General features: G+C 37.1%; 2 protein-coding genes across 4 annotated transcripts; one reads left to right on the top strand and one right to left on the bottom strand.

The window, feature by feature from the left end:
• Nucleotides 1-8,947: 8,947 nt before the first annotated feature.
• Nucleotides 8,948-9,592, bottom strand: LOC142632598 (uncharacterized). The gene has a single exon (XM_075806973.1). The coding sequence runs from the start codon at nt 9,590-9,592 to the stop codon at nt 8,948-8,950; it is 645 nt and encodes a 214-aa protein (XP_075663088.1).
• Nucleotides 9,593-20,345: 10,753 nt separating this feature from the next.
• On the top strand, nt 20,346-50,784 carry LOC142631203 (uncharacterized). Of its 3 annotated transcripts, none has more exons than XM_075805309.1 (10): nt 20,352-20,915; nt 21,312-22,071; nt 25,446-26,064; nt 26,214-26,385; nt 29,861-30,224; nt 39,881-39,991; nt 41,471-41,822; nt 43,377-43,602; nt 49,390-49,611; nt 50,287-50,784. In XM_075805309.1, exons 1-10 carry the CDS (start codon nt 20,431-20,433, stop codon nt 50,438-50,440), a joined length of 3,465 nt encoding a protein of 1,154 aa, XP_075661424.1. In that variant the 5' UTR covers nt 20,352-20,430; the 3' UTR covers nt 50,441-50,784. The 3 variants fall into 3 exon arrangements, with proteins under 3 accessions (XP_075661426.1, XP_075661424.1, XP_075661425.1); XM_075805310.1 differs by having other exon boundaries at nt 20,353-20,915; nt 29,864-30,224; XM_075805311.1 differs by lacking the exons at nt 43,377-43,602; nt 50,287-50,784 and having other exon boundaries at nt 20,346-20,915; nt 49,390-49,541.
• Nucleotides 50,785-72,089: the final 21,305 nt, after the last annotated feature.

Raw genomic sequence — 72,089 nt, 5'->3', positions numbered from 1 at the left:
AAGGGCATGGAATTTTAAAGACTTGAATGTAGAGGAATTTAAAGACAAGACAACAAACAAAGTGCTTGAAATCAAAGAAATTTAAAGATTAGACAATAATGTAAAATTTATTGGAAATTCTTTTTAGAAAATTTTCCTAAATAAGCTTTAATCTTGCCACACTTCAAGCTTATGTGTCCTTTTCCATAATGAGAAATGGGAGCCATAGAGACCTTTACCACTCTCTAGGAAACATACCCATATTATGCATAGGTTTAGAACACATTTGAAACCCATCTATGATAAGGCTTCATTTTCCCACTAAGGTTGGTTTCTCGCATGGATAATACCATTGCATAGCATCTAGTTAGGAATATGAAGATTTATCATACATGTTAGGGTTGTTTTCTCCAGTGAGAAGACAACCAAAGAAAAAAGGGGTAGAAAACATTTTTTAGGTGTAGAGAGAGAGAGAGAGAGAGAGAGGATAATAATAGATGAATAGAGAACAATATGTAAAGAACAAGAAAATAAATGGACAATAAAGTAAAGAATTTCATATATGTAATGGAGTGTTTACAAGAGAAAAGGAAAAGAAATGGGTATAGCCATAGGAAGAACTAAACCATTTCATTACAAAGCTTACCCACTTACCTAAGGCTTTTTGGGGATAGAAGGTGGAGAATGGAGGGGCTGGATTTTTAGAGAGGTTTCCTAAGGAAAAAAAGCTAAGGCTTAGAGAGAAAGAGACTAAAGAAAAGAGAGAGAGAGAGAGAGAGAGAGAGGAGAATTTTTCCTATTTTTCTTGATTTGTTTGTGACTTTTCCAAGAGAGGGGGGTATTTATGGGTGAGGAGAAATTGGAAGGGGGTGTTGCTGCAACACCTCACCAAAATTTTTTGCCTTGCTCCCTACACTTTCCTTTTTCGTCTTTTACCTGATTTTGGTCCAATCTTTGTGCTGTTGTTTGGAAGTCTTTTCGAGCACGGATTTCTTCATGCACTATTATTGAAAAATTCATTTCTCCTAATTTGTGGTGGATATTGTCAAACCCTTTTATGGAAGGTAGGTGAGACATAATACTTGTGTGGGTCTTTTTTGCAAATGTTGGGCTGGGCCGCCTGCTGCTGCACTAGGCTCGAAGATATCTGGATCAAGGAGTTGGGACTGGTCCAAAAGCAAACCTCCTTGGTCCGGCTTGTGTGCAAACAATGCCCCTGTTAATCAGGCTTTGATCACACGCCCATGGCAGGCGGGACTGTTACGTTAACTACGACAGGCAAATATAATAAAGATAATAATAAATTCCTTTATGATTCATACAGAAGCAAGTAATGGGCTTTGATAAGGGATGCTCGCTTTATGAAAACAACAACAAGAGAATAGGTATTGAATGAATAACAGAAAGTTTAAAGGAAATGAATGTCAGTCTGCCGCATCAAGTTATGTTGCCAAGCCTAAGTCAAGAAGGGGAATCACCTCTTCAACGCGATTAACCTCTCTGAAGGAGAAATTAACTACTTTAAAGGGGCGGGCCAGAATGACTTACATTTAAGGATGTCTTTTTCCATTACCAGAGAGCATGGGTTGGAGAGGGAAAGGGAGATTTGACCCATTCGGTGCATGCCTACCACTCTGTTCTCTCTGTTTTCTTTTACTCATTCTCTCTATTCCTTAATCCTTTCCTTTCTTTCTTTCATTTTTTACTCTCCTTCTTATTATCTTTGATTCTTTCTCTCTTTTTTTCTCGTTTTCTTACTCTCACTGTCTTTTGTGATTCTAGCGATTATCTCCCAGAGGTTGCCGCCCCCCTTGCCGTGCACAGCAAAGGTCCCTTATATAGGGGCAACTGTAGCGAGTTTTTACCATTTTAGCCCTTAACCGTTTTTTTCTGGTGTGGATGTTCTTGCCGATCATTACTGACTGGTCAGTCACCCAACCAGCGCCCCTTACCTAAGCTAGCCATGCCATTCTACTTCACCAGACAAAGAAAACTCTTTTGTTTGCTTGCTCGTCGTGGCACTCTTACCTGCCACGGTGTAAGTACTCTTCTTCTCTCCGTCCCTCATGGTATGCACCTAGTGGTTCCAACTTAGCTTTACCTCTTTTGGGTGGTATGTCATCCCAGCAGGACATTGCTTCCAAAAGGACTTAAGCAGGAAACACGAAAATAGGTTTTTCCCTTCCCCACCGCCAGAACATACCCCCTTACCTTTGACTTATGACCTCACCATTTTCTAGTATTGGCTGGGTACAGGCTGGTGGTGCCTGGGCCTTGCGCGTGCCTTGCTTCATGCTCATCTAGGTTATGCCCGCTGCCCATGTGTCTGCTGCGGTTTGAAAGTTAATTTGCCCTGTCTGCCGTTCATCTTTGGTTTCTTATGGTGTGGGTTGCTTTCCCTGATTTTGCATTTATGGTTTGCTTCTCTTAGGGGTTGGGCCTTGCCCGATTGTGGGCTGTTCTTATGCTTCCTGCCCTTGTTATTTGTTTCCTGCCGCATCATTCTGCTATGCCTGCCGTGAGGTTTGCTTGACGCAAGTCTACTAGGCCTTTTTGGGCTTTTCTATTCATTCTTTTCTCTAAAGGCCCAATAAACTCATTGGGCCCTTTACTACTTGCAGGCTCCCTCATCCCACCTACTTTCCTTTGGGCATCCTTGGCCTATTTACTTTCTTGGGGCATCCTTGACCCTTTCCAATTTCGTGTTTCCCATGGGCTTTTACTAACTCCTTGAGCTTCCCTAAACCAAGTGCTTCTTACTTTTTCCTTAAGGCTCATGGATTCTCCATTGCCCCTTACTTTTTTTACTTACATTGCCTTGGGCCTACTATGATAGTCGTGGCCCATTTTCACTTTTCTACATCCATACAGCCCATGAGTTTGTTATTTCTTTCTTTCGGGCCTTTTTAGGCCCATTTACTTCTTCAAGGTCCATTTATTTGCTTTATAGACCCGTTATCCATTATTCTTGCCACTTAGCGTAATGGCATTTCCATCCCACTCTTTTCTGCCCATGTCTTTGGGCCTTTCCTCTTGCTGGGCTTCCACAAAAAATGAGCATCTACATTTAGCCCCTTGAGCATATGAAGTGCTTCTGCAGTTCATATGTGAATAAAGACTTCTCTATCCCTTCTGTTTTCTTCTTCTTCTTTTCCTTCGTGGGCTTTTTCGAAAAGTGGACCCCAACTCATACACATCTTTTTTTTTTTCTTTTCCTGCCGTGAATAGTGTTGTCTCTTCGAATTTCCTAATTTAACAGTTATTCTGAAACACAGCCTCCGCTTCATTAACTTTTTCCCTTATCTGCTGACTGACCCATTGCACCCCTTCGCACCTTTCCCCATGGCGCGAGTATTTAAGGTCGAGTCCTTTCAAATTTTGGGCACAAACACCCTGTCTCTTCTCTTTTCTTCTCTATGTTTTCCTTCCCAATCACCATAAATCGTCTTCCCCAACCAACCGATACACCATGACACCGGCTAAAAGTCAAACCTCTTCTCATCGTAAGGGAAAAGAGGTCGTTGACGATCCTGCTGCGCATGAGGAGAGAGAAGAGGTCGCCTATTCCGAGTCGAGCCATTCCGATAAGGAAGTAGAACGGCGCGACCCTAACAGCGAGCGTGCCCCCTTCATAGATCCTTCATATGATGTTCACAGCCACTTCCCTAAGGTTCCCGGTGACTATGTGCCGCCGCTGCCGAGCTGCGTGTGGCTCGTTCTTTGCCGACGTAACCCCGATGTCTCTTGGGCTCTATTGCCCTCTTCGATCTCCGATCTCTCTATCCGCTAAGGCGTTTCACTCCCTGTACCCATCCATTTCGAGTTTGGGTCTGGTGCTGCCTCGGGTTGGAAGGAGTGGGTAGACTGAGAGTTGTCAGACACAAACTTCATAGGTTTGCTTCAGCGGGCCGGCGTATTGAAGGCCATCGTTCAATCCCTTTGTTTGGCCAATTTCAGGGACCTATTTAATCTCTGCCACTTAGTCCGCCAGTGGTGCACCACCACTCATACCTTTTTTCTCTCCTGCAGTGAGATTACCGTAACCTTGGAAGACGTGGCGAATCAATTGCTTCTGCCCATTCTTGGCGATGTCAACCCTGCCACCCTTGAGCTTTCTCTGGAAAAGGAGGCCATAGAGACTGAATTGAAGAAACGGATGAGTGGTAATGCCAAGTTGTTATTCTGGGTTGGTTCTCCTTTGAAGCTTTCTGATGCTGCCAGCTATGCAGCCTTTGTCACATTTTGGTTATGTAAGTATGTTTTTGGTTCTCACCCCCACTATGCTATAAAGCCTTTGTACTTTCGATTGACCCTCAAGATTTCTGCTGGGGTGAGTCTGCCACTAGCACCCATGTTCCTGGGACATCTGTATGTCCAATTAGACATCCTGCTGAGCGACAAGAGTCAGGCGGGCTCTTGTCACTTGATCACCACTTCTGTTCACAGTACCATCTTGCAACACATGTTGTATGAATGTTGTGCCAAGCATCTGACTAAGTGTAGGCCCGTTCGCTTTGCCAAAGGGAAGTACAGTTTGTGTCCGAAGGTTATCATGGACTTTTGTGGCAAGTTTGATTCCAATTTTCCTTTGGCTTTTCGTTGGGCTAGTTTAAAGCCGATTGGGCATCCCATTGTTGAGTTCTTCGATAAAGGAGTTGGGTTTTCTTGGAGGGCGTATAGGAATTTAGGTACAGGTTATACATGTATGGATTCTGCTATGGGTACATTTGTTGACGTTGTTCGCACTACCACCCCGCTGGCTGGCTTTGACGAGAGGGGTATAACGTATTTGGCAGCCACCAACGCTAGGTGGTTACCTTATTTGGCTAATGAAGGTGTTAGGTTTGTGCATTATCCCGCCAATTGTGTGAGGAGGCAATTTGGACTGGACCAAGACATTCCTGATGACATGTCTTTTCTTACGGAGTCTCCTACTTCCGTCTGACCTTTCCTGCGGCATTCTACTTTTGAGTTTTGGAGTCGGCACTTCACCGCAGTTACTATTCTAGGCTCTCAAAGGGAAGGCATTTACACTACTGCTATGTATGGGTATTGGCAGACAGTTATGATTTCTTTTGAGAATGAGTTATCGGGTAGTCGTGGATTTTCCCTCATCCTTCCTGACGAGCTTAGCGCGGTTGTCTCCGCTAACCCCCGCTTGCTTCTACCTTCTGCATCTGTGCGGGCCTATGCTAGAAAACAAAGTCGTTCTGCCATATTCGAGTGGGTCAAGGAGGAGAAAGAGTGGTACTGGCACGATGGCGATTACCCCGCGGGCTAGGAGAAAAAAGTAAAAGTGACCAATGTCCCCGTGCCAGCGAAGAAAAGTTCTACCAAGTCCAAGCTTGCAAAGAAAAAGACAGGTGATGACTCTTCTGAAACTTGCTTAGATATTGTTCCTTTTGAGAGTGATCTGCCTCCTATGAGTAACATAGCATTAGAGAGCACTACTCCTCTTTCCATTTGCACCTGCTCCAACAAGCGGTCTGCCGCAGGCAAGACCAGGCCTACCATTCCTCGGCCATCTGTTGATGCTCTTCCCTCCAACAGGACATGAGGCAGTAAAAGGAAAACTTCTCCTCCCAAAGCACCCACCACCACTGAGCGGAGGGTATGTCATCTCTAACTTTCCCTTTTTCTCTGTTATTTTTGTTTAGGATTCTTCTTGCGGCTAATCTGTGCCCCTGCTGGCTCGTTCTTTTCTTCTTATTTTTCTTTTGCAGTTGAAGTACAAGGAAGACTCGTCTACTACCCATCCTATTCCGCTTGATGAGCCCGAGTTTGAAGTATGCCTTCTTCTGCCTTTTTCTTCTCTCCCTTTTTTTTCTTATATATTCGCGTCTCTAAACTTCGTCTTTTGTTTTCTCAAGTTGATCCTCAACCCATCTCTGTGTATCGTCCCACAGCTGAAGAGATTTCTGCCTCCTAGGATACTCCTATTGAGGGCTTCTTCCGTGGGGCAGACGTGGTGTTTCCTGCAGCAACCCCTATTATTCCTGCTGCTCCACAGGGAGCTACTGCTGAAGGGGTTAGTGAGACCATTCCCACTCTTGCCTCGACACCCATTTCCCAAGAGAGGGCTACTCCTACTGCTGCTGTTTAGGCTGAGGCTGTTTCTCCTGTTGCGCCTTTCATTATCTCCACCAGTGACCCTTTCGCATCTCTATCCCAGGCTGTGAAGGATGGCTCCTCTTTAGTGGTCACCCCTTCCTCCATTCCTGTTTCTACCACACGCAGTCCTGCCGCGGACTTGTCCTCCAAAGAGTCCGAGGATGTTCTAGAGGACTCTGATGATGAGCCTGCTAAGAAAAAGAGGGTCTCCGAATCTGAAGGAAAGGAAGAAAGTTCTGGGCATGGAGTTGAATTCATGGGTATGTATCTCTATATGTTGCCAAATTTCCTTTTCCCTTTTTCTTTTGTTATCTCTTCTTTACATTTAGCAGTGACACTCTTCCTGCTGCGGTCCCTTGTTATTTAGCATGTCAATTCTTTCTTAGTGCAGAGACTTTTGAAGAGCCAGAAGTTGCAGCAGACAAGGATATGCCTGCAGTCACTTCCTCAGCCACACTTATAGCACCTGTTTCTGCTATTCCCATAGCCCCCACTCTTACAGGCCCTGGTGAGTTCCTCTTTTCCTCTTCTCTTTATCCCCCATTCGCTATGCGTTTCAATTTGCTTGTCTCGCATATTCTTATTCCACTTCTTATACCTTCTGCCAGGTTCGCTTCCTACTATTCCTTTTCAGTTTAAGGTGGGTAGCAGTTCTACCGCGGTGCTAGATCCGACGAGTGAAGCTACAGCTTTCTCACCCGTTTTGATCAGCACGAGGTTAACGACCTAGATCTTGTAGATTTTTGGGGTTCCGGGCCTCCTTATGTTGACTTTCATGGTTGTAGAATACCTGAGGATTGCGCCTCCCATCTTGTGGCGATTTATAGTAGCCGCGGTGACTTTATGCGAGAGTTTAGATACGGTCGTTCTACTAGGGAGCATTTTCTGAAGCTGCTAGGGAGTGTGATGAACGACATCGAGCATAACTTTGTTGACACTGTTTCAACTGAGAGGATCCTGCAGTGGAGGGCAGCGATTTAGGAGCTTGTTAGTGTGGGGTTTGCTGTGGAGTTTATCTTGGACCATCTCTGTGAGATTGCCCATGCCTATTTCGTGAGGAAGATTTAGTTTGCCATTGACTCACGCCTTGAGGCTTTGAAGAAGGAGGTGGTAGACTTAGAGAGTTGTCTTGAGCGCCTTGCTTCTAGCACTGGTGGTTCTAGCCGTTTTGGTGACCAGACTCTTATCTCCGGACTTCGCTAATGTGATTCCATTTCCCTTTTTTTAATACCTTCTATGTTTCCCTTGTCTTTTTTCTTTTTGCACTTATTTGGCGGGTTTGCCACAACTTGGGTTTTGTAACTATAAGATGCTACTACTTTCTTTTCTAGCTATTATTATGACATGGGATGTTTTATAATACTTCATAACTATTTATTGCATATTTCATGAAAGCATGTTACAATTCCTTGTTTTCGTGACATAGTCACTTGAAAGATAAAAGAAAACAAGGGAAACAAAAGGGAAACATGGTATTCTTCAAAAAGAAAACAAAGGGTGGTTTTGTGACCTTTCATTCTTCCTCCCTCTACGCATAATAATATTTTAGCTATTTTCCATTGATGGGATCCATTAAATCCTTGCCATTCGTCTGAGTCAAACGGTAATACCCAGTGGGATATGCCTTCCTTATCACAAATGGTCCTTCCCATTTTCATGCAAACTTAGATGGTTCTGCCATTCCCCTCCTGACATAATCTACCACCTTTAACACAAGTTGCCCTTCTGCAAATACCCTTTCTTTAGTCATCCTACCGTAAGCTTCTGTCATCTTGCATCTATATCTGCGGCTACATTCCTGAGCTTCTTCTCTTTTCTCGTCAAGCCCTTCTAGGTCCTCATATCTTTCTGCCACAAAAACCTCTTTCTCTTTTTCCTTTTCCTTCATTTGCATAATTTGTAGGGAAGGGGTCATTATTTCTGCTAGGCTCGTCACCTTTGTTCTATAGACCAAAGAAAAGGGTGAAAACCCCATGGCTGACTTCAGCGAGTTTCTGTAGGCCCAAAGGGCATCTGGCAGATGTGTTGCCCATCCTCCTGTATACTCCTGACTTATTTTGCTGATGATTTTTATGAGAATTTTGTTTGTCGCCTCTGCTTGCCCATTTCCTTGCGGGTAGTAGGGTGATGATCGATGGTGTTTAACTTGGTAGAATTCCAACATCCTCCTTACATCACTGTTGACAAACGGCGTGCCGTTGTCGCTGATGATTCTGTGGGGCACCCCGAACCTTACTATTATATTTTCCTTGATGAAGTTCACCACCGCTCCTCCCGTGACTTTGCGAAGTGGCACTGCCTCTACCCACTTGGTGAAGTATTCTGTAGTAATCAAGATCCATATGTATCCACGCAATGGTGGGTTAACTGGCCCCACCAAATCAAGCCCCCAAGTATGGAATGGCCATGGGGTGACCATACTGTGCAATTGTTGCAGGTGGGTGTGAATCAAGTTGGCCTATACCTGGCAGCTGTGACATCTTTTTACAAGTTCTGCCATATTCTTCTTTATGGCAGACCAGTAGCAGCCCATCTACAGCAAAAACATGTATAACTTCTTCTTTCCTTGGTGCTCTCCATATTCTCTTGCGTGTACCTCCTTTATTATATTCCTTGCTTCCTCGGGGCCTAGACAATGTAGTGGGTCTCCATCATACCCTTTTTTGAAGAGGACCTCGTTGTGCAAAAAGTAACGTGTTGCTAGCCTTTTGAGCTTGTATCGCTCACTGTGTTTTTGTGGCAGAACACCTTCTGCCAAGTACTGAGTGAATGGCTCTCTCCAATCCTCACTGACGAACACAACATAACTTTCTTCTCTGTCAACCGCAAGCTGGCAGGCCCCACATTGGACTTGGACTCAGTCCGCGTCTTTTCCCATATTTGGCCAGTAAAAGTCTGCCCTTTGGAATCTGCGGTAAAGGCTGATCTCTCCGCAGGACCCGTAGGTCTTGTCGTGTATCTCCTTCAGCTTTCTTTGGGCCTCCTCTTGCCCCACACATCTTGACAGGATTCTTCCTGGCATCCTGCGGTACAGTTCTCCTCCTACCAGAGCATAATCTTTCAGTGCCTTTAACTCTGCAGGCTCACCTTCTTTCATCAAGACCTCCCTTATGGGATTCTGCCAATCCTCTTCGCACTGTTCCTCTTGGAACTTTTCCTTCAATATTTCGATAATAGATTCTTTTCTCTTACTGACTTCTATCTTGGCACTATCCCCTTCAAATACTATTTGTGAGCCTAACGCGGCTAGCGCATTTGCGAACCGATTCTCGCTTCTTAGCGTGTGCTCTATTTCAAAGGTCGAAAACCTTTCCTCTATCTTCTGGGCCATTGCCCGGTAAGGAGCTAGGCTGGGTTCCTTTAAGGAGAAGCTTCCTTTGGTTTGGCAAACCACTAGGTTCGAGTCCCCTATCACTTTCAAGTCTTGGCTGGGTCTACGTCTATTCCTCTGCTGTGGACCAGAAAGCCCAAGAATTTCCCCGAAGATACTCCGAATGCGCATTTGAGGGGGTTCATTCTAAGCTTAAAAGTTCTACATCTTTCAAATACCCTCCTCAACACTTGAATGTGTTCTTCCCGCTTCTTTGACTTCACCACTATGTCATCTACATAGTCTTCTAATTCTCGATGCATCATGTCATGGAATATAGCCATCATTGACCTTTAATATGTTGCACCTACGTTCTTTAACCCAAATGGCATTACTGTATAGTAGAAGTTGCCTATAGGTGTTCTGAAAGCAGTCTTCTCCGCATCCCTTGGCACTATTCTGATCTGGTTGTATCCACTAAACCCGTCCATAAAGGAAAACATGGCATTTCCTGCTGCAAAATCTATTAGCAAGTCCATGTTTGGCAGTGAGAATTCATCTCTTGGGCAAGCCTTGTTAAGATTTCTGAAATCTACACAACACCTTATCTGCCCATTCTTCTTCTTCACTGGCACAATGTTGGATAACCAACGTAGATGCTAAATGGGTTTGATGAATCCCACGGCCAACAGCTTCTGTACTTTCTTAACTATTTGTTCCTCTTTTTTAGTGTGGAAAATTCTAGCAGGCTGGGCAACTGGCCTGGCCTCTGGGTCCACATTCAACGTGTGCACTACTAACCCAGGATCCAATCTTGGCATTTCGTTGTAATTCCACGCAAAAACGTTTTTGTATTCCTTTAGCAGTAGTATGAACTCTAATTTTTCTTTTTCTGACAACTTTGAACTGATTAAGATGGGCCTCGGCTCTTACGAGTCAGGTCCCAAGTTGACTTCCTCCATCTTTTCTTCTACTATAACCTGTACATCCTTATCTACCTTAACCTCCTCGTCTCTTTCTTCATGGTCTCCTCCTTCTAAGCCTTCTTGAGCTATGCAACACACCAGACTTTTGTGCTACCCTTCATGTCTGGGGCCCGCTTGTGTTTCACTCATGGGCCCTACGTACCTTCATAATTTATACATGATTCTACTGTCGGGTCCTCGGACCCTGACGCATTGTGGTGTATCACCTGGTTCTGCGGCAGATGCTTCTTTTCTCTTCTTCTTCTGAGAGAGTAACTCCCTTAAATCAGGCTTTGGGTTATCTCGAACGTCCTCCCATCTGGGGACAAAGGTGCCCTTTGGTCTCGATACTAAGCTTTCCCCAAACGGTGCCCACTAGTCGTAAAACATTATTTCTACTAAATGAGCCTCTGCCTGCTTAAAAAGTTATGGGTTTGCCACTATACGTATCATTCGGCCATTTAACCTCCCTTTTATGCACTGGTGGTAGGTGGATGGTACCAGCCGGTGCTTGTGTAGCCATGGCCTCCCTAAGAGCACATGGTATGAAACCTCCGTCTTCACCACATGGAACCGGGCTAAAGAGGCTATAGATTACCAGGGCCTTTTTGGCTGTCTTTCACTCCTTCGCTGTAAGACCTAGTTGGTCAAACAGATTTTTGAACTTAGAGCTTCTCTATAAGGTGGTGATGGCAGTGGCAGGCAGGGTTTGGTTCTCTTCTTCGTCTTCCCCTAGGTTCGCACAGATTACCACCACTGCCACGCCCTTCCCTTTGTGGTTCGGGCGTGGGTTCCTTTGAACTTCCTGTTGTGTCAACTCTAGGGTCCCTTCTTTCATCCTGTGGTGCACCAGCCTGCAGAGCGCCCAACATTCTGTGGTAGGATGTTGCACATAATTGTGCAAGCGGTAGAAGTATGGGTCCCTCCGCTCTTCCTTTGTGGGCTCGTTGGTAACTTGATTGGGTTTAAAAACTCCATCTGCTATCCACCTATCAAAAAGCACATCCAGCTCCTTAGGATTGCATGGTATTGGTGGAGGGGTATTGTACTCCCTCCCGTCTATCTTCCTTTTCCTTTCGTTGGTGGATGCCGCCATAGCTTGTGGGGCGTTCCTTTTGTTGGAACTTGGCTTCACCGACTAGGCGATCTTTCTGGCTTTCTGTAACAGCTGTGCAAACTGGGAAATCTCCAGATTTTCTAGAACAGCTCTGTATTCTCTAATCATATTCGTCATACACATCTCCACTAATGTCTTCTCCTCGCAATGGTCATTTCAATCCAGTGCTATGTCCTTGAATCTCTTGATGTACTCCATTAAATCTTCTTCGTTTCTCTGCTTAGTAGCTTGCAAAGTGGCAAGTGTCACTGTTTCCTCTCCGTGGAAGTACTTAGTGCAAAATACATCCACCATATCATCCCAGGTTGGTATGGATCCTGGTTTCAGGCCTATGTACCAGGTGTAGGCACGGTCGCGTAGTGATTTTGAGAACTCCCACAGACACAAGTCCTCGTCTGCCGCATATGGGCCAAGAGTATTGATGAACTTTGCTTACGTGCTCGACAGCACTTCCCTTCCTGCAGTCGTATTACGCAAAAGCGCGTGGTTCGTATCTTTTCGGATATGGTTTGCTAAGCACCCTTAAGGGATAAGGAGGTCTCCGTGCGTAGAACCTTTCCTTGGGTGCTCTGGCCCTCTCCTGCTCTAAGAGAGCTGCCACCTCGGCCATGGTGATATAACGTTGTCCTTCAGTCTGAGGGGCATCTCCGACTAGCATCTCTTCTTTGTCAGCTGCATGCTCTCGGACATGCTGGCTTCCTTTTTCCTTGGTCTTTTCTGTCTTTAACTGATGTATTTCCTCCATCATCTACTGTTGTGAGTGTTGTAATGCTTGTAGCACCTCAACAAAAGCATTGATACCGTCAACGAGCTTCCTTGCCTGTGGTTGGGGTTCAGCCCCCAGTTCATTGATTTTTTCTGCCTGATTGGGCTGATGAAGCGTTGTTGGCCTCGACTCAGCCTGGGAGGGGATTGCACTCATATTACGTGTTGTCCTGAATTTTGGTGGCATTTGTTTGCAAGGATCTCTGTATCCGTCTGTTTCCTAACTCCTTAGTGGAGTCGCCAATTTAAATGTGTGGGCCTTTTTTTCAAATGTTGGGCTGGGCCGCCTGCCGCTACACTAGGCCCGAAGATATTTGGATCAAGGAGTTGAGACCAGTCCAAGAGCAAACCTCCTTGGTCCGGCTTGTGCGCAAAAAATGCCACTGTTAATCAGGCTTTGATCATATGCCCATGGTAGGCAGAATTGTTACGTTAACTACGACAAACAAATATAATAAAGATAATAATAAATTCCTTTATGATTCAGATAAAAGCAAGTAATGGGCTTTGATAAGGGATGCTCGCTTTATGAAAACAACAACAAGAGAACAGGTATTGAATGAATAACAGTAAGCTTAAAGGAAATGAATGTTAGTCTGCCGCATCAAGTTATGTTGCCAAGCCTAAGTTAAGAAGGGGAATCACCTCTTCAACACGATTAACCTCTCTGAAGGAGAAATTAACTGCTTTGAAGGGGCGGGCCTGAATGACTTGTATTTAAGGAGGTCTTTTTCCGTTACTAGAGAGCATGGGTTGGAGAGGGAGAGGGAGATTTGACCCATTCGGTGCATGCTTACCACTCTGTTCTCTCTGTTTTCTTTTACTCCTTTTCTCTATTCTTTAATCCTTTCCTTTCTTTCTTTTCGTTTTTTACTCTCCTTCTTATTATCTCTAATTCTTTCTCTCTTTTTCTTCTCGTTTTCTTACTCTTACTGTCTTTTGTGATTCTAGCGATTATCTCCCAGAGGTTGCTGTCCCCCCTTGTTGTGCACAGCAAAGGTCCCTTATATAGGGGTCAGCCATAGTAGGTTTTTACCATTTTAGCCCTTAACCGTTTTTGTCTGGTGTGAGTGTTCTTGCTGACCCTTACTGACTGGTCAGTCACCCAGCCAGCACCCCTTACTTGCGCTAGCCGTGCCATTCTACTTCACTAGACAAAGAAAGCTCTTTTGTTTGCTTGCTCGCCGTGGCATTCTTACCTGCCACGGTGTAAGTACTCTCCTTCTCTCCATCCCTCATAGTATGCACCTAATGGTTCCAACTCAGCTTTGCCTCTTTTGGGTGGTATGTCATCCTAGCAGGACATTGCCTCCAAAAGGACTTGAGCAGAAAACATGAAAATGAGTTTTTCCCCCTCCCCACCACCAGACCATACCCCCTTACCTCTGACCCATGACCTCACCATTCTCCTGTATTGGCTGGGTACAGGCTGGTGGTGCCTGAGCCTTACACATGCCTTGCCTCATGCTCATCCAGGTTCTGCCCGCTGCTCATGTGTCTGCCGCGGTCTGTAAGTCAATTTGCCCTAGCTGCCGTTCATCTTTGGCTTCTTATGGCGTGGGCTACTTTCCCTAACTTCGCATTTATGGTTTGCTTCTCTTAGGGGTTGGGCCTTGCCCGAATGTGGGCTGTTCTTATGCTTTCAGCCCTTGTTATTTGTTTCCTGCCGCATCATTCTACTATGTCTGTCGTAAGGTTTGCTTGACACAAGTCTGCTAGGCCTCTCCGAGCTTTTCTATTCATTCTTTTCTCTGAAGGCCCAATAAACTCATTGGGTCCTTTACTACTTGTGGGCTCCCTCGTCCCACCTACTTTCCTTTGAGCATCCTTGACTTATTTACTTTCTTGGGGCATCCTTAACCCTTTCCAATTCCGTGTTTCCCATGGGCTTTACTAACTCCTTGGGCTTCCTTGGCCCAAGTGCTTCTTACTTTTTCCTTGGGGCTCATGGATTCTTCATTGCCCCTTACTTTCTTTACTTACATTGCCTTGGGCCTGCTGTGACAGCCATGACCCATTCTCACTTTTCTACATCCATACAGCCCATGAGTTTGTTATTTCTTTCTTCTGGGCCTTTTTAGGCCCATTTACTTCTTCATGGTCCATTTATTTGCTTTATGGACCCGTTATCCATTATTTCTGCCACTTAGCTTAATGACATTTCCATCATACTCTCTTTTGCCCATGTCTTTGGGTCTTTCAACCTGCTGGGCTTCCACAAAAAATGAGCATCTATAATACTTCAATCTTGTTAAGGTAGATTGCTCCAATTGTGGGTGAATTGGTATAGTTTTTTGAGCAAAAATGTTCTAAAAACAACTCTTTTTATCTTAAAATAATAATACATTTAATCAGGATTTTGGTTTTTTTTTTTTTTTATATCTTATCCGTTTTAACTTTGATTTTGGCCCGTGAGCTATCGTTTTGAAGGGAGTTTCATGATATACAAGATAGTCCATAATTTACCTAATTTTGCACATTTAGAGCATCAACATTAGTGAATGCAAAATAGTATAAGAATTCATTTTTGCACATTTAACCCCAAAAATCACTAACATCAGTTTAGTCAAACTTGTGTAAATTAGCATTAGAGCTACAACAACCGTACAAATATACAATGTCACTATTGACGTGTAAATTGAAAAAGAAATAATAAAAAATAAGAGAGAGAGAGAGAGAGAGAGAGAGAGAGAGAGAGAGAGAGAGAGTATGATTTAGGAAAATAATAAAGATTTGATAAAGAAATAATAATTTAATAAAATGTAGAATAAATTAGATAATCTTTTTTTTAGAAGAAATAAAATAGATAATCTACTAATGTAGGATATTTTGAAAAGTGGTTTTATAAAATAGAAAAGTAGCTACTTATGTTAAAATAGACAAGAGTTTTTGCATGAGCTAATGCAAATGCTCTTACTATCCCAAATTGTCTCCACAATATGAGTTTGAATACTATTTTTCAGATTTTGCACATTTTTAACTTGATTTGTTTAAAGATAATAAAAAATTGTAAACCATTTTTCCAAGGTACTTAATGATCAAATTGTTACCCAAGAAATTGCGGGCCTTTAGTCTCTCTAACTCCTATAAAGATGCTAAATGAAATATGTTTATTAAACATCTCCCTCTCTGAGATTTCCTCACAAAAGCAAACACAATTTTGTTAAGAGAATGAAGTAATAAGACAACTTATGTCATCATTTATTTTAGCATGCTTTATTTATTATTGAATCAATAAAAAAATCCTATGAATTATTAAGATTAAAGGATAAGTAAAATATCTTAACTATCATTAAACAAATGTTGTGGAGTGTCAAACGCATCTTCACCGCACATAAACTAACTATTGAAACTATTGAAACTATTTTAATAGTTCAAAAATATTTTACTACTTTGTTTTTGGCATACAGAATTCAAACAAAGTTTTGAATTGATATGCTAAGAATAAATTGAAAGAAAACCTTGATTCTAAAGAGAATTGAGAGAATCCAAAGGGATTGAAATTTTGTATTATCACACACTCATCAGTACACAACAAGAACGTATACATATATACTCTTGTGAGAGACCTCGCTGAAAGTGCCTCTCAAAAAAGAGAGATTTTTGGAGTGCTTTTTAGGGCACCTCTCTTTTTGGGTAAGTGGTGTGGAGTCGCCACTTATTTTTTATAAAAAAAAAATAAGAAAAAATAAAAATAAAATACATGACTAAATAGTATCCTTGTCATTGATTGCATAAAAAAAAATGTTTGAAAAATAAAAAATTACATGGCTTTGGGGCATAAATCGTTAATGCGCGCTTCACCTCCACTTTATTGGCAATAGTCAACCCTTTGCACAAATTCATCCCCTCTCAACACAAATAGTATCTCAATATTTGAAGGATCAACCATATTTGTCCAAGTATTTACAGAAAATGACAAGGTAGGAGGTGCGTAGGCAGGAATTGTGTTTGTAATGTTCTGGACACTAATAACATTGTCTGCATCAAGTTCACTACAGTCAAATATCTCATTGTTATCAATGTTTCTCTCAAAGTCCCCTCGTTCAATCCTCTCTTCATACTCATCTCTATTAAAAAAATCTTCACCATTAATGGCAGTCTCATCAACATAGTCATCATGATCGTCATCATCGTCATCAACATCATCATCCTCTACACGTGTAAAATACTCAAATTGAGTATTCAGAACTATAACCTGTAAACTTGTGGTTGTTTGTTGGATTTCCTCGATACCAACTTCTGCATGCGGCTTCAACTGTATGTACAACTCAATACCACTTACTTCGGGTATTCTCTTCAAATTGACAAACGTGATCTTTACATGTTTGTCTGCTTCTATTGCCATATACTGGTAATTAATCCGGTGCTTCAGGACTTCATGTGGAGAAAGATAAGTAATTTGTATGTTGTGCACAACAGATTCACACACAATTCTTCCATAACTATCATCTTCAATTCATCAAGGGTCTTCAACCTACGATTAATTTGAGTATAATAACACTTTATACCTAGCCCTTCAAATGGCAATCTCTTGTTCGCATTGGCATTCTTAAGCGACCCACCGTGGTGTAGAATTATATCAATTACAGTCATTGTGAACCTGTTAGACTCAAGTGTAGTATGTTAGTTAGAAAACATTTTATCTAGTCAAACTACACAAAATACAAATTCCAATTCATTAAAAGGGCATGAATTTTATTACACATTCGTTACACATTTCATACCCAAATCCTTTTTCGGTCATGCTAAGACTACCCATTTCATACCCAATACAAAAAAAAAAAAAAACAAAAAAAAAACAAAATCCTTGTAAAAGTATACAAGTATACAACATTTTATCTAGTTACATACTCATAACATTTACATACCCATTTCATACTCAATACAAAAAAAAAGTCATTTCATTACACATTTTACATACCCATTTCATTACAATTCATTCGAAGGGCATGAATTTCACTACCTATTTCGTACCCAATACAAAAAAAGAAAAAGAAAAGAAAAAAGCCAAAATCCTTGTAAGATCATGATAAAGATAAAAGCCTAGAAATGATGAATAAATTTTGTTAACAAAAACCATTCAAATAAATACTCAAAAGATTTACACTAACAAAACAAAGTTGTATAACAATATTGGTATCTTAACTAAGTTATGTTAAGTATCTACCAAATAAATAGTCAAACTCTTTAACCCACACCCAACAACAAATAATACCCAATTGCAATGACAATAGAATCCCAACCCTTACCCAAGATGTAAATTTGTTGAGAAGGAGGAGCAGTGACAGAGAGAGGCAGTGTGGTGTGAGAAGTGTGAGTGTTATGGGTGAGTGAGGCGGTGAGAAAACTGAGGAGTGTGAGAAGTGTTAGAGGCTGGGAGTGTTATGGGTGAAAGAGTGTGCAGTGAGTTACTGAGGTTTGTATTTGGGTTTTTAAAATTTTGCCCAGCAAAAATCAAGCCTATAAGACTCGAGATCTATGTATATTTTAATTGAATTTCCCGAAAAAAATCGAGTCACGCTCTGTTTGCTTTGAAGTAAAATATTTTTATTTTCAAGTGTTTGGCAAATGTTTAATGTAACCTAAACATTTGAAAATGCCAACATAAACCAGCCACTACTAACCATTGCAAAGCCAGCCACCACAAACCCAACCAACACAGTTACCATCATCCACCAACCACTCCATACCCAGCAACCACCAACCATTGCAAAGCTAGCAGTTACCAATCGCCCCAAATCCAGCCACCGCACTCACTGTCATCCACCTACTGACCATAATCTCAACATTTTCGGCCACCATCATCCACCTACCCACTGTTATCCCATCCAATTGACCACCGTCATCAACAACCCAAACACCTAAGACCAACGAAACAAACTGAAACACAGTCATCAGATCTCTATATTAGGAAAAAAAAACCCAATTTAGAACCAACCCACAAAGACCTAGATCTTCACCGTAACACCTCCTTTAACCGCTGCTTGCAGATCATGCCCAAAAGCTACCTTGACCACCACCAGCATCACAACTCTCAAGAAGCCTCTTTGTGACTTTCTTTGTCTGTTTGAGATGGGTAAGAGAGAATGGTAAGAGCTACGATGAACCTGAGAGTGATGAGCTTCTTGGTGGCTCTGGCTTGTGGGAAGACAGAACTTGAGAGTGAAAGGGAGAGTTATCGCCGGCGATGAGCAGTGCCGGCGGAAGTTGGAGCTGGCTGGTGGTGCTATAGACCTGGAGCTTGGGATTGATGGGAGAGGGGATCTGAGGTGGTTGGGTTTTTTTTGGAGAGAAATCTGATTTGGGAGTGAATGGAGTGATAAGTATTGAGCTACGAGGGAGTGAGAAAATGTAAAATATTTTACCAAAATTTTAAGTGTAAAATATTTTACATAAATTTGCTTAGGTTGATTTGGTTGACTGAAAATATTTTACTTTTGACCAAATATTTTATTGCAAAACAAATGCCGTAAAATTGGAAAATATTTTCCTGAAAATATTTTACATCGAAACAAACAGAAAGCGTTAAAGACTTGGTTCTGTTTTGTAGAACTCGAGTCTATAAAACTTGAGATCTATGTGGCATAAGAGTTCCAACTCAGCAACTGGGAATCGTGTCTCTAAGCCTCGAGTTTTATTGAACTTGAGTTTATAAAACTCAAGATGCTAGTTTACAAAAATCTTTCAAGTGCACGTTAACTTATTATATTGTTTCCCCCCATTATGCTAGCCTCTGCAAATTTTTGCAAATGAGTTGCTTACTCGTGGGTATCCTATCTTAAAAAAAAAAAAAAAGGCAAAAATCCAAAACTGACCCTCTAATTTTCAGTCTTTTTCATTTCAGTCCTCTAACTTTCAGTTTTGTCATTTCAGTCATCTAACTTTTAATTGTTGTCAATTTGGTATTCTGTTAGACTTCAGTTACCTACTGCCATTAAGTGAGCCAAAAACGACGTCGTTTTGGCTTTTTAAAAAAAAAAAATTTCATAATTAAAAAAATTAAGAAAACTGTTATTAAAAAAAAACATTTATAAAGACTGCTGAATCGAATTCCATTCCATAGTCCAGTGCGTCATTTTCTTGTTGATCCTTTTCTAAGAATTATTTGAGGTCCTCATCACTGCTTTCGACCCATTGTCTGTACTCCTGAGACCTTGTTAGCCCAATCCCAGCCATAACTTGACCGGACTCCAGGTCCCCCTCCTCCTTCGCCCCGGTCCCCTGTGGCCGGAGCCTGAGTCCATTTCCCCAACCCGGAAGACGCGATCGAAGTGTTCGTCGATGGGTACGGTGAAATCGTTGGCGTCGATATCCCTCGATTCTGCTACCACTGTCGCCTCTCCATTGTCGGAAACTACCGCATGTGCTTCGTCGAGGTCGAGAAACGCCCAAACCTGTCGCCTCTTGTGCCATACCCACTCTTCCCGGTTTGTATTCTCACTCTCTTTCTTCTCGCTTTTCTTGCCGCTGTCGACCCAGATGGACTCGAATCTTTCCCCACAATTCGCAGTTTAGGGCTATGGTCAGTACTACCTAAATTGTGAAGGAGATGATCATGGGATTTTGGGTATAGAGTTTGGGTTTGAGATTATTGGGGGAGAGGGTGTGAGATTATTTTCTTTGGGTTTCAGGTTTTGGTGGAGTGAGTGACGAAGAGAGAGAGAGATGGAGAGGTAGAGGCCGGCGGCGGCAAGGAGATTGTGGGTGGAGGCTGTCGGCGGCGATGAGGCTTTGCACCATGGCACTGTGAGAGAGAGATAATGAGAAAGCGAGAGAGAGTCCAATGAGAGAGAAAATGAGAAAAAAATGAATGTTTTTTTTTTTATAATAACAGTTTTCTTAATTTTTTTTAATTACAAAATTAAAAAAAGAGCCAAAACGATGTGGTTTTAGCTCACTTAACCTCAGTAGGTAACTGAGGTTTAGCAGAAAACCAAATTAACATAATTAAAAATTAGAGGACTGAAATAGCAAAACTGAAAGTTAGGGGACTGAAATGAAAAAAAAAAAAAAAAAAACCGAAAGATAGATGATAAGTTTTTTGAAAAAAAGAAAAGAAAAAAGAAGGTACTGTGGAATATATTTTTCCCCAGAATGGGTGCTTATCATAGTCATAGTCATAGAAGTGATCAGTTGCAAAATCCGAATACGAAAACGTGGAAGTCGTAAAAACCCACGCAATGGAAGAGGAGAAGGGTTTAGCAGAATCAGAAGAACCAAAACCCTCTCTATTTCCTCTATTTCCTGCTTCGGACGCCTCTCAATCCCAGTCTCACCAACTCATCACTCCAACCCCTCCAAGTCAATGGCTCTCAAACTCCAGCTTCACCGCCGACCTCTCCGTCATCAACGACGCCGTTTCCATCCAACCACAACCACAATTAGAAGAAGAAGAAGAAGACGAAGAAGAAGAAGAAGCAGAAGAGAAGCAACCTAAATCGAAGGAGTATGAGTTTCTTGAATCCGACCAAGACGATAACAAAAAGAATTCTAAGAAGAAGAAGAAGAAGAAACGGAAACGGCCCAAAGAGAGAGAAGACGGTGCCAGAAAGTCCGGTGTTCGAGCTTGGGCTGGTTCCGATTCCAATTCGAATTCCAATTCCAAAGATTATTACTTCGAATCTCGTGGCGATCCCGATAATTTGGCTTTCGGCTCCCTTTACAGGTTAGCTTACCTTCGATTGCATATTTACTACATCATGCACAAACATATATACACGAACTCTTTTTAGTTTTAGGATTCTTAGTTTGACTTGTATTCTAGTGGTTTCTCTAAAAAGCCTAGTACATTCATTTCTTAAATTCAAATTTTGGACACCCAAATTCAAAATATGCTTAAATGTCGGTTTGTGATTGGTGAATTCAAGTTCACTTTTTCACAAGTACCAATGTGCAAGTGTTGATATCTAACCACAAGTTGACACCCGAGCATGTTGTGGATTTGGGTTTTGAAGTAGTTGTGTCTGCAGGCGGACTCTTCTTTCCCCCTAAGAAAACAATTGATGCACTTTGATGTTATTGGTTTAAAGGCTGAAGGTTTAAAGTTCTCACTTTACTGCAGGATGGATATTGCCCGCTACAAACCTCATAACCCTTTGAAGCTATCCGGACTTTATTATCAAGGTTTGTACTGGTGGAACCGGACAGGTGCAATGTTGGACAGAGATGGTGATGTTGATGCATTGGATAGTAAACTAGTATCTGCTGGTCGTTATTGGTCTGCAAAGTACACAGCTTTGGAGCGCCATAAGAACTTAAAGCGTGTTCGTCTTCTTGCACCCATAAAGTCGATAGAAGATGATTTCATTCCTTTATCAGACATTCAAACCTCCCATGAAGGTGTGGGTAGTGGTTGTGTCTCAAGAGCTTCAATAATTGAAGAATCTTGGGAAGATGAAGTTCTACGCAGAACACGGGACTTCAACAAATTGACAAGGGAGAACCCGCATGATGAAAAGGTCTGGTTAGCTTTTGCAGAGTTCCAGGACAGGGTTGCAGGTATGCAACCCCAGAAAGGTGCTCGCTTGCAGACACTTGAAAAGAAGATAAGCATACTGGAGAAGGCAGCTGAGCTTAACCCAGATAATGAAGATTTGTTAGTTTGTCTTCTGAAGGCTTATCAGAGCAGAGATAACATTGATGTCTTGATTAGTAGATGGGAAAAGATACTCATGCAGCATCCAGGGAGTTACAAATTGTGGAGGGAGTTCCTTCATGTTGTTCAAGGAGAGTTCTCCAGGTTCAAGGTTTCAGACATGAGAAAGATGTATGCACATGCAATCCAGGCTCTATCTGCTGCATGCAGCAAGCACTTTAGGCAGGTTCTCAATCTAACATATTCCAGCTTTTCTTTTTCATGAGGATGGATAAATAAATAATATATAGATGAAATCATCTTTTATATCTCTACTTTTACTGTTTTGGACAATCAAAGCCACTAACACATGGTTCCTATTGATGCTTGTGGATAGTTTAAGTTTCAGATTTCAATAGTTCATTTCGCATACATACTGCAGTGTCTCTATTCATATGTTCTGGCTTTGGGTTCAAGCTTTGTATACATTGTTGGAACTGTTTTTAATATCATAAGCTTTTGCGATGATTGATTTCCTAACATGGTATCAGAGCCCTGTTTGCCTATGCGTTTTTTATTCAAGTTTTGGCTTCCTTCTGTTCATACATGTGAGGGCTGCATACTTGTAAGGCCTGTTCTTCATTCAGGACAGTTAGTGAGCTTGCACATGAGGGAAAATGTTGGTGCAAATTTAATTTACATTTTTGGACATATTTTCCAAAGTTAGCTCAAGCTTTTGCGATATTGCTTTCCTGAAAAAGACAAAACAAGGCTTTTGCATTTGGATATTAGAAGGTTATCTACATAGGCAACATAGGATTATCTAGATTGCAGGATGCCTGGACCAGGTTCCTATGCATTGTAGGATTTTATTTGCGCCACCAGGTTTTGGTGACTCAAAGAATACACAATTTTTCTAATTTTCCTTATTGAAAGTAATAGTAAAAATATAATAGATTAAATCTTAAAAAAGAAAAAGAAAAAGAGAACTTTAAATATATAGTTTAGTGGAAGAGGTTGGTGGGCAGAACCTAACATATAAAGGCCACTATTTTGAAGGGTGGGAGGTTTTCTCTTTTGAAGAGTACTTATATATATATATATATATATATAAGAAGAAAAAAAAGGGTTCTTGGTCTAGTCTTTGGCCTGTTTTTATTTTTCATTTTTCTCTTTTTGCCATGGCTATCCATGTTCCAAGGAGAATTGAGACAGCAGGATTTATTGTAAGGAATGGTTAGTTTTATTGTGAAAACAATGGAACAGAGGTTAGCAGGATGGTAAAAAAAAATATTTATAAGTTATGGAGGTTTAGAGAAGAATTGTGGTTCAGTATACTTGCTTGAAGTTGCTTGCTTTTTGGTTGTGCAGAAAATTTGCTGTTGGAAGAGTGTGTGTGGTTTCCCTCTCTCCCCCCCCCCCAAAGAAATCTAGGGTATGTTCGGTTGGAGTGAAAAGTGGGTGGATGGAAAATAAAGGAGAGAAAAGTGGGGAGAATGGTTGGAGTGGTTGTTTGGCTAGGAGGGGAGAGGAAGAGAAAACTGGTGGGGTCTGGGTGTTTTCTCCCTGGGCCCACCAAAAATCTATCTCCCTAAATTTGGGAGATAATAGGAGAGATAACAAGGAGCTTGCTCCTTGTTGCTTTTGGACAAATATACCCTAGCATACATTCTGGACGTTTGGGCTTTTGGCTTTTTTTCTAAAAAAAAAAATTTTGGCATATTTTTGGACGTTGCGTTCTTCTTCTTCTTCTTTCTATTATTATTATTGTCTCTCTTCTCTTCAGTTTTGTTGGTTGTTGTTTTTGTTTTTGTTGGTAAATTTATACCAATTCTATTTTCAATACTCTCATTTTTCATCTTAACCAACCAACAAAGTTTTTCATCCCTCCACATTTTCACCTTCCCAACCAAACAAAAATAAGGGAAACTAAAATCTTTTCTATTCCCACTTTTCCATCCTCCCAACCAAACAGACCCCTAGTGACAAGGAACAGTAATATTTAACCCAAAAAGCGTTTACTAGCCATGGTTAGGGCTGGTCAAGAGCATCTTTTCAAAATCTGGAATATATTGTTATAAAAAAAATTTGGAATATATTGTTACTATTATTAATGGAAGGACTGATGTGTTGATTTCCTTCAACCTCAAGGGAAGGGAGTGTCATATCTCTTTTTGGGGCAAAGTGTTATTCCTCCAATTCTTGTAATGGGAAAAGTCAACAGGAAAACTTTATTTTTTTGGAAACTTTTTGAGGTTTTTGTAATGGGAAAAGTTAACAAATGCCCTAAGGGCATTGATTTGTTAAATATTTTTACAGACTTTTTATGGGATATGAAGAAAACAATTGATTTTTTTGACGGCATTTTATATTTCTCCTGAAAGTGGTATTAAAATTTTCCTAAAATAGTCTATTAACAAATTCCTTATAAGAGCACCCGTTAACTGGATCCTTTTGTGATTCACCTTTTTTCTTAATCCTGGTTTTGTTCAAGCCTTTTAGGATTGAGAATTGAATCCATTGCTCCCTTTTTTGATTTACTATATTCAAAGTTACCATCAGGAATTGGGAAAAAAGATTTGAGTGCAAAGGAGGTGTAAATTCAAAGAGAGTTCAATGAAATTTTTTTATTTTTTTAATGTTTTTAAGGTCAGATTGCCCCTTCCTAAGTGTAAGCATAGGAAACCTTGGTGCGATATTTAGGCTATAATTTTCTTCTCCTTTTTTGAGATTTTGCTTCAAAAAACCTGATGCTAGAAAATCCTGCATCCTTGATCTCTAATTTTAGTTGCTCAAAAGCCAACAAGATCTAATGCTTCTCATACCTAACCATTCCTGAACCCCTATGTGTCAAATCCCAACCAAGAACCCATCAAGAAACTTCACCATAAAATGACAAAAAAGAAGAAGAAGAAGAAGAAATTTCACTGTAGTTTTGAATCCCGTAAGGTCCTGCTTCACAACTTCAGTCCTAGCAGCTGGGATTATTGAATAATGTAAATCTGTGCACAAGCATATGGAAACAGGTTAAAAAGCGGCAGATAGCTTGTGTCCTAGGTCATCACAATGAAATGGGTAGAAGGAAAGAGCCATATACTATGTCAGCAAGAAGTTCAGTGATTATGAGACAAGGTATTGGCTTCTAGAAAAGACCTGTTGCACTCTTACATGGACCTCGCAATGCCTATGCTACTACATGTCGAACCATACAGCCATACTGATTGCAAGGATGGAACTACTGAAGTATCACTTTGAAAAGCCAGCCTCAAACTCCCGAAAGCAATGTATCTTCCCTGAAAAAGTTTTTCATGGAAGATAATTTCACCAAGAAAATATTTTCCTCAAAAACAAATAGAATGTTAGTCATTCAAAAATTTATCTTTTAAATGATGGATGCATATAGATCTGACTTAACCAACAACCAAAAAAAGGGCAAGTAGTTGTGGTTTCTCAATATGTAGTAGGTTATGAATAGATATTCTGACATTTTTAACAGTATTATGTTTTTCATCTTTTTATTTTATTTTTCATGACATTGGTTTTAAATTTTTTTTAGAAAAACCTTCTTAGAACATGTTATGTCACCTCATTTTGGTTTTTATGTATTCTCGTTTAATGCAGGTTCATCAATCTGCAAAGCCACCAGATACTGCAATTGTTCAGCTGGAACTTGGTCTTGTTGATATATTCCTCAGTCTATGCAGGTTCGAGTGGCAGGCTGGCTACCGGGAGTTGGCTACTGCATTATTCCAGGCTGAAATTGAATTTAGTTTGTTTTGTCCTTTACTCCTGACTGAGCAGAGTAGAAGGAGACTTTTTGAGCACTTTTGGAATAGTGACGGTGCAAGAGTTGGAGAAGAAGATGCCCTTGGTTGGTCCACATGGTTGGAGAGAGAGGAGGAGAATAGGCAAAAGATTATCAAAGATGAGGAGGCCTCACGTGATAATGAAAAAGGTGGTTGGACAGGTTGGTCAGAGCCACTTTTCAAAGATCAGGATGGTAGTAGAAATTCAATAAATGCAGCCAACAATTACTTGGATGTTGGGGAGCTTCAGGAGGAATTTGAGGATGAATATGTCAAGCAGGAAGATGAAACTGAAGCTTTGCTGAAAAAATTAGGTATCGATGTTGAAGCTGAGGCTAGTTGTGAGGTTAAAGAAACTTCAACTTGGACTAGATGGTCAGAAGAAGAGTCATCAAGGGACTGTGATCAATGGATGCCTCTTCGCAGGAAATCTGGTTTCTCTCTTCCTCCTTCCCTCCTCTTGTGTATCTATGAGATTTACTGTATCAAAGCTTTTCTTAGATGTTCTTTTCTGAAGTTATTTGTATCTGTTCTTCACAAATAAATACTCATGTTTTGAAGACTGAATTTGACCATGAAACAGCTGGGGGCTCGCATAGTGATGGGACACCTTATAGAGAAGGTGATGAGCAACTTTTGAGGGTTATATTGTATGAAGATGTCAATGAATACCTGTTTTCATTAAGCTCAGTAGAGGCCCGTTTATCTCTCATGTCCCAATTCATTGATTTCTTTGATGGGAAAATATCTCAACGGTAAGTTCTCTATTGATACCATACCTAATTTCCTCATCATCTATTTGTGCTCTTACTCTAAGCTTGATTTGTACTTGTTTGTTTCCTTGTCTTTTTTTCTTTCTTTTTTTTCCCCTTTTCCCGTTTCCTAGAAACATCCAAACATAAATTGAAATTTGAGTTTTGCAATGAAATAATAGATCATGTTTTTCTTTTTCAACAAATATTGATTTTTTTTCTTTTGGATAGGTATAAATACTGAACCAATTTTTTGCATATGAATTGTTTTGTCCCATTGCTTGGAACCTTATGGGTATAATATAAAATCATTAGTAAGCAATCTGAAATGTGAAACAGTGGCATGGTATGGGTAGTCTGTGGCTGTGTAGTGGAGCCCTAGTTTTAGAAAATAACTAGCATAACTGAGGGTTGGTGTCATTAAGTGGTTTAAATTGATTATGGGTTATATTGTTATGAAAAATGAACTCATACAGTTAATCTATAGAGTTGGGTTTGTTAATAGTAATTATAACTTTTTTTGGGAGGGGGGGGGGGGGGGGGGGCTGTATACACACAGAAAGAGTATCTTTGGGAGTAGTTCTTCAAGAATTCATTTCTGAATGGAACCACGACAATATGTGGGGAACTTCTGAGTTTTTTGTTCTTTTTTTTTTTGGCTATCTTCTCATACAGCTTTTAGAATTAGAAAGGCCAATTGACTCTTGTTTTAACATGCGATTGTGACATTTTCCCATAACTTCCTTTGCACCCTTGCACATATTCCTGGGTGCCTATCTTGTTAATGGGAACTTTTGAGGCTTGGTTAGAAGGTATAATTGGATGAACCTAAGTACACAGACACTACAGCTGGGTGAACAAATCACTTCATATTTTCTCCATAAGAAAATAAAATATATTAGATGAGTGCAAAAAGGATGTGTGATCCTAATACACACAACATTTTTTTTTATAAGTAGTAATGTTTTTGATCATCTTAGGGAACTTTGGGGGTATATATGTACTATACATAATCTGTTCCCAATGTATTCTTTTTTTGATAAGTAAAAAAAAAAAAAAAAACATTGGGAACGGATTATGTATTCTTTGTAATTTAATTTTAATTAATAAAACTACTGTTACTTATCAAAGAACAAGCTTACTTGTCAATTTTATTTTTTTATTTTTTAAATAAGTGTCTTTGAAATCCAACATATTAATGAAAGAAAACAAACCATTACAACCGTTCATTCATATAGAAACATAATTTTTATGTCCAGAATTGCAGTTTTGTGCTTGCCAAAATAAATCTTCAATGGACAAATAAATCCAATTGAACATGAATGTTACTGTGAACACTCAACAATACTGTTTGAAGTGACAGAGTGCCAAAGGCAAAGTGGAAGGATGAAGAGAAACAAGGAAAAGAACACACTTAGGTGAACATACCTCAATATTATAGATATATACATACATATATATATATATATATATATATATATATATATATATCACCATTAATTGTTTGAGTAAATCAAGAACAAATATTTAAGAACTCTTTCTTGTAGTAGCATTAAAGCTCTGAATATGATTAATAAAGGTATTAACAGACCAAAGACCAACTTAGACTCAATGAAAATAAACCTAAGATATCCTATCTCAATTATCAAAATATCCTTATCATTCATGCTGCAGAAATTATGGATCTTAATTCCCTATGTGGGGTAGAGAAAAAAAACTTCAAAGAGATTTCCCATGGGGTGGCATGGGTGATGAATTCAAATTTCACTTAGTTAATTGGGATTCTTGCTGTGCTCCTGTTTGTCATGGGGGATTGGGCATTAAGAAATTAACAATATTTAACCAAGCATTGTTGGGAAAATGGTTGTGGTGGTATGGAAGTAACAAATCGGCATTATGGAGGAGGATTATTGAGTTAAAGTATGGTTCTCCTAGTATGTATTGGTGTTCAAGAGAGGTTTGGGGCTCGTATGGTGTGGGTCTGTGGAAATATATCCATTGTTGGTGGGATAATTTTGTGCATTTCATCAGATCTGATGTTGGTTGTGGTGCTAGAGTCCAATTTTGGCATGATTTGTGGGGGAAAGCTAATTTTAAGGATTGATTTCCTGGCTTGTACCTCCTAGCTTGGGATAGTGAAGCTACTGTGGCTGATTATGTAGAATTTAGACATGATCAGATTTATTGGCACCCGGTGTTCAATCCTGCTATGCAGGACTGGGAAGAAGAGGCTGTGACTCAGTTATGGGAGTTTATGGGAATCACATTCGTTTTGGGGAGGCTGATAAGTTGGTGAGGATTCCTTTGGAGAAAGAAGGGTTTTAGGTAAAAAGTTATCATTATGCTTTGCAAGGGGGGAAGCAGGGGTGGGGTTACAGAATTTTCTTAGAAGTGTATTTGGAGAGTTTGCATCCCACCCAGAATGGCTCTCTTATCTTGGCGTGTGGTCTTGGGTAGGGTTCTGACAGCAGACAACTTAAAGAAAAGGGGTGTAGTTGTTATGAAGTGGTGCTTCATGTGCAAAGCTAATGTGGAGGATGTGAACCATTTGTTCTTACATTATTCTGTGGCATCAGATCTATGGGCTTTGATTTTCTGCTTGTTTGGAGATTTTTGGGTGATCTACATCTGGAAAGTCTTTGCGTCTTGGAAGGAGGGCTGGTCTGGTAGAGGAGGTAGTGGGAGGCTGTGGCGAGCTGTTCTAGCGTGTCTTATGTATTGTATTTCGTGTGAGCGGAATGCGCAGTGCTTTGAGGGAGATGAACACAGTGTGGTTTAATTGAAGAAAGTTTTCCTGAAGAATTTGTATGAATGGACCTCACTGACTCCCTCGTTCTTCATGGATGGGTTTCTTGATTTCTTGGCATCTTTGCCTTCTCATTAGTTGTGGATTTTTTTTTCTTTTCCCTTTTTGTTCTTTTTTTTTTGAGTTCCCCGTTGTATACTGCCAGTGCCCATATACACGGGCACCTGCTTCTTCTTCTTTTTTTTGGGTTTTTTGTTGAAATTATTTACTTATCAAAAAATAGATTTGTCCCTAATTAAAGAATTAACCATAACTTACAACATGATATCCTAAATCTAAAATTGTTTTAACCCTAGCATACTTATAACTACAAAGGCATCATCAACAAAGCTTTAGTTGCATAACTTTGGGGTAGGCTATGAATCCTCAACAAACTAATCAAGGTTGGCCACGTGTTCTCACTCTTTGGTATAGTGTACTTAAATGAGATCTTTAAAACCATGTGACTTTTGCTTCAATTGGATTTTACACATTGACTCAAGAAATTAAATCTTGAATGGATGAAACTCCAAGTAGCAACAAATGATATTCCATGGTTGCATCAGAGGATTTCCTAGGTTTTATTAATGTTTATATTATGTGTGCAACTGAAATCAGTATATACTGTTTTGTATAAATTCTTATATAAAATGTAATAATAACTGATCAGTGACACTAAGCTTTCTCCCCCAGCAGCATTTGCACAAACAATTCTAGTTGGATTGAGAAAATCCTTAGCTTGGAGGCATTGCCAGATGTGATATTAAGTACTTTGAGAAGGGTTCATGACGCTTTAACCAAGGCTCAAAGCAATTTGAGTAGTTTCAGTTTGGAAGAGCTTTTGGGCAGCACCAATGATATTTCTAAGAGAACTGACATGATGAAATTTCTCCGCAATGCTACCTTACTTTGTTTAACTGCTTTTCCACGTAATTACATCTTGGAAGAAGCTGCTTTAGTTGCTGAAGAGCTATCTGCTACGAAAATGAACTCTTCCCGCAGTTCAGATACCCCATGTCGAGTTCTAGCGAAGCGTCTGCTAAAAAGTGATCGACAGGTATTATATTTTTGTTGTTATATTTCATCCATGAAGGGGGCACACATGTGCATGTTATATCTCCCATTTGCAAAATACAAAAAAACTTTTCTTTCCTTTCAGCTAAGCACCTGATATGTTATTATTTCACTGGAGTTTGCTGCAAAACTACAGAAATGCTGATGTACTGCTTGCTTGAAGTCCTTTGGTCTGTTCTGTGAGCTTCTGTTGGTATTAATTGAAACAACTAGTTTCTGAAAATAGGGTTTTGAAGTAGTCTTTTGAAGAGAAATTGAGAAGTTCCTTTGTAAAATTGGCAATTGCTAGAAAGACACACAGATCACATGGTGATAGGATGCAAATTTTTAATCTTTCCTTCAAGAATATATTTCTCATTTGCTAATTTATTTATGGTCATATTCCTCTATAATTGATATGCCTAGAGTTTCTGAATGTGTAAGTCAACCGTATATACTTGAATATTTCGTAGTCTTGCGCTATTCACTGTACTAAGTTATCTTATTTTCTGCATGTCTAGTATTATGTATGTTGACTGGTTACTTTGGTATTATGACAATAATAGCTTTCATTATTCCATCATGTTATCTTGGTTATTGTACTAGGGTGTCCCTTTTTTGATATCAATAAAACTTATTACTTATCCAAAAAATGTTATCTTTGGTTATCACTTAAACACGTTGGCTGGTATATATTTTCAAAGTGTGAAAATTTTTATTGAAAGAGGTTTTTAGTTTTCTGGAATGTTCTCAAAGCATAATAGTTTTTAGTTTATAATAACAAAATACCTTTTCTTGAGTTCCTTTTAGATTTTTTTGTTTTGTTATTGATAAGTAACGTAAGAAATTTTATTAAAAAAAACCAAGTACAATAGAAGTGTACTACAGTGACACAAATCAAGAACCCAGATTACAATGATCAATAAAATCAATGAGAGAAAAACAAGAATAGGAAGGCAAAACTAAACTCCACTCAAGGAGAGTATGGAAAAAGAGAAACTTAATGTCAAGAATAGACCGTTCACAATCCTTAAACCATCTAGCGTTGTACTTCCGCCATAAGCACCAAAACAAACAATGTGGCACAAACCTCCATTAACTTATATTTCGATGTCTACCAAACTTCCCTTGCCAAGAAGCTAACAACTCACTAACTTTATACGGCATAACACAATGTATACCAAACAAAAAAAAAAACCATAGACTACAACTCATATGCTATAGGATAATGAAGAAGATGATGATCCACCGATTCCCCACCGCTCTAACACTGCAATATGCCTCTTCCAAAGATTGTCCATAGTTAAGATCTTACCTAAGACAGCAGTCCAAGAAAAGAACACTACTCTAGGAGGAATCTTTGATTGTCACACCATTTTCCAAGGAAAATCAATGACAGAAGGAGATAAAGAGTGATAGAAGCCTCGAACCTCAAAACCTCTCCTTATTGCTGGTTTCTAGCAAAGTTTGTCATCACAAACACCCCGCACATTTGTGGAATAAAGCACAACCCAAAAAAGATCCAACGATTCTGACTCCCAATCTTGTGGTGGACGACAGATTCGAATGTCTCAATGAAGCCTCCCATTAGATAAACGCATAAACTCTGACACAAAAAACTCCCTTGTCCGACTAATACTATACAATTTTGGAAATCCTTAAGAGAACAATCTTTACACCATACATCCTCCCAAAACTTTATCCTAGTACCATCATCCACATCAAACCAAAGAAATTTAGAAAAGTCCAACCAACCACCTCTAATGGATTTTCGCACATGAACACCATAGGTCCCTAACACCGGTTTGGTACACCAACCACCCCCTTCATCCCCATATTTAGCCTCAATGACCTTCCTCCGAAGGGCATCTCTCTCCATTCCATATCTCCACAACCATTTGCCTAACAAAGCTAAATTAAATCTTCTCAGCCGCCGAATCCCTAAACCACCAGGATTGGTTACTATCTATCTCATTTTCCTTAATTTAGTTTGATATGTCTGTTGAGACTTAGGGTAAGTTTGGCATAAGCTTTAAGCTTTAGCTTTTAGCTTTTAAATTTTATGTATAGTTTTTTAAAACCTCATTTTTTTTCCCACTTTTTCTCACTCTTACAAGGTACAAGTATACTTTAGCATACTTTTATAAAAAAAAATTCAGCAAAAAGCTAGATAAATTGTTTCCAAACAGACACTTAAACTTTTAGCTTCTATTTTGAGTGTTAAATAAATTTTGGCTACTTTAATTGTCATTTGTGGGGCTCATTCTGATGGAGAGGAGTCCTATTAATGAGTTTACTATTAAATGATCATCTCTCTCTCTATTTTTATTTATTTATTTATAATTTTAATTTTAAGGAAAAATTAATAATCTAGAATTAGATCATTTTGATTTGCGTCCTTAGACACCGTGGCAGAATTGTAATTTCTTGCAAATTCTCTGCAGCAATTTACTTGGCCCCATGTTAGCATGTTTACTTTATTAGTCATATAGAACACGTGGTTATCTCTGATCATGAGTGCTTCCTCTATTGCGTTGGTTTGAATTTGTCTTTACATTATTTCTATTAATGTTTTATTATATAACACAATTTTGATTCATTACTATAGATTTCTTGAAATTTCTTTAACTAATCTTGTTTCAAGAGACGATTTGGTAGTGCTTGTGCCTTTTAATTTGATTTTAACTCATCCAACGTCTTCTCCATGTTCTCAAAGTAGCGATGATTCTGTTCCAACCAAACAATCCACATTAAACACCCTGGAATCAAATTCCAAATATTCGAATTATGCTTCCCAAGCCACTGATGCCAACAAGATAACAACCCCGTCATTGATCTTGGCATAACCCAGTGAATACCAAAAGCTTAAAGCATAAGAGTCCATAAGGTATGTGAAACAGTACAATGAAGAAGAAGGTGGTCTACCGACTCCCCATCACAACAACACACACAACACCGATTTACCAAAGGGCGACGACCCCCTAATCATGAGATTATCCAATGTGAGAATCCGACCGTGTACAGCTGTCCACAAGAAGAAAGCTACTCGCTTAGGAACTTTTGGTTTCTAGACACCCTTCCAAGGAAACAAAAAATTCGAGGAACCCTGAATTGCTTGGTAATAAGAGCGGGTGTCAAACTTACCATTGCCTTTGAGCCGCCAACAAAGATTATCCCTCCTATCCCCCCGAGGAATATGAGGTTGGATAAAATGAAGAAGAGAAAAAGAAGCAGCAAGCTCCAGTCTTCAAAAGCTCTAAAGAACCTTAAATTCCACACTCTAGTAGTACCTCCTTCCGGAAGCCACAAAACCTCAGAATTGCAAGCATTCTTGGCAACTGAACACACATAGAGCTCAGGGTAGAGATCTTTTAGGGTATAATCCCCAATCCACCTATCATGCCAGAAGCGGATGTGGGTGCCTTCACCCACTACAAAAGATAGGTGCTTAGAAAAACTCTCCCACCCTTAATGAATGCTTCTCCAAAGGCCACAACCATGGGTCCTCCTGCACACTTTAGTACACCACCTCCCTTGACCCTCACCATATTTTGTGGAGATAACTCTCCGCCAGAAATGGCTAACTTCTTGCCCAAAACGCCACAACCATTTCCCTAATAGAGCTTGATTAAACGACGCCACACACCTTATCCCCAGCCCCCCCAATTTAATAGGTAAACACACCTTATCTCAAGCCACCAAAGGATATTTGAAACTCCCCTCAGAAGACCCCCAAAGAAAATTCCTCTGAATCCTTTCCATTCTAGCAGCCACAGCTTTAGGAATAGTGAAGAGAGATAAAAAGTACGTAAGAAGACTCGATAGAGTACTTTTTAGTAAAGTGAGCCTACCACCCTTAGATAAGTAGAGACGTTTCCACACTGATAGTCTCTTCTCCAAAATAGGATTCCAAATCGAAATGGTCTTAAAAGAAGTTCCCAAAGGCATCCCCAAGTATTTCATAGGCAAACTCCCCACTCTACATTGAAGTACTAGCCAATGCAACTATATTATTCACCTCCCCAACAGGAACAATCTCACTTTTCCCAACATTGACCTTCAAACCCATAAAAGCTTGAAAACAAGACATCGCCAACCTTATGGATAGCAACTGATCCCTAGAGGCATCACAAAATAAGATAGTGTCGTCCGCAAACAACAAATGGGAAATCTGTACACCAACAGAATTCACTGCTCCCACATGAAACCCCCGAATAAGATTATTCTCCTCTATCTTCTTCAAAATTCTGCTTAAAACCTCCATAATCAAGAGAAAAAAAAGCGAGGATAAAGGGTCTCCTTGTCTTAACGCATGAGAGCTTTCAAAAAAACCTTCAGGGGAACCATTTACCAGGACAGAAAAACGGACAAAAGTAACACAAGCCTTAATCCACCCCCTCCATTTCAACCCAAACCCCATCCGGTCCAACAGATAAAACAAGGCCTCCCAGTTTACATGGTCATATGCTTTTTCAATATCAAGCTTGCAAACCACACCCGGTAACCGACTCTTCAACCTACTATCCAGACACTCATTTGCAATGAGCACTGAATCCAAAATCTGCCTACCACCAACAAACGAATTTTGAGTCTCAGAGACGAGTTTATCCAAAACCACCCTTAACGTGTTAGTCAATACCTTGGACAACAACTTGTACGCACTGCCCACCAGACTGATAGGGCGGAAATCTTTAATGTTAGCAGCATTACTCTTCTTAGGAATTAAAGTGAGAAACGAAGCATTCAAAGACCGTTCAAACACAGAGTGCCAATGAAAGTAATCAAAGAAATCCATGACATCCTTTTCCACCACACTCCAACAATTGTGAAAGAAAGCCATGGTGAACCCGTCAGGACCAGGGGCTTTATCACCCTCCATCTCCCTTAAGACGTGTAATACTTCCTCCTTTGTGAACTCCTTCTCTAGGGTCAACCTCTCCTCCTCTTCAATACAAGCAAATTCTAATCCATCCATAGTAGGGCGACCCAATTCAGATTCCTCATACAACCCCTGATAGAAGCGAACTAACTGAGAGCGCACATCTGACTCATCCTCATAAAGAACACCATCCACCTCAATCCTCTTAATATGATTAGCATTTGTATGAGAGTTTGCTAATCTATGAAAGAAGCGAGTATTATTATCTCCCTTCTTCACATACAAAGCTCGAGATTTTTGTCTCCAGGAAATTTCCTCAAGAGAAGCCAACAGTTCTATGTCAGCTTTGAGTTGAATACGATGAATCTGATCCTCATTCGAGAGACCCCGCAGCTCCTCTCTTGCATCTAGACCCCTCAATTCAGTCAGCAAATTTTTCTTTCTGAGTGCCAAGTCACCAAACTCCTCCCTGTTCCACTTTTTTAAATTTGCTTTCAAAGCCTTCAATTTTTGAGCCAAAATAAAACCTGGTAAACCCACAAAACTATACCCATTCCACCATTGCTGAACTCTATCAACAAAACCCTCAACTTTCAACCACATGTTTTCAAATTTAAAGGCACTACAACCACGTCTAATAGCGCCACCTTCCCTTAGTTTTTCTTTCTTTGTCTCTTACTGTTCATCATCATGAACACCTTGTACTATTCTTTTTTTTTTTTTCTAATTAATATTAGTTCTTTGATTACCTATCAAAAAAAAAAAAATGTAGTGCCTTTCAATTCTATGATGAACAAAGTTTCTCTCCAAACTAGTTTGGAGAGAAACTCTTCAAACTTCTCATATATTTCTTTCTTGGGTTTGAATTTTGAGAATCTAACCGTTGAATTTCATGTTCTTTATGTTCTTAACATACGTATCAAATTTCGTTCAAATTGGATATTATTTACTATTTGACTAATTAACTTATTTTTTATATACAATTTTAAATCACAAAAACTTAAAATTATAACGTTTATTTGATGACGTAGCAATTGATTTTTGATCTTCTTAAAATTTTGTAAGCATTAAAAATGTAATAAGAATATATAATCTAATGGTTAGATTTTTAAAATTTACACTCAATATAAAAATATATGATGAGTTTGTAAGGTTTTTCTCCAAACTAGTTTGGAGAGAAACTTTGTTCTTCTATGATTTCTCAAAATTGATTGTTTATTAGAGCTTTCCATATTTTGTATCAAACAACATAGTGAGTATTTTTTAGCAAATTGACCTTTCACCTAAAATAACAAACAGAAGAAAGGAAATAGATTTTATAATCTTTTGCGCTTTTGGCTAATATTTTATCGTGTTGCAGGTTTTGTAATTAAATTTTTTTTGAAAAGTAGATTCTGCAATTAAATTCTATCAGTATCTGATGTTTGAATACCTATCATCATTTTTTGTGTGTTGAACTTGAGACTTTCCATCTAAACCGGATCTTTGCTGCAGTCTTAACCAGCAGGTCTTCATATAGGCATAGACATGTTTGGTAGCTTCGAAACTTCATCTATGATTCTCCCATCCACCACTTTGAACTTAACACTCCATTCTACCAGTATTCTTCCTAATGTCTTGCAAGACCGGCTGCAACTCTCATGCACGTCTTTGTTCCCCATTCAAATTTCAATTACTCCCCCGACTTGACGAGTACTTTTTTTTTATAAGTAATCAGAAAACTTTTATAAATGAAAGAAAAAAATGAATACAAGGAGTTCATGATGATGAACAACTAGAAAAAACAAAAAAAGTAACAAACAGCACAACAACCAGAGGGAAGTCAGGAAACTAAGCTAAGAGAGGACAAAAACTTAGGGAGAGAAGGTGATAATTATTTTATATTATGATATCTACAAAAGAAGATGTAACGTGGAGACTTCTTTTGTGGATTATTCATATTTAAATTTTAGACTCCTTGTTAGTTAAGGAAAAGAACAAAAAATTAAAACCTATTTGGATTAGGAGTTTAAGTGTTATTGGAATCTTTTAGAGTTCTAGTCTATCTAAACAACCTTAATTTGAGTTTAATTGGGAATTAAAGTCTTGGAAGCTTATTTAAGTTTTATGGGTTTCTTGGAAGCTAAAGAGATAAGTTTTAGTGGGTCTTAAACTCCAACCCAAGTAGGAAACATACTTAACGTGTAAAGCTGATTTTATTTAAGAGTAATAATTGGAGTGGGATTGGTCTTCCTAGACTGAATTGGAGTGTTATTTTAGAGCTATATGTGTGTGTGTGTGTGTACTAGGTCTTTGTAAGTCGGCCACGTGAAAGGTAGAGAGAGGTTGCAAGATTCTGAAAAAAAAAAAAAAAAAAAAAAGAAGAAGAAGAAGAAGAAGAAGAGAAGAAGTCAGTACTTAGTGTGTAAAGGTTTAGGAGCAGAGAATTTGGGTTTCTCTACATTGAAAAGAATAGAATAACGTGGTACAACTAAAGCAGTCAGCAAGTTCATATTGTTTTGAGGTAAACATCTCACTATACATGCTTTATTGGAATCATTAAACGCATTTTTGATTTAGGATTCATCATCTCATAGTTGCATGGATGTCTAAGAAATTATATTAATATATTAAAGGGAAAATAGGCTATCATGAAAGTATCTATATAAACGTACATTAGTTTATTGATTTTGAAAGAGATCCTAATGTATATGTGGGGTAGTATCACCATTCTTTATAAGTTAAGCCTACATAGACATCCATAGGTGGTGTTCAATGGTGTATATATAGGTATAACAGATTGTAGTATTAGGGTTTATGCTACAATTATATAACATATAGTATAGACATGATGTATATTAGAAAGTTATGTTAGATTTAATATTGTGAAATCTTCACAGCGGCTAAGGAAAAGTTTTATAAGAGGACTTTTTGGTTATTCGAAACCTGCCTTTATTGAGTTATTTGATCCTTAATTAGGTTCTAGTTGACATTGTTCTGGACAATTGAAATGAAACTTGGTTTAGCAACTAGAGGTAAGTAGACTTCAGAACATAATGTCTCTCGAGACGTGTATATATATATATATACACACACACACATATTTGCAAAAGTGAAGTTTCAAAAACTTATACCATTGTCAATGCTTTATACATACCTAATTTATTATTTCTTGTGTGTTATTTTGAATCCGTATATGTTAAGGACTCAAAAACTATATTTTTGAGAAAGTATTTGTTATATTATATATGATTGGTATTGACAATATTATAGTAAAGCAAGAATGTTTTCAAATGGTCAACTAGACAGTTTGCAACCTTTGTCAACACAGGGTTAAGTGTTGGTCTTCGGCCGAAGTAGTGTTATTGTGGTATGGTGTAGTGTTATCGTTTGCTCTTTGGAGCCAATGTAATCGTTTGCTTTTTGGAGCTAGTGTAACCTCTTTGAGGTTAGTGTTATTGTTTCTCATGGGAATCACTCACCGAGTGTTGAGCAGTTTATGTCTTTGTCTGACTAATGTTTTCCATATCGAACTACTGTTTTATTGCTACTGACCTTTATAAGTGGAAAAATTGTTTATTACTATAATATATTGTTTCTACCTATTTAGTGTAATTTGGCCAATTAAAGTGGTTATTATTTTATTTATTGATTATAGTGTTATAGTTAAATGTTTTCTTCCTGACAGTTTTATAGAGTATATTATATTACTGTTAAAACTATTTGTAAATGTTTTGTAAAGATTATATTTTGCCAATGATACTATTGTTTTGTTTTGAAAGACATCCTCATATTATGTAGTCTCTTATTGAGCTTCTAGCTCACCCCCCTTTCTCCACCCTTTCAGATTAGAGCAGTGAAATATATTTGGTGGTAGATCAGTGAAGCCATAGATTGAAGATTTCTTTTGGAGCTATGTTAGTTGATAGACTGTTTTATTATGTTTTCTTAGGATAGTGAGTTTAGTATTCTTGAAACTATTTGGGATTGTATTTGGAGACTTTATTGTTAAAGTTTAGTTTGATGGATTTTATAAGAAAGACTTGATGGTTTGATTCTTATTTGTGGATATCTAATTACGATCTGTTCCATTATAGCAAATGTGGATTATTTATAAGACAGGTCGAGCATCTAAATCCTTGGTACGGGTTTGGGGTGTTACACTTTAGACAGGCTGATAGCCATAGGCTGTGATTCCCCATTCCATTTCTGTGGTTCACTAGTTGACAAGATAAGTTTAATTTGTTAAAAAGTTAATGTTTGACAGAGTTCCAATAAGATAAGGACGCCCCCCCCCCCCCCCCCCCCCCTCTTTTTTTTGTACATAAGCCAAACACTTCTCATCCCACCCACATAAAGGAAACATAAAACTCTGTATTCGAGTTCCCACCTACATAAAAGAAAACATAAAGCTGCATTTTTGAGATATATCATTATCATGCTTGAGGTTGTGGTGCAAGCAATGCAGTCTAGGAGGCATGATTAATTATGGAAGTATATTTTCATTCCCTTACATACGCTGTCTAAGACAGCTACTGGGATTTTATAAGCTTGGGATCCTGGCATAGGATAGCTAGTTACAGTAATTCTCTTTCACTTTGTCTTTCTTTAAAGGTGGCAAGTAAGGTGGCTTAATCATAACTGAAACTAATTGCACAAATGAGATGCTTGAAAGAGGCAATCTTGTCAATGTTTAATGCTATGCAGAGTTTTCTCTTGTTCTTGTGTTGCATTTTAATTATCTTAGTTCTACCTGAGTGTGAAATTTCTTTTTTAGTTGTCTATTTTGGTCTTTGTTGTAGGATGTATTACTATGTGGGGTTTATGCACGAAGGGAGGCTGCTTATGGGAATATTGATCACGCAAGAAGAGTGTTTGACATGGCACTGTCATTAATTGAAGGGCTTCCAATGGTAAGTTCTCCGTTTTTTTTTTCACAAAAAATAAAATTTAGTTTGGTTTGCCGAAGAATGTGTTTTGTTTTGTTATGTCAAAGAACAATTAGTTTATTTTCGCTGGTCTCTGTAGCACATTTATTGATACAAAATGAAGTCTGCCTTTGGATGGGTTTCACTTGCCAACTATCTAGAAAAACAACTTTTATATGTTTGTGGGTAAATAGAATTATTGGTAATATGAAGCCTATAATGCAAGTGGTTGACAAGTTGCTATGTGATCACTGACTACAAGGTGTCATGTTGCTCTTCTTGATAATTACATAAAAGATAATTTTGAAGATTCAACGTATACCTTCTTATGAAATGCCCATGTCTTTTGCTATTTGCATTTCATAACTAGAGCACCGTTGAGTTTTGGTACAGACCATACTTAATCTTTATCTAAAAGCTTTTGACTTGTAATATGATTTTATTTATATAAAATTTGCTTATTGCAGGGATGTTATTTGAATCCTGGTTTGGGTAAATATAAGATTTTTCACTAAATATTCTCCCCCAAAAGAAACTTTCATAGTTCATTACCACATGTGCCTCCCTTTTTATTTATTTATTTATTTATTCTCTTGCATTTCTGCTAATAAAAAGAATGTAATAAAAAATCTGGCTCAATGTTGCTTTAAATTGCATATTTTTCTTCCTTTTAACTGTAGACATTTGTAATACTGGAAAGTAGAAAAATATCCTTATTATTAAATTAACTGGTTTCTAGAATGTGATTCACAGGCCTAGTGTATGTGTAAAGAGTTGATAGTTGTGAACCCTTGGGCTTGTTTTTTGTACTCTTAGTGATTATGGGCCTTGTCGATTTAACAGATGGCTCAGTACTTATTACCTGAATTTTGCTTAGATTGTACTGATTCTTGATAATAAAAAAATTTCTTCCTTTTAACTGTAGACATTATGGGTTTTTAATTTTTAATTTTTAAACAATGCAATTATTGTAGTTGACTTAGGTGCTTCTCCTTAACTTATAATTTCTTTTGGCTTTATAAGTTAGAGAAATGGTTATATTTTTTATTGGCAAGTATTTATACTTTGACTAGACTGGAATCCAGGACCTGTGACCCACTCGAATTAATGGGTTGATCAATGGTCTGTTTCTGAAACATTTCCATCATATAAATTGCTATTGTACATTTGCTCTTTGTAATTGATCATATCTAGAATTGCAATCCAAATATTGCTTTCCTTTTTCTTTTTCTTTTTTCCCTGGGTCTGGGGTTATCCTTTTCATTTTAGATGTGATCTTTTCAAAGAAGTAGTAGTTATAGTATTAGTTGCAATGGAGAATTTGAAGTTAAAAATTAATGAAGTTGAGATCTGAATTTGTTTTATGGAGTTATTATAATAATATTTTTTATTTTCAATTTTTTAATTTGTTGGTGCATGAACTATCAGGATATAATATTGTATTAACCATTAAACAACTGGCAGGAACTACGGTCTAATGCGCCTCTTCTATATTTTTGGTATGCTGAGGCAGAGCTTGCCAACAATCCTGCCGACAGTGGTGAAACATCATTTCGTGCACTGCACATATTATCGTGCTTAGGAAGTGGTGAACCATATAGTCCATTTAAAAGTCAACCGTCAAGTTTGAAACTGCTGAGAGCACACCAAGGGTTCAAAGAAAGAATAAGAATGGTAAGATCAGCATGGGTACGTGGTCTTATAGATGATCAATCTGTTGCTCTCATATGTTCAGCAGCTTTATTTGAGGAGTTGACATCTGGATGGGCTGCGGGTATTGAAGTTCTGGATCAGGCTTTTGCAGCTGTGCTTCCAGGTTATTAATATTACTTTGTACTTCTACCTCTTTTTCAATCTCTACATATGTCATGCTAGTACCTTTTCTTTCAAAGTTAAATTGATGCATTGCTTTATTTGACTGTAAATTTCTACTTTCTGCCCTACAAATGATCATCATAGCACAAGCTATACAGTTTAGCAATCAACACCTCCTATTTTCTAGTATAAAACTTCTACTTGTGATGTAGCTCAAGTGGGGTCAGCAGTAGGTTAGGAAAGACAGTTTTTGTTTTTGATTAAAAGTCAAGTGAATGAGTAATAAGTAATGTGGTAAAGAGAAATTTTTATTATTATTATTATTATTATTATTATTATTATTATTATTATTATAATTTTATAAGTAATTGTAATTTATTAAAAAGGAAATGCGTATACAGGAAGTATACAAAGATTTGAAAAATAGAAAGAAACAAAAGAAAGAAAAGAAAGCTAAAAGATTAGCAATACAAGTGCAAAGAGAGTTTTGTTATGTTTTGTTTGTTTGTTTGTTTGTTTTTGGTGTTGATAATGAACATGCTAAGGAAGACACTCTGTTTGGGGCTAATGGAGTATAAGGCATGAATTAATCCTGCAAATTTTGGAAACTAGGACATGGACACAATGATACCGATGCAAAATTTAAATGATACAATTTTTTTTTTGTTCTTTAAAAAAAAAATTCAATGATTAGATTTTTTTATGGTAGATTTTTAAACTTCCCCATTGAAGCTCAAATTCCTAATTTAGGTTGAAGATTATTCTCGAAATGTTCAAAATGTCTCATATAGGTTGACAATCTCCATGAGATAAGACCTTCAGACCTTATTGGGCATAGTGGTTTGTCTAAACTCTACACCTGGGCCCCCAAAGGGCTATGAAAATAATAGAAAATCAAGGGCCTAATTATCTATGATTAACTATTGATCCAGACTAGTCAAAGCTGATTGGCTATTTTCCAACATCGGCTTCTTTGGAATAATTCTGGTGCTGCCTGTACTGGGTAACACATTGGGAACCACTTTGATGGATGAAGAAGTTCTAAATCTAATGCTAAAGAAATAGTTAACACTGAAAGTCAATCTTTAATAGCTGGCTCTTGCAGATGATCTCCTTTAACAACTGGACCCAAACCCATGTTGTCAGATAGTCAGGCATTGCTTTCAACAATGCTACACGTGTGCTTCTCCTCTCAAAAAATAGAAATTGCACACATTGACCTATATTTCATTGTGGACAGGGAAAAGAAATTGTCACTTGTATTTTAGAACTTTTATGAGCCATCCTACAAGCTTTGGAATCTGTAATTAACAGCTGAGATATGAGTTTCAATTCAATAATGATTTCCATTACCATAGAGGACAAGTAATAATCAGTCTTATGAATTCATTATATTACAACAGAACACAAGTAATGGCATTTTGCTGTGATTAACTGTTATCATCACTGGAGAAATTAATTTTATGCATTTTAGAAAATCTCGACATTTTCCAATTATAATTCAATTTATCTTGTTGATTTTTTTTCTCTTTATCTCTATGTTACAATCCCACAGAAAGACAAAGTCATAGTTATCAACTTGAGTATTTGTTCAACTATTATGTGAAGATGCTTCAGAGACATCATAAACAATCGAGCCTATCAAAAGTCTGGGAGTCCATTATTCGGGGGCTGCAAATATATCCTTTCAGTCCAGAACTTTTTGGAGCTTTATTGGAGATTGGCCATCTTTACACAACTCCTAATAAATTGCGGTGGATGTTTGATGACTTCTGTCACAAGTAAGATCTTCATCCATATGTCTAATCATACTTATAATTTATTAAATGAACGTTAGGTGTTTGTGAATGTTATGAGAGAGAAATATTTTTTTTGATAGGTAAAAAAGATATATATTCAAGAACACTACCTTATGCAGAAAAACATAAGGCAGAGAGATAAATACAAAGGGAAAAGAAAGAGTAAAAAGAAAAGGAAAGGAAAAGAAACTAAGTACACAAGAGAGAACTAAGGAACATAGAGAGAGAATCACTAGAGGTGAGTCCCCAAGCCCTAAACCAATCAAATAGAGTGCCACTAAGAGAGGCCAATAGCTGGTTATCTGAGCTTTCCATGTCCTCGAATGTCCTCCTATTGCGCTCCCTCCAGAGACACCACATCAAGCATAAAGGAGCTAAATTCCAAATGCTAGACAAATGTTTTCCAGGCCAATTCCACCAATTGAATAGAGTATCTGCAACTGATCTAGGCAAGACCCAAGAAAACCCAAATGATCTAAATACCAAACTCCACAGTCGAGAAGCCTTTCCACAATGTAGTAACAAATGATCCTTCGTCTCCCGATTACTGCGGCACATGATACACCAATCGACAAAATCCAACCCTCTACCCCTCAAATTATCTCCTGTAAGGATCCTATCCCATACAGTAGTCCACACAAAGAAGGAAACACGCCGAGGAGCTTTAACCTTCCAAACACCTTTCCAAGGGAAAATAATAGGCGCGGGGCTTCTCAACTTATTGTAAAACGAACGAATATCAAAGTCCCCATTCTTTGTCAACTACCATTGCATACGATCTACATTCTCAGTGGGAGGAAGATTAGAACCCAAGATACGGAGAAAATCATTCACCCCACCCATTTTCCAATCATTTGGTCTCTAAATAAAATGAACATTCTAGCTTCTCCACTCCTCAATCCCCAACCGTTCAAGAGAAGAGGCCACCAATGCCTCTTTATTGGATGCAATCCCATACACGCTTGGAAAAGACAGCTGAAGTGGAGACTCCCCACACCAATGATCAGTCCAAAACTTCACTCTATCTCCCACCCCTACCTCAAAGCGAGTATTCTTGCTAAAATCCTCCCATCCCACGCAGATACTTCTCCACAAGCCACACCCATGCACCCTTCTACCTAGCTTGGACTTCCATCCCCCCCATTCTTCCCCAAACTTGAGGGCTATGACCCTTCTCCAAAGCCTTGTCTCCTCAATTCCAAACCGCCATAACCACTTCCCTAGTAAAACTTTATTAAAAGTAGTTAATTTCCTTACCCCTAACCCACCATTTTTCAAAGGTGCACACACCTTGTCCCATCCCACCAAATGAAACTTGGAGTCCCCCCACAAGAAATCCCTTTGCAACCTCTCAATTTTATTGGCCACATGCGTAGGGATGGTAAAAAGAGACAAATAATAAGTGGGGAGACTAGATAAAGTGCTTTTAAGCAACGTTAGTCTTCTACCTTTTGACAAATACATCTTCTTCCAACCGGCCAACTTACGCTCAAAATTCTCCAAGATAGGATTCCAAATAGTTAGGGACTTGAAGGACGCCCCCAAAGGCATACCAAGATAGGTCATAGGCAAAGATCCAATTCGGCATCCCAAAAGCTCTGCTAGGATGTGGACATTAGGAACCTCCCCAATAGGAACCATCTCACTTTTCAGCACATTAACCTTTAAACTTGTCATTGCCTGGAAACAAAGAAGAAGCATCCGAATATGAAGAATCTGCTCCTCATCAGCATCGTAAAACAGAATCGTATCATCCGCAAACAAAAGATGTAATACACCTACCCCTCCCCCTTGTCTACCGTGGGCCCTAAAGCCTCGAAACAAACCAGCCCCTTCAGCTCTTTTCATCATCTTACTGAGAACCTCCATCATAACCAAAAACAACATGGGCGAAAGCAGGTCCCCTTGTCTCAATCCCCTCGAACTCCCAAAAAAATCAGCCGGAGACCCATTAAACAATACCGAGAATTGGGCTGTAGATATGCATGTCTTCCAACTCCATACCTTGAATCTGTTGCTAGCCTAATTTCAACAATCCAGAGCCCCGAATTACAATAGCTGATGATTTGATATAGTTGGTCCTTTGGGCTTTCCATAGGCTTGAATTGCTCGGTGAGGGCCTGTGTTCTCCTGGGTGGTGAGGCCTCGTGGTTTGTCCAAATGACCTGACTGGCTTGTTTGCCTGCCAATAGCAAGAAAGACTCTTGAGAGGTTAAATTTGCTTGACGACTAAGGGGGAAAATACAATCAACAACATTCCTTTGTGGAAGACATATGAACAAAAGCTACTTTGTTTTTGTTGTTGAAATCTCTCCCACCTTCATAAGGAGTTAAGGTGTGTTTTCTTGATTGTTTGACCCCTTGTACACTCCCTGTGTACTAGGGTGTTTCCCTTTTTTTGACATCAATAAACTCTTACTTATATAAAAAAAAAGGAGTTAAGGTGTGTCCCCCCTATTTTGAAAAAAACAAAAACTAGTGAATAGGTTTTAATGGGACCCATCCCATGAAATTAAGGACGGCAAGGCCGCGGGATGGGGTCGGATCATGGGCGCTTTATCCTTGCTCAGCACCTCTTTGGGGTGGTTAACACCGCATGGTGTAGGAGTGGCATGCTAGGCAAAGTGTGGGTGGAGGCATTTTTGGCATCCCTAATGAGACTCTTGTGATGAGAGAGAGGGGATAGTGAGAATGTTCTTAATGAAATATTATTACTTATCAAAAAAATATTAAATAACGGATAGAGGACAGTTCCTCCAACTCACTACACGGCAATTTAAAAGATTATCCATGTGTACTTTTAGTCACATGACCTCAGATCTATTTAATAGTCATGCGACTTATTTAAATGATTTAACAAATCACGTGATTTAATATACATGGATGTTCATATAAACCATCGCGTAATGGGCTGGAGGAGATTCCTCCAACTTGGTTTGGTGGAAAATTTTGTCCTCAAATAACACATGCTTGGGACAGGGTGGACAAAATCCATCCGCCCCATTCCCTCTTAGGGGCAGGGAAAACCCATTCAGGGCGGGGCAAGGTAGGTTCCATGGTACAGGGCATTTTTGCAACCCCTTCATGAAATAGGCCGATATATTTCTCTCTTATACAATCTAACTGCCAATTTGTGGAAAGCTGGATTGGACTTTTAGATTCTAAAATTCCTTATTGTAGAGTACATACTATGTGGAAAAGGGAGACCTACCTGACATAAATTACTAGACCTAAAATGATTTCTAAAACTCTAGGTTGCTATGTTACGCAGATGTGTAAATAACCAGTGGTACCTCTACCAACATGACATAAAATGAGTAATAGTATGAAATCTAAGTCTGACACACAGCTGGATTATCTGACAACTTTATGTTCCTATCTGAAGAGATCAAGAGGTCAAAAGGGAGGCAAGGGGCTAATATGTATGACTCAAATGGTTCATTGGAGTGCAATGATTCGACCCTGAAACCCCTCATCATTGAAATTCCCTTTAGCTAAAGATCTTAATCATTATAGCCTCCTCCGATTGTCCTTTTCTTTCTTTTATATCTTAATCTAAGTCTGACAGTGCCATGTCGATAACTAGTTTCTTCGTGTCTTTTCCCACTTTGATCCCTGATACCAAGCTGCTCACAATGCACCACGTGCCTGCAAGCTTTTTTGGTTTTTTTAGATGACAAAGCAGTGGTCAATATTAGGCGACATTCTAAATTAATTTTCTGTTTCCTGGCCTGGAACCACTTCTTGAGTTAGGTGGCAGCAATGGAGGCAGATGCAATTGGGTGACAAGAAGGCTGGCTGACAAACTATGTATAAGCTTTGCCCGTGGGCTTTATTAGCTAAAAGCGAGTCCAAAGGGCCCTTCTTTAGAAAGGTTTCCTACATTATTGGGGGGACAAAAAAAAAAGGATTTGCCAGACAGCAAATGCTTATTTTTCATTTCTTGGTATTTTTCCTCCTTTGGATTGTGTACTGAAATTAATTCAAGTTTTCATTCCTATCATTTAAACTAAATAAATGAAAGAATTTCCTAAATTCTTATTTAGATGGTAAAAAAGTTGGTACATTTTAGGACTAAATGTTGTTGTATTAGGTATTACCTAAATTTAACACAATGTTGTTCTATTTTATATGTAGTGCATCCAAGTATCCATACCCTAATTTTTTATATTGCTTTGTGTTTCAAGTTCGAACATAAACTGAGTCTAACACTTAGAACCAGCTCTTGACTTGACACCTATATCCAAGTCCATTTTGTTTTGTAATGAAAATGTTGAAAATTCACTTATATATTCACTCATTTCAAAAATAGGTTGAAGAAATTGCAACAGAAATTCTTTTGGGTTGGGTTGGGGAGGAATTTGAATTTATGGTATGGGAGTTGTCCTCTCAAAGACCTTTTCCCAGAGTTGTTCAGATAGCAGTGGATAAGGAGGCTTCAATGGAATTTTATCCATTTTATTTGGTTAATGGGTATCATCAAAATATGTGGAGTTGGTATCCTCAATTTAATTGGTCATTTCAGGACTTGGAAATTGAATCTATGGAGAATCTCTTTACTTTTTGCCTAGTCAGGGAGAATACCATTTGGCATTGATTTGATCTAAACATGGTTTTTTGGTGGTTAGTTCATACTGTGATATTTTGAGAAGCATCAGCCTAAGGTCTCTCATAATGTTGCATTTTTCACTTCGATAACTTTGGGTAAGATCTTAATGGTTAACAATCTCTAGTAGCAACATCTCATACTTGTTGACTGGTGTTGTATGTGCAAGAATAATGGGGAGTTAATCAAGCATCTTTAACTACATTGCTTAATGGCACAAGGCAGCTGGTCGTTTATTTATTTATAAAATTCCACTCTACAAGTATTCTTTCCATCCTTTCTATGATAGGATTTCACACTGCAAAAGCCTTAATTTTGACCCCAGTGGCAATCCCAAAAAAGTTATGAGCAAATGTCCTAGCTTACAGCCCAAAATTGAAGCCAGTGCTATGACCCTTCTCACATCTCCTTCTGGGACCAGTTCACTCTTACTCAGATTAACTTTCAGGCTGAAATTGCTTCAAAATTTAGTACACCGCGAAGGTATCTAAATTGAGTTATGTTTGCATCAAAAAATAGAATTGGTTCATTTGCAAAAAGAAGATGGGAGATCTCTGTAACCCCTCTGTTCTCGCCTGCCACCTTAAGTCCTGCCAGAAAGCCTTCTGCCAAAGCCCTTTGTATCATCCTGATTAACAGATTAAGGCTTTCGTAACCAAAATAAAAGATTTGGAGATAACCAAAATAAAATACTTCCCATTTTCTAATGTGTCATATTTCTAATTATTTATTAAAAAAAAAAGAGAGAAGTCATATTTTTAAACTGTAGTCATAGTTATATTTTTTTTCTGTGAACTTTTTATGCTTTTGGATATAACCTATGTTTTAGAAGGAATTAGCCTTTATAGCTATTTTCTACAATAAAATCCTTGTTTGACAATGCTTGCAATTTGCATGAGGTATTCATATTAATTTCCATAGCTGTCCAAGCTTTTTTGGCAAATAAAGGCTGTTACATTATGTAGGTCCAAAAGTCAAGACTTACCAATGCACTAGAAAATAATAATAAATGCATTTGATGCGTGTATTTGATTTGGATGGACGTTGCATTTCCCATTTCCAAGGTTCAATATTTTGTTGCATTTCAGTTTTTTGGTACATGATCATGATTGTTCCATAATTTTTATTCATTTTCTTATTTTAACTTCATCCAATATTGTCAGGAAGCCATCTGTGATTGTCTGGATTTTTGCTCTGTTGTTCGAGATGAGTAGAGGAAGTTCCCAGCATAGGATCCATGGATTATTTGAAAGAGCATTGGCAAATGAGATTTTGCATAACTCAGTTGTACTCTGGCGTTGCTATGTTGCATATGAGATTAACATAGCCTGCAACCCTTCTGCAGCCAGACGAATTTTCTTCCGAGCTATCCATGCCTGCCCATGGTAAGGATTATTGAGATCATATTGTTCCCCTCAGCCTTCAAACAAACGGATGTTTTTGCTTTGTTCCTATTGTGATTTATATTTTTCTGTTTCATCCTGTTTTTACTCTCTCTCTGTCTCTGTCTTTTTTTTTCTTTTTCTTTTTTTCCTTTAGTTTTCCTTTATTCCTATCTTTTTGTCTCTTATTCTTCTCTCTTTCTTTTGTGGCCAGGTTAGATTCCTTTTATACTACTTATTCTGAATGTGTCTCGTGACCCTCTTTGAAAGACTTAACCAAAACCCCCCACCCCGGTCCCCTTTTTTTTCCTGCTGTCTTTCCCAGTTCGAGTATATCTTTGTGGATCAAAGCCATGTGGGTTGTTCTAATGATATTTTCTTGGAACTGAAATTGTTGCCATATGTGGGCTTGCCCTGCTGCAAACTCCCATGTGACATTGCACTTGTCCCCAATGCCAACAATAAAATTAAAACAAAAATACAACTCATAGAGGAGTCAATTGTGGGATTATATCACCTAGCCCTTAATGTATTGGTGAAATTTTAGTCTGCATGTAAGTGAATGCTCTGGAGTGACTGCTCTCAGATATGGAGCATATATATTTTGAACTTCCAGTGTAATCCAAGAGATTTGCTTGTTCCGTCTTTGAACACCATTTTGTTTTGTATAATTGTCAGGTCTAAAAGTCTATGGCTTGATGGTTTTCTCAAGCTGAACAGCATCCTAACTGGAAAAGAGCTGTCAGATCTCCAAGAAGTCATGCGGGATAAAGAATTGAATCTGAGGACAGACATTTACGAGATCCTTTTGCAAGATGACCTCATACCATGAAATTCTTTCTGGCCATTTCTTATTCTGCTTCTAGCAGGCAAGAAATTGAAAAATTGTACAGATTGAAGAAGTGCAAAATCTTGATTTCATGGGTCACTAGCATGAAAGAAAAGCATTTAAAATAGTAAGTATATGGCATCCTCTTTTCTACGAGTGCTGGTGAAAAAATGCACAGAAATTGAAGTCGTTTCTCTTTGAAAACAATTTAAATTATTTTTATTAAATGAGGTTCATGAGTGGAGTAAAAAAAGAAACATGTATGGAGATATGGGATTCAAACTCTGCTTACATTAAAAATCAATTGGTCTTTTAATCTATTAGTAAAGAGCAATCATTATAAAGTAGGTGCCATAAATTGAAATTCTTATATCTATTAAAAGAAAAAAAAAAATGCATGGAGAAGTAACAGAATTGTAACATTATTGAAAGAAACTGAGAGGGAGAGAGTTTGGAAAATATCTGAAATTTGTATTCAATTAAATTGTATAATCATTTACGCTAAAGCACTATGTATATACACTAAGTACAAAACTAACTAACTAACTCTATATGCAATTAGTTATAGCATGTGTGAACACAGCCCACGTGTATGTACGTGTGAAATAATTAAAATACTAAACTACTTGCAGTTTACACTAGCCTCTGTTGTTTAGGTGCTGCTTCTGTGGTTTAGCTGCAGATTTAATCTTCAACACCAACTCTTGCTTTTGAGCCTCTTCTTCTCTTTTGTTTTGATGTTTAGTGCTTTGACAAAGTCAACTTCAAATATAAGACCGGATTACACTTTTGCCCCTTTATGTTTGGGGGTGTTTTCATTTTGGTTCTTTTATGTTGGAAAATTTTCTTTTTTCTCACATTGTACTTTTTTCAAAATGGTCATTTCCGTCCATATCTGTTAGTGATGTGACCGGCAAATGTCTAAATAGCAGTTGATTCGTGTATAAGTGAGACTCACATGTCGGATGTTGCCATGTCATAAAAATTAGCTGTTTATTGTTTCCGCTCTTTTTCCCCCCCCTTAATTATCATACTGCCATGCACTCCAACCTTATGTCTTCTCATCAAGTTGAAGGCTCTAATTTTTATTTTTTTTTATTTTGGAGAAAGACACGGACTGAATACACACACACAGAGGAGAGTGGAAACCTAGGTTTAATATTACACTATTCACAACATACAAAAGCCGGACTCTTGAGAGGGTTGGATCTTGGATGAGATTTGGTGGACAATTTACAAACATGAGGAAGAGCATTGGCCAGAAGCCCAATCACGGGGGTTGATTCGCTGGCCTGAGTCATCGTTGGCAAATTTTGGATTAGAACAGAACACAATAGAGTAGGAAGGTGAATTTGAAGGAGATTGAGTTGCCTCCAACTTTTGTTCCTTTTTTGTGCCTCTTAGCTTACTCTGATCACCTTAACTGGCCTCATGATTTTCTGCTCATTTGTACCATTTTCATTTACCTCCTCTATCTCACCTTTTTGCTTGACTTTGCATTAGTGTTTTGGGTCTTTGATCGTAAGAGATGCAGGGGACGAAAAGTTGCAGGAGATAATGTTGATATGTAGAAAATTGTAGATAGGGGTGAGGAATTGTTGATCCGGCAGTAATGGCTAAATTTGGGGGTTGCTGAGATTTTGGTGGGTGGATTTGTAGCTATAGTTGTGTAATATGTGTGGGTTTGGTTAGCTATCCATGGAGATGGCAGTGTGCGTGGGTGAACTGGCCATGGTGGTCGAGTGTTGTTTGGCCATGGTGGTCTAACGTCATTTTTGTCTTTGTATGGTTTAGACAACAATTTTTTTATTTTACATGAGGAGTTGGAATTGTATCTTGAATGTCTCTTTTGAAAATATCAAGACAAGCCAATTGAAATGATGTTTACAAGATAATAAGAGAGGATGGGATGGGTGTAATTATTAAAGAAACTAACCCATCCCTACAAGCTTACCCACAAAAATAAACAACAATGCATGAGGCTTTTTTTTTTTTGTGGATTTTCTTGAGAGAGAGAGAGAGAGAGAGAACTTTTTTCAGAATTTTTGGGTCTATTTTTCCAGAATTTTCTTACTTTTTCCTGACTTTCCTCACTTTTTCTCCCTATTTTCTTATTTTTCTCTCATGAAAAGTTCATATTTTTTTACAAGAAAATGAGGAGGTATTTATAGGAGAATGAGGAAATGGGAGGCTAGCTCTAGGTGTAACATGTTGCACCTAAGCTAGCCTTCCATTTTTGCCACCTCATTAGCATATTTCGGTTTTTTTTTTTTTTTTCCTTTAATTTTTGGTCCGATCTTCGCGCAGTTGTTTGGAAAGCTCTTTGGAGGAAAATCTGAGCTATGTTTTCTTCAAACTTTATATGCTAGGAAAGCTTTGGATGTCTAGTAATGGTCATGGCCTTGCTCAATTTAGAGCTACTGTCGTTGAGATATCACGCTAAAAAAGGTGACGCAGTGCTGAAAAATTCTGTAACGTTTTTTCTTTAAAAATTCATATCTTCTAATTTGGAGCAGATATTGTTGATCCCTTTTGATGAAATATAGCTAAGACTTGGTTCTTCAAAATGGTCCAGCTTGCTCGCTCTAGTTCTTGCCCAATTGGTACAAATTATTGCGCGAAGTCGGGTAAAAAACTGCCAATTTTTCCTTATAAAAAGTGAGAATTTTATTAGGATTTTTGGTATTTTGGTGATATCTCATCTGTTTTAACGCCGATTTTGGCCCGTAAACTATCGTTTTGAATGGAAAAATATGTCCTACGAGACAGTCCAAAATTCAACACAATTTGACGGTCGGATTAAAAGCCAACTTTTAGACCATACTCAACTAGGGTTTTGGCCTTATTACTACAAAAATGATTTTAAAAAATTGTCACCTTTTGATTCACCATCCCATCATGTTGTATTTATTTGTACCCTTTAAAATTAATGATTTTACATCTTTTTTTTTCAAATTTTTTGGTTTTTGTTTTGACATGTAAATCGGGGCTGGACAAAATACAGTATCAATAGTACCAACATCATATGTGGCTGTACATTTATCACATTCGATAATTCCCTTATTGTTTCTCACATTTGATGGTTCCATTGTCACATTAGGCAGTATCAATATCACATTTAACCGTACTTTTGTCACATTTAGTAGCACCTTTATTTTTTTTCTCACATTTGAAAGTTTCATCATTACATTGGGCAGTACCAACATCACATGTAACCATACTTTTATCTCATTCAATGTTTTTTTTTTTTCTCACATTTGAGTGTTCCATTGTTACACTAGGCAGTACTAATGTCACATATGATCTTACTTTTTTCACATTTGATGGTTCTCTTATTTTTTTAGTGACATTAGAAAATACCAAAATCACATATGATTGTACCATTATTAGATTTGATGGTTTCCTTATTTTTTTTATTCACATTAGGTAGTATTAACATCACATATTATTATAAAAAAAAAAATCACATATTATCGTACCATTATGATATTCAGTGGCTCTCTTATTTTTTTAGTCATATTAGATAGTACCAACATCACATTAGTCAGTATCAATGTCACATTTAGTGGTTCCATTATTTTTGTTTAATCAAATTGGATGGTACATTAGTCACATTGGATGGTACCAACGAAGCATTAGGCGGTACTATCGAATTTGACTAAAAAGTAAAAACTAATATGGCTGATAGTCAAAATACAATAGTAATCATAAACGAAAAACTTCAAAGCCACTTAACAAAAAGGAAGATACACTAGTAATAGTAAATGAAAAACCAGAATGAGTGCAATGGTTTATGTAATGAAATCAAATTTTCTATATAATAAATAAATATATAAAATTAAAGTTCACATTACAAATTTGCCGGAGGATTGTTCAATGGGAAATTTTCACATGGGTTTTCATTGGGAAAAATCGAAGCAAGTGGCTTGATTTGTGATTTGAATTTGCCTATTACGAAATTTCAGTTCAGATTTCACAACATCCTAATGCTAGTCCTCCAAAATTCCTAGAGGAAAACAAAAACCAATCAAATAGGCCCAAGTCTTGACAACAAATCCAAGGAAAAGGAAAAAGGGATGAAGAAAAAACCTATCCTACTCTCACTTTCACTTGAAATAAATTGTTAAACCCACCATTCAAAAACTCAAATCTTGACGATAAATTCAAGGAAAAGGTATGGAAAATGCTTACCTAAGATTTTTATATAGATGAGGTGATCGATGAGGAGCGGATTTGAAAGAATGCAAGATATTGATGAAGCACAAGAAAACTAGAGAAGTAGAGAAAGAGAACGCGAGACGGCAAGAGAGGAAAAAGAAAAGACATTTTTTTCCCTGTATTTGATTTTATACGTTACCTGCTTGACCGGTAATTGGTAATTCATTAAAATCACATAAACGGCCAGAATTAAAATAAGTGAAATCAATGGTTAGATCTATAAGTGGGTACCGTACCCACACAAAAAGAGGTGAGTACGGTAGAATGACCCACTATAAAAACTTAAAAACTTTTTGACAATATTTTATTACTCATATCAAATAGGAATTTTATTTTAGATTTGGGAATGAATATTAATGTCTTATTCTCACAAAAATAATGAATTTAAGTGAGGTTTTTATATCATTTGTATAATTTATTTTTTAGTATCATAATTTTTTTTAATAATTTTGTCACTATTTTTAAGTTCCATAAAAGTTTTTTTTTTTTAGGGGGAACCAATTCATACATTGCAGGATGCCAAACAATTAAAAATTTTAATTTTAACAAAAACTATAAATATTATTATTACTTTTTTTATTAAAGAAAAAAAAAATTGAGCCTAAAGGAGGGCCATGGCCATATGTAGCTCCATCCCTGAGGTCATAAATTCCCATTCCATTGTCGACATTTAAACTAAACCAAGATTTTAAGTCTAAGTATTCCCCAAATAACTTATTTTTAAGTGCTTAGTGTGTGTTTGTTTTGGTTTTTAGAAGCCAAAATGCGTTTTTTGAGGCCGGAAATATAAAGTAAGAGTTTGGTTTCAAAAGGTGTTTTTTCAAAAAAAACTGAACTAAACTCACTCTTAGATTTAGAGAGTGCACATGGGTAAATGAAGACTCTTGTAACTGCATGTGTAATGAAATACCGAGTACCAACTTTCATGGCCTCTTAAATTCACTCACAACCAATTTTTATAAAATCCATTCTCTTTTCTCTCTCTCTCTCTCTCTCTCTCTCTCAAAAAAGCATAAGCTCTTAACAAATTGGCAAAACCTAAGCTTAAACAATTCCTTAAATTATAGAATAGACAAACAATGTCAAAGTTCAATATGATTCATGTTCCCAAATTTAACAGAAATTTTCTGTCGTCAAGAAACCGACGGGTTTCAGCCTCAATCAATTCATTAAAAGGCTTAAACTTGTTTAATTTCTCATGGGTTTGGAACCATTTCCCTCGAATTTCATACACACCAAGCCCAAAAATGTTATGATTTTTGGGCCTTGGCTCTTTCAAGCCATAAGGTTCTGTACACTTCAGGCCATAAAATTTTTTAAGACCACAGACCTCCAAGTCTCCAACTAACAAGACGCAATAGCCACCATACACCCATCATGACCACATCATACACAACTAAGAAGCACACAAATCCAAAATCAATTAAAGAAAATGAAGCAGGGAAAAGAAACTTCACCTAATTTTCTAAGCCATCCTAATCAAAGATGTCTTGCAACTCTCCAGTGAACGACCGGAATGAATCTGTATGGAGGGTAATTATTTCAAGATATTTAACTAATCTTGTAAATATTATTTTAATCCCTAAACTTTACCAATTTTTTTTTTTCATTCCTAAAATTTAAAATTTTCTTTTTTCATGCTTAAACTTTGTAAACAATTTTTTTTTAATATAGTTTAGAGAGAAAAAATAGGGACTAAAAAAACTTTTTTCCAATAGTTTAAAGACAAAAAATGAATTTTTTATAGTATAGAAATGAAAAATAAAATTTTGATAAAGTTTAGAGACCAAAAGAGAAACAAAAATATTTTACCCTTTTTTATTAGCACAATTAATCTCTAATTATTGGGTAAAAAATAAAAGGGAAATTACACTTCACCACCATAAATTATACCACATATTACACTTTGCACCTTAAACTTTTCGAATGTTTGTTTTGCACCTTAAACTATGACATTTGTTATAATTTACACCCCGACGTTAAGTTTGCTGTTATCTTGGATGAAAATTCAAAGTTTAGGGTGTAAAGTGTTATTAAGAGTATAGTTTAGGATGATAAAGTGTAATTTATCTTTTATTTTTAAAGTACTGAGAAGATGGACAATTAGGTCTTTTCATGTGATGTTATAATTTTCTATCCCAATTAACAACAAACTTGATGTCGAGGTGCAAAGTATAACAAGATCATAGTTTAGGATATAAAAAATGTATTCGAAAAGTTTATGGTGTAAAGTGTAATCATAAATATAATTTAAAGTGGTAAAGTGTAATTTTTCCTAAAATAAAAGGTGTCTTCCCACCAATTAAATGACCAATATCTTTGAATAATATTTCCAAAACCAGTGTTGTTTATAAATAATAATCCACAGAATATTTCATAATTCTTAAAATTAGGATTTTGTGTATATCGGAGTCTCGCATAATATTGGATGCCATAAAAAATGTGGGGAATTAATGAATTTCCTAAAATTTTGAAATCCAATAATAAAATAATAAAATATTTAATGTGAGGAAAACTAAAAAGATAAATCTATATTATTGGCAACCAGATGTACACCCAAGCCTGGCTAGTTTAGATTATAAATCAAACAAATACATCAGTCCCTAAATTTTTTTTTTTTTTTTTAAATTCGATTGTATTTTGAATTAAATCCAATGGATACAAAAAAATTGCATAGATAAGTGAAAACTAAAAAAGAGAAACAAAAGTATTTTATGGATTGCTAAATTGAAGTTCTAGATCACGAGAAATTATTAGGTCCACTGAATGACTGCCAAAGTGATCCTCCCAACCAATTAAACGCCACTACCTCACTTGTTAATTTTTGGTTTTTAATTTCTTATGCTGATTAGAAAGTTGACTCAGATATTTACTTATATAGGTAGCATCATTTCATTGGTTGAGATGACCAGTTCAACAATCCTCTTGGTGAACTTAATAATTTCTCATAGAACACAAGGTTTGTAAGCTTGCGAATTTATTGTAGGGCTTTAAACAAGTCTCGAGCAATGGTACTTTCAATTTTTCATAATGCAATTATTAGATACGGCTTTAAAGTTAGTGAAGATAATGTGTATTAACAGAATCATGTGAGTATTTTTATAATTCTATGTTCATATATACATACACACATTTGTGATGATATTTAATTATTAGAACATAAGGTTAGAGAAATCATGTTGCATCTATAATTGGGTATTTGGATTTGGCATTTGTAGCATGAATTTAATATTATTACAAGTATCGCCAAAAGCATTGTAGCAAAATTGGTACTTTCTAGTATTTTTAATAAAAACATGTAGAGTTTAAATTTATCTCTATTACTGATTTTTTTTTTTTTTTTTAATTGTTAACATGTTGCGAAAACCATGACAAATGCACAACGTTTTTTTTGGGTGGTCGACATGAGATGGATAACCTCTTATGTATAGTCTTTTCGATCCAAATAAAGTGGACTTATATAAAGTTGCCACTTAATCTTTAATTATATCGTAGAAATTCTAGAACAACTGGATACTCTTATTCACTACCAACAAGGTTGTATGAAAAGAAATGCCCAACAAATGAAGAAGATATAAAGAAAAGAATAATAACTAGTGCACACACACTTGCACATAAAATATACATGCACGATTTTGTGCTGAACTCTTGACTCAAAGTCACGATTCCGAACACACACGATTTTACATTGAACTCATGACTTGAAGTCAAGATGATCAACTTGAAAATTGTAATTTTGAATCACGAGTTCAAAGTGAAATCGTGCGTGTGTATGTTATATGCAATAACTTGTGTAAAATAAACACCACTCAAAAGAAAATGCACAATAAACTATATGTTTAGACTTTTTTTTTTTTACTGAGTAAATGTTGAAATTGTTGGTAGCTTAATCTATGCAATACTATATGTAGTAGACATTACCACAATTTGTTGTCATAGCCATGTAAGTAAATTTCAAAGTAATCTAGGTAATACCTATTGGTTTGGTGAAAAAAGAATTTTTGAGACATTAGAAGAAAGAAAAAACTTAGGCGTTAATAACATTAATGAGGAAGGCTTGAAAGAAGGTTTTTTTTTTTTAAAAAAAATTCGTATGATGATATTTTTGTTGACTTCCAATTAATTGAGGAGTATTCATATACCCAATCTCAATTTAATTGGGATTAAGCCTCAATTAAGTTGAGTTGAGTTGAGTACAAACGATGGAAAGTAGACCCCAAGTTATATATTTCTAGGCAGAAGATCTATTTATTGGTAACTAAAAGACAAAGATAAGTTGTTAAAAGCACCGTGGAAGCTAACATATTGCATGTAGCAACGTAACATGTAAGGTTGTCAAGATAAAATGGATGTTATGCATGTTTTGCTCATGCTGAAAATGATTAAATTATGAAACATGTTTTATTTTTTTAGATAGGAATTAAGAAACATGTCGTCATCATTGAGTTTGGCAGCAGAAGTTAATTCAATGTTACCAGGAGGAAAAGTCATAGTTTTGCTCCATTTGAGTGGTCGATCGGTTTATGAACATGATTTAACTCAACCCAAAGTAATGGGTGGTTATAAATCCTTTCAAGGAAAACTTCATTCTCTCAAATGAATGGCCTATATATATTACAACATCACAGTCCTTGACACAACTCAAATAACTTAGATTTGAGGAATTTCCACCCTTAAACTAAACCAATGGGAAAATTAGAGTTTGTAAATTGATAAGTTAAATACTTCAGAATAAAATTAAGGGCACAGAGCCAAACTTGTCATCTAGCCTGCCTCAATATCGAAGTAACTTTTGCATTTCAAGTAAAAAAGAAAGAAAGAGATAATAAATAAAACCAGGAAAATAACTAGCTAGCAAGATTCGGTTAGGCAAACATCTGGATATTTAATATACATACATACATATATATATATATATATATATATGTATGTATGTATGTATGTATGTATATATATATATATATATATATAATGCCTTCATTTCGACGCCATTTTGAGCTTGCAATAAAACGCACACACACCACAAGTTACCAATTAATGGTGTAGTTTGTTATACATAGAACAGCCTTAAGTACATGCAGATACATGTTTGTATTGCATACAAAACATACGCAGCGGAAAATAAACGGATCTACTTCAATCGTAATTGATAGCATGCACTATGTAAATTTCAGAATATAGAATCAAGAGTGTACCTTGGTAAGGTGAATTTCAAAACTAAAGATCATAAGTTTTTGAGAACACTTTTAATCTTCACTCCAATTCCACTAACGCCCAAGATGTGTGGTCTCTCAATCAGTTTTTGTTCAAGGGAGAATGAGAGAGTGTCCAACACTCACATATACACCATTTCACAATGATGTCTCTCCTTTTTTTTCTATAAAATTCTGTATGTTTCTCTTCTTATAACTGGTTATCTAATTGGGCTAACATTTTGGGCCTTTCCAATTGGGCATTTAGTATGTGGTTTAGTGTGGGACCAAAAGGGACCAATAAGACATTAGCTCCAATGGCCATTGTGCTTTTTTTTCAACTCTTGACAAGTCCAAAGTTACCATTAACTATATTTAATACCACTATATAAATATAGTTGCACTCTAGGCCTTATTTATAAATTATATCCCAAGAAATTATTATACATGCAACCCCTTCATAAATATTCGTAGTAATACAAAGTCATGAAAGTAGACTGCCACTTTGTAAATACTACTTCTTATCCTTGAGTATCCGGTTAAATCCTTTTAAAAGTTATTCAACATATATTTATGAAATCCAATTTCATAAATATATACTTTAGTAGCTTCTTACCAAAGTTGTTAGGCCTAATTCTTTGAATAACTGAACCCATTAAACTTATCTCAAGGGAATATTTTATATCTCCGTTAAGAGACTATGTATTCCATCTTGAGAATATATGTTCAATCAATATTAAATGTGGCTGCCTAGCATACTGAGGTTTTGACCGTTACCTTAGATCTCACTCTTGATATATCAAAGTAACCTACATTTCATATTCAGGTCCATTATTCTCTCAAGATTAAGAGTTCATGTAAATAGAAGCCGTGAGATTTATTATTCATTTGACAGTCGTTTGGAGAATAATAAATCTCACAGCGGTCCAGTTCAATATATCTTAACTCTTAAAACATATCAACTAGAAGTCTACACTTCCATGATCAAGACAAATCATCTTAGTTGATATGTTATAGTCTTCGCATGAAATGCCCCATTTCATCACCGACTACGAACTATAATTCTGATTTTACAAAAAACTTGTGATTTATATCTTCTGTGACTATTCACATAAATCATATACTATGCATCTCATGGACTATATGATAATGTCCCATATTCATGTTACCATTATTTTAGATAATAATAAAACAACTTTATTAATAGTAATATTAAGTCATACATCATAACATACATAATGTCATACATAATATCATACATGACATTATACAATAAGATTTAAGGGCACTAATCTTAACAGGGATGTCACAAGACACCATGGTTGTCTATTGTGATAATTCTAGTGCTATCGATATCTCTAAGAACCCTGTTCAACACTCTAAGAAAAAACACATAGAGATTAGATATCGCTTTATTAGGGATCTGGTTGAAAGAAAGATTTTGGCTCTTGAATATATCCCTATTGAACGTCAGAATGTTGACATCTTCACCAAGCCTTTTGATAGAAGTAAGTTTGAGATGCTTCATCAAGTAATTGGTGTAATTTTGTGTCCTAGTCATTCTTGGCTTACATGGTCCTTTTGCTTCATCTCTCTATTCTTTGTGACCATTCTTCCTTTGTTGTTTTGGTTTCTTTTTGCTTTTAGGATTTGTATTGCATAACATTCATGCATTTCATGTTAGGTTGTTTTTGTTTTTGTTTTAAAATGTGTTTTGCATTATTGTTTTTGGACTTGAGATCAAGGCTGGCCATATTATTTTTACATAACATGTTTATGTCTTTTGTTTAGCTTGGATGAGCTTATTTTATTGCACTTTATTAGTTTTGGTTATGTTGTGCATGTTTTGTGGAGTTGTTCATAGTTTTTGATCACATGATCTTAATTTTGAAGTCACATGCTTTTGATTGTAAGGACTAAAAAATCCTAAGAGAAAGGCATAAATAACCATCTCACCACTGTTTACTAGCCAATTATGAACACCTTAGTGCATATCATACGATTTTGTGCACGAGAAAGTGTAGGATATGCATAAAAAGAACATAAGGTGTAGCCTCGGTTATAATGAATTCAAATTTAATAAAATTGGTGTGTACATTATTGGGCGATACTAAATTCAAATTGAAATAAAAATTGGTGCGACATTATGAGGCAAATCAAGAAACTTACATGATCGCAAGCTTGTTTTCTAGGAGATGTGGGAGTCATATGATGTAACTCTTTAGGCGATAGTTACTTTCAAATTCATGTGATGAATTCTGTAGAAAATGTGATTGATTTCTATTTACTTATCACCTCACATGTATCTCAAGTTTTTACTAGTTGCACACACTACACAAGTTACTCTTTGCTAAACTTAGTACATAATATTGTGTGTGATCTTGTTGTGGCCATCCTAGTTTAAATGTGTGTGGATTCTAATGCAAAATATGTTTTAATGTTTGTATTTTGAAGACAAATTGATTGAAAATCTTGTTTTTGGAAGATCTGGGTTGAATTCAAGAGTTTTTGAAAAAATTTTCATCTCATACTCATACATTTCATACATAAAACAATGTGTTTTGAGGAGTTTTTGCATTCAAATGTTATGTTTTTCAAAAAACAGATTTTTCAAGATTTTTGATCGATCGAACCTATTGCTCGACCGATCGAAAATGCGATTAAAATTTTGGTTATAATCTGTCTGGCTCGATCAGTGCTCGATTGGTGCTGGATCGATCGAGGATGTTCTTTGATAGATCGAACATATTTTTTTGACAGATTGAAAATCAGTCTAAGAGTTTTTTAAATCAAGCTTTTCCCACGTGTTCTTCACTTTATTCAAACTTTTCAAAAAGTTTTTTGCTCTCTCTCTTCTACCGATCCACTTCCAGTCAGATTTTTGTCGTTTTCTTCCAAATTTTTCTCAAGGTTTTTGTCTTCTTGTGCCAGTAAGACCTTATTACCCTTTCCTTTTCATTTTATTTACATTTTCATGCATTTTTCATGCATTTTAGGTGAGATTTTTGAACCCATAGGAATTTGAGGTTTTTGATTTTTGAGTTGGTTTCTTTCAAAATTAATCTTTGGATTTTTGTTCTTAGATTCTATAAACATGTTTCCCATGCATTAAGTTGATTAATTTGATGTTTTGAAAACAATTTGAAATTCTAGGGCTTGAAACTACATGAAATTGGGAATTTTGTTCAATTGGGTTGTAATTGGTAAAAGTGACTTGTGTAATTGATTGATTAATTCATTATATGATGCTTATTAACTAGTATGATGGTTAATTACTCAATATGGGTTACTTTTTGAAATTTTGTTCTTCAAAATTTGGGGTTTTTGTATTAAAACTCTATGTTCAAGTCAATTGTTGGTTTCTAAAGAATAATTGAACTGTTTTCAATGCATTAGAGCATGCATCATTTGTTCATTTAGCTCAAGCATCATATAGAATGATATTTTCTATTGTTGTTTTCTCTCTAACCCTGTCTGATGCAGTCTGCCCTTGGTTTTCTTTGTTTTTCTTTCTTTGGTTTTTATTTTGGTCTTTCCTTTCCTTCCCTTAGCATCATGGTTAGTAAGATTAGAGCCAATAAGAAACCCACCTCCTCCTCTACCCCTGATTTCCAGAGTGATAGATTCCTTAGCCCGAAATATCAAGAAACCTTAAAGAAGTTGAATGTATATAGCAAGGTGTGGGCTGAGAGGAAAGTGATTTTAGATGAGGTCGATCCTAAGATTCGTAGGAGTTTTGATTGTAGGGGTTGGTTGCCTCTTTTAGATGTATATCATCCTCCTTTGGCTATTCAGATCAGAGAGTTCTATTCGAACCTCTCTATTCACTCCACTTCATCTAACATTTAGTTTGTAAAGAGGTGGATAAAGGGAGAAGAGTATGTCACTACTCCTCAGGGAGTGGCTTCTGCTCTTGGTGTACCTTTGGCACAACAGCCTATTTATCCTTATGATGAGTCTCCTCCCTTGGACGACATCATGTCCCTCATCATTGGTACTACCATTCAGTGGGGTACTGATTGTCGTATCACCTCCATGAGCTTACTGAGGTTCATTACTTGTTTTTCTAGATTTCATGTCATTTTATTTGGCCTATCTCTCTCTTGCACACCATTCCTATTGAGCGTTGTACATTTTTGTATGCCTTTGTGACTAATGCTTCTATGTGTTTTTTGTCTCTTTTCATTTGTTACTTGGTTGAGGTTCATAGGAGTAGTTCTAGGTCTCATGCTCTTTTCTTTCTGGTTTTCATTCATAGGATTTTGTTAGATTTGGGTTTAGAGGATTTTCCTGCATCCGAGCTTGCTCATATCATCGCCCCCATAGGTGCCACCTTTCTTAGGTAAAGAGCGGCTTAGATGAAAGTTAGCTTTAAACGCTCCTGTGTAGAGTATTCTACAGGTGATGCATCTTGGCCTCCTACATCTGGTGATGCATCTACTAAGGAGTTTGTTGATCCCACCGCCTCAGTTAATGCTCCACCTACTACTTAGGATAATTCATCCATTCGGAGTGTGTTGGATACTGTCATAACAATTTAGGCGGCGCATGGACAGCATTTGGTGGATGTGCTCACGGAGCTTCAGGCTTTCCGTGCAGATTTGACGAGTTTTCGGCGATCTACTCCACCACCTCCTTTTGATGATGATGAGCCTTAATTGTCCTTTGGCAATTCGTCACAAAAATGGGGAGTACATATTGATGGAGATAGGGGGAGATTTTGATGTTTTGATGGTTTTGAGCTTTGGTGCTTTAGATTGTATTTAGGAGATTCATGATGTATTTTTGTTATTGTTTCATGATATGGGATGTATATGTTAGGGGGAGACATTTTTTTAGGGGGAGACATATTTTTTAATCTCTTTTATTGTTTCTTGTTTCACATGTGCTACATTGATTATTGATTTATATTATAATGTTATTCATGATATATGTCTTTTATTTTCTGTTTTGTGAGATCACGAATATATTTTGTTTTTACTTGTATTTTCCACACATACGTTTATGTATTTGTTGAGTGTTACAACAATATACAGGTTGATTCGGTCGTGCTGCTGTCTACATATTGATAGATAATAGTTGATTGAATTGTTTTAGGAAATTTTGTTGTAATGGGTTGTTTTGTAACTTTGAGCATTTTTGTGTTTGGTATGTGTTTTGTCACGGATTGCCAAAGGGGGAGTTTGTTAGGTTCTAAGAAATTAGGAACTAATGTATTAGAACTTCAATATGTATATGTTGGCAAACCATGATCAAAACTTAGAGTATAGATATAGGCTGCTCAAAGTGTGTTTATGTGTAAAGTTGAAATTGAGTAATTGCACGAAATTACTATTCAATTTCTACAAGGCTTGATCGATCGAAAATTAGACTCGATCCATCGAAAATTAGACTCGATCGATTGAAGCTCGTGCAGATTGTTTTTTTGGAGAATTTTTCAACTCAGCCCAAGCCCGTTTAACGTGTAGGGTTTTATGTTTTATGTCTCATATAAATAGAAAAACCCTAGCCACATTTTAAAGGTTGTTGATATGTTGTGTGTATGAATCTCTTGTGAGATCTAGAGGTGTTTACCTTCATACACACTTAGGGTTATCAAGATCAAGATTGATGTCGAGAGTTTGGTGATCACTTCAGTTACTATTTCAAGAGCTTAAAGAGAAATACAAGTGGGTGTACTTGTGGATGCTGTGGATCTGAGAAAGAAGTAGTCCATTTACTCAAAGCTGTCATATGGTCATGGTAGTAAGTTTTCTACTTAAGGTAGCAATAGGATGTTAGTGGTCTAAGTCGCTATTGTAAAACTTCAATTTTTTCATAGTGGATCTTGTTTTACCTTGAGGATAGCTAGGTAAAATTCTCCTCAGGTTTTTTACCGATTTGGTTTTCCTGGGTTATCATATCGTTGTGTTCTTTATTTTTGCATTTTTTACTTGATATGATTTACTTGTGTTAACCTAGATTTGAATAATTTAGCTAATTAATCACTTGGCTAAATAACTAGGTTAAACTCTTCTAGGTTGTATCGCATCATTTCACATCTTTAGAGCTTGGACTGCATCATCACTCATCTAAGTTGTATTGCCTCGCATCTATGAAGTCCGAATTGCATCACCTCCTGTCTAAGTTGTGTTGCCTTGCATCTCTAAAGTATGGATTTGTTGCCTTGCAATTCTGAAGTTTGCGCTACATCACCTCTCTTCTGAATTGCAACAACTTAGCATCTTTAAAGCATCGGCTATGTTACTTCTCATCTTTAAAGTCAAATTTGTGTCTCTTTACATCTTTGAAGTCATGATGGCATCGCTATCTTCAAAGTCTTGGTGACGTCTTCTCGCATCTTTAAGTTCTTCATCGTGTCATCTCTCATCTTCAAAGTCACGTTGGCATTTCCTTGTGCCTTCGAAGTTTGGAAATGTCACTTTGTATCTCTGAAGGAGCCTTGATGATGAAGTGAAGGTTTTAGTCTAAGATTCATTGAGCTCATAAGACAACATGGTGCCATCCACATTCAAGAATTGATGATTTTTCTTGTCTGTTAATGAGATAATCACAGCTCTTGAAAAAAAAGAAAAGAAAAATCTTGTCCACTTTAGCATGGGAAGATCACAACCTTGCTATCCAAGGGGGCATTAAAACAAATTGTCCATTTGAGCATGGGAAGATCACAACCTTGCTACCCAAGCGAACATTCAAAAACCAAAAAAACAAAGGAAGACGCCAAAGAAACAATTGTCAAAAAACAATGAGGAGCATGAAGTTCCAATGAAACAGAGAAAGAGAAGAAAAATACTGAAGTAGAAGAGGATGAAGGACGATTGAAAAAAAAAAAGGGCAATGTTTCATGGAAAATACAAAACCAAGGAAAGAAATAAGTCACAAAAAATAAGAAGATGAAGAAGAAGTTCCATGGAGAAGATAGATATTCGCAGTAGCAAAAAAAAAAAAAACACAAAGAAACAAAGAAGAACAATAACAAGTGGTTGGAACCTCAACTGAAAAGTGAGGCTTACTATTGCTTTTTACAAGCCACAGAAACCCTAATATTCAAGAAGGTGGCGGCTAAAAAAAAGAAATGAAAAGAAAATCTTGCAAAAGAAGCAAAAGGCACCGCTGCCTCTCTCATAAGTGAAGTTCAAGGAAATTATACGTGGGCCTTAGTGTACATTTAGGGCCTTTTTGAATGGAGGGGAGATGGAGGGGGAGTGGAGGGGAGTAGAGTAGAGTTGGCTAAAAATAGACTAATTTTAGGCTAAATCTACTCTACTATACTCTAATTTTCCTCCCTCCCCCTCACTCCAAACAGACTATTAGACCCTTCAAGAGATGCCACCTAATAAGTGGCTTTAGTTATATAAAGGATTGGGTTTGTAATTGCATGGCATGCTAATTAAGTAACTCAACTGGTAAAGTCTTTGATAATTGCATAAGAGATTTGAGTTTCAATCCCCGCCTACACTAGAAATTGATTGGTGTCTTAGTCTGAGGAGTCGGTATTGGGCACAAGACTCTAGCATCAAAATTTAAGTTTCTAGACTCACTCAAAGATTACGTATGTGAACAAGTCTTGAGGGGGCATTTGTAGGAGTGGAAATTTTGTAACTTATCACAAAGCACCACATGCTATTTAGTGGGTCCCACTGACTTTATTTAGAGACCAATGGAAATATTCCAAGTGTTTCTAAATTAAATTGCAAAGAATACTTAAGGGCCAATCACACATCGACACATGTTAATATTTTAATTTTAAATGACATCAGCAGTTAAATTAAACACTGTCATGTATTATTTTATATTACAATACTTTGATTAATCAAATAATGTCATGTGTCTCCTGGAAAACAAGGCGTAAAGTCCCTTCATTTAAATTATGACATTCGTCACTGCTCATTAGCCAATTACGTGTGATCACACCACCCCAAGACTCCTATAAATATAGACCCTCCTTAGTCTTATGAAAGGGATTTAGATACACATTCAGAAGTCTCGAAACTCTGCTGGAATCAAGCTCCAAAGTCTCCAAGAATATCATGAACTTCAACCTTCGAAGATGAAGAACATTTGAAGAAAAATCATTCAAGTCATCTTTCTAGATCTCCAAGCTCATCGGAATCAAGCTCAAAAGCCTCCATAAACACCAAGAGACTACAAATTAGTGAAGCTCTATGGATTTAATCCTCTAAAGTCCCAAAGAACTTTCACTACAAATCTTCAAAGATGAATAACATTCATCCAAAATCGTTGTTCCAAGTCTCAAAGTTTCACTGGAATCAAGCTTCAAAACCTCTAGAAACTTCAAAGACTTTGGTCCATCGAAGCTTCACCAGATTCAAGCTCTAAAGCCCTGAAGAAATTCCACCACAAATCTATGAAGATAAAGACCATTTGAAGAACCCACGAAAAACAAGAAATATCCAACAAGCACACAGCTAGAGATCCATCTCAATTTCATTCCAAAGATCTTTCAATCCACTTTGCAATCCATGTGGAGGACATCATGTGTTCAAGTGAAGACTACATCAATGCAATACTTGAATCAAAGACTTTTCTAAGGGGATCGAATTAGAGGATTATTCTATTGTATTAGAATCTAAATATAGAGAATCATACCTACAAATTCATCAATACAAATTTATACTTGTAAAACATATTTAATTGTTTGATTTTCAAACTTGAGATTTTTTGTTTACATAAAAAACCAATTTTTTTAATAGTTTACAATTTTTTTTAATTACTACAACTTACAAACTGACACAACTAATAAAACATCTAGCAAGATAAATTTTTTTTTTTGTCATTTGATATGAAAAAAGAAGAAGAAGCAAAACAACATCTTACTGTAGTTGAACAAAAAAGGAGCATGATAGTTTAATCAACATACACAATTTGATTATAAGGGGTGGATGAGTCATTTTCCATCTATCCCCTTCCCACTCCAATTTTCTTTTCATAAATCTCTCCAAATGAGGGGGATTGATTTTTGGTGGGCCCAAGGAGAAAATACCTTGGGCCCCACTAGTTTTCTATCCTCTTATCTCTCCAACCAAATACCCACTAAAACCATTTTCTCTCCCATTTTCTCCATCCTTCCTAAAATTCACCCAACCAAATGAGCCTAAAGCAATCCTTAAACAACTTGTTACCAAAGCCCTCGAAACTTCAAACACTTGCCCCTTTTCAACTTAACGTTTACCCAAGTTGTACAGCTATCCATGCCTTTAATTTGCCCTTAGTCAAACATGGGTCAAATGATGTCAAATTGCAAATCAAACACAATTGGAAGTTGCACAAAAAAAAAAAAAAAATTGATTTGATGGAGGTTTCAAGCACAAACTTTTAAATGAGCCTCTTGAACTCGGTCAAAATGGCCAAATACCATCTTTAGTTGAAATATTTAGCAATCTACCACTGTGAAATATTGAGAAAAACCACATTTTTAAAACTCGAGTTCCTAAAAAACTACCATAGATGCCCTAACGACTTGGGCCCCCCATTCCCTATTGATGGTAGTACTCTAAGGCCCAAGGGTGGTTTAGGGCACAATTAGATGAAAATTGACTTGAGGATATATTTTTGGAAAATATAAACTTACTTTTGGAAGAAATAAACTATGTTTGAAAAAGAAAGGTTGCAGGAAACCCTAAGTGTATGCATGCAAGCACGTGTATGTGTACGCATACTCAAGCCATGTGTACGCATGCTTATGGCATGCACATGCATGCACGAGTATGCGTATGTAGTTAGGGTTCTAGAATCTATGTAAGGTAAGCTTTTTGCACTTAATTCCAGTCTGGAAAAAATCCCACATCGTCTGTGAGCCGCCCCACACCCCTATTTTACCACTATATAAAGCCATAAAAGGTACTTTTTTAACCACACAGAAAATATAAGGGAAGATAGGCAAGATTTACTAGAAAATAGTGAATCAAAGAGGGAATTTTTCACAAAACACCCTCAAGTCAAGTTTTATTTGATTGGGACCTTTTATGGCCTTGGTCTTCTAGTTATAAAGTTTTCTAACCCATTTTGATTTGGTTGCGAATAGATTGACTGAGGGGAATAGTCAAAATGAAGCTCTAGAGCATCATATGTTGAGGTAAAGGTTCTAACTTTGGCTCTTCACATTTTCTTTGTCTTGTTGTTTGTATATATGTGTATCTCTTTATAACATGTTTTGTTTAGTATTAGTTTACTTCATGTTTATATTAGAAGTATGTTAGGCTGATAGATTTCCCCGCTTTCTTTGTTTTTCTATTCTATTTTCTGGATTAGGGTTTTGAGCGTGCATGCATATGCATACTTGAAATATGTGTACACATACAGTTGGGATGCGCACGCATACCCTATGTTAGGATGTGTACCCTTAAATCCTATTGTATGATGTTATGTATGATATTATGTTGTGATTAATAAAGTTGTTCTATTACTTTCTAAAAGTAATGGTAACATGAATATCGGGACATTATCATATAGTCCATGAGATGCATAGTATGTGATTTATATGATTTAGTCATAGAAGATATAAATCACAAGTTCTTTGTAAACTCAGAATTGTAGTTTGTAGTTGGTGATGAAATTGGACATTTCATCTGCGAAGACTATAACATATCAACTAAGATGATTTGTCTTGATCATGCAAATGGAGATTTCTAGTTGGTATGTTGATATAGTTTAAGAGTTAAAATATATTGAATTGGGTCGCTGTGAGATTTATTATTCTCCTAATGAATTTCAAATGAAAAATAAACTCACAAGTTCTATTTACGTGAACTCTTAATCTTGAGAGAATAATGGACTTGGTCATGAAGTATAGGTTGCTTTGATATATCAAGAGTGAGATCTAAAGTAATGATCAAAATCTCAGTATGTTAGGCAACCACATTTAGTGTTGATGGAACATAAATTCTCAAGATGGAATTCATAGTCTCTTAACAGAGATATAAAATATTCCCTGGAGATATAAAATATTCTCTTGAGATAAGTTTAATGGGTTTGGTTATTCAGAGTGTTAGGCCTAACCACTTTAGTAAGGAGATACTAAAGCATATATTTATGAAATTGGATTTCATAAATATATGATGAATAACTTAAAGGATTAAACCGGGTACTCAAGGAATTAAGATGTAGTAATCTTCAAAGTGGCAGTCTATATTCATGACTTTGTATTACTACGAATGTTTTATGAAGGGGTTGCATGTACAATAAATTCTTGTGATATAATTTATAAATAAGGCCTAGAGTGCAACTATATTTATAGAGTGATATTAAATATAGTTAATGGTAACTTTGGACTTGTCAAGAGTTGATAGAAAAGCCCAAGGCCCATTGGAGCTAGTGTCTTATTGGTCTCTTTTGGTCCCACTCCAAGCCACACACTTAAGCCCAATTAGAAAGGCCTAAATGACCAGCCCAATTAGATAATTAGTTAATACAAAGGGAGAAACATACAAAGTTTTATGTATGGAACAACACTCTTATGAAAATGTGTGAGTGTAAGCCACTCTCTCTAATTATCCCTTTGAAACTGATTGAGAGACCACACTTCTTAGGCGTTAGTGGAATTGGAGTGAAGATTAAAAGTGTTCCCAAGTGCTTCTGATCTTTGTTTTTGAAATTCACTGCACCAAGGTACACTCTCTTGTTCTTAAATTCTGAAACTTACATAGTACATGTTATCAATTGCGAATGAATTAGATCCATTATTTTTCCGTTGCGTATGTTTTGTATGTGATACAAACATGTATTTTTCCTACAACTGGTATCAAAGCCAGGTTTTCAATTTCGAATCTATATAACATGCTTTGTGAGTTTTGGAATTAGTGACAATAGTTTCATGTTGTTAGAAGTTAATTTTCTGCATGGTTGTTGAAATTATTGTTTGATAAAAACTGATATTGATGTTATGATGTTGTTTAAATTTGAGTTTAAGTATGTTAAATTGAACTTTAAGGCTATAGCATCAATGAAATTCAGTTTTGATATCATTTTCTGTCCATATTGTTCATATGGTGGTTGTTTATTCATAAAAAACGTTAAAAAATTGTCTTAGAAAAATTCTGGAAAATTCAAAATTTCTTGAAGCTCGATCGATTGAGCATCGATTGAGCAGTCAGAATTTATCTTGATTGATCGAGGTACATTCTCAATCGATCGAGGAATGAAGATTCAAAATTTTCTCTAAGTGTTTTTTACATGTATAAAGAGCAAGGCTGTGTGTAATTAGTTTACGCATGTTTTAAAAT

Source organism: Castanea sativa, chromosome 4, assembly GCF_040712315.1.
Source record: "Castanea sativa cultivar Marrone di Chiusa Pesio chromosome 4, ASM4071231v1".
Lineage (NCBI taxonomy): Eukaryota > Viridiplantae > Streptophyta > Magnoliopsida > Fagales > Fagaceae > Castanea > Castanea sativa.
The sequence above is the reverse complement of the archived record's forward strand: the minus strand, read 5'-3'. Positions and strand labels throughout refer to the sequence as shown.

Excerpts from the sequence above, each read along its gene's own strand:
- LOC142632598 (XM_075806973.1), bottom strand. The coding sequence starts at position 9,592 with ATGCGCATTCGGAGTATCTTCGGGGAAATTCTTGGGCTTTCTGGTCCA.
- LOC142631203 (XM_075805309.1), top strand. The coding sequence starts at position 20,431 with ATGGAAGAGGAGAAGGGTTTAGCAGAATCAGAAGAACCAAAACCCTCT. Across the intron at positions 26,386-29,860 it reads GATGGGAAAATATCTCAACG|CAGCATTTGCACAAACAATT; the intron begins GTAAGTTCTCTA and ends TTTCTCCCCCAG. Across the intron at positions 41,823-43,376 it reads TTTTGCAGCTGTGCTTCCAG|AAAGACAAAGTCATAGTTAT; the intron begins GTTATTAATATT and ends ACAATCCCACAG.